Raw genomic sequence first — 72,089 nt, forward strand, 5'->3', positions numbered from 1 at the left:
TCGATATGGGTAATTGTAGACCGTCTAACTAAATCAGCTCATTTCTTGCCTGTGAAGACCACATATTCTGTTGCACAGTACGCCTGGCTCTATATTCGAGAAATAGTCAGATTGCATGGAGTTCCTGCTTCCATAATATCTAATAGAGGGCCCCAGTTCACTTCTCGATTTTGGAGTAAGTTGCAGGAGGCACTTGGCACACAGTTGAACTTTAGTACCGCTTTCCACCCTCAGACAGATGGGCAGTCCGAAAGGACAATCCAAACACTGAAAGACATGCTTCGCATGTGTGTTTTGGATTTTGGAGGTCAATGGGATGATCAGCTACCCTTGGTGGAGTTTGCCTACAACAACAGTTATCATTCTAGCATAGGGATGGCACCCTATGAGGCACTATATGGCAGAAAGTGTAGGTCTTCTCTGTGTTAGTCGAAAATGTGAGAAGCGAAGGTGCATGATATAGACCTAGTGCAGTACACTTCAGAGATAGTTCCTTTAATCAGGGAACAATTGAAAACAGCTTTCAGTAGGTAGAAGAGTTATGCAGATCCCAGACGGAGGGATGTAGAGTTTGCAGTAGGCGATTACGTATTCCTAAAGTTTTCTCCGATGAAGGGAGTCATGAGATTTGAAAAGAAGGGCAAGTTGGTACCTCGATATATTGGACCTTTTGAGGTTACTGATAGAGTTAGAACAGTTGCCTATCGGTTGGAGTTACCACCCAGCCTTTCTCATGTTCATCCTGTATTTCACATCTCCATGCTCAGGAAATACATACCTAATCCTTCTCATGTGTTACAACCAGATATAGTAAAGCTAAAGGAAGACTTGACTTTTGAGGAGCAACCTGCAGCCATAGTAGACTACCGAGTGAGGCAGCTAAAATCAAAACAGATCCCTATGGTTAAGGTTTTGTGGGAGAGCCAATCAGTGGAAGAGTGCACTTGGGAGTCAGAGTGGGACATGCGTAGCAAATACCCTTATCTATTTAATGTGTAATTCTGATCTTTTATTCTGCATTGTGTAAAATTCGAGGATGAATTTTCTGTAAGGGGGGAAGAATACAACACCCCTAATTTTTAAATTAATTATTTTATGGATATATGTTAATATTTTATTTTGTTTAAATTTTAGGAAATTATTTGAAATTTTTTGGATTTTAGAAAATATAAAACTTTGATGATTTTTAAAAATTAATTTAAATACCACGTGGCAAAACTAAAAATATATTTGGATTCTATGAATTTTTCTAAGTTTTCTATAATTTTTTCGAAATTTTTTGGCCTCGTTTTCGGTCCCAAGGCAGAGTAAAAATTCAAAATTTTGTATCTTGAATCAGACTGGTCGAATCGAACAGGACCGGATCGGACCGATTGAATCGGATCGACCATTTCCTTTTCTTCTTCCCTCCGCGCGCACGCCCGACACACACACACACACTCTCTCTCTCTCATTTTCTCTCTCCTCTCTCCTCCTCTTGCCCCCCCCCCCACCATCGCCCCAACCTTCCCAGCTCGCCGGCGCACCGCCCCAGCCTGTCCCCCTCGTCGGCCGTCGCCTGAGGCGTCGGGAAAATGGGCCTAAAGATGTCCCAACGCGCAGCGCGTCGATTCGGCTTCTCAGGTCTTGTGCCAAACCTCATCTACACCTCGAGAGCTTTCCATAGACACCAAGAATACCAAAATCCATGGACCGGTTTGCCCAAGTTTTGTTCGAGAAGTCTTAGCCAATTTCGATTTTTGGGCTAAATTTCTCACAAACCGTGAATCCCACTAGAAAACCGAGAGTACCGGAGTGCTCCACTCGTCGAGAGCTTCTCGGCAATACCAATTTCAAAATTTTTCGATAAAGTTTTTCGATTGGTCCCGCGAAACTTCGAAGTATTTTTTTGAGTACTAAATTAACTTAGAAAATTCTGTAAAAATTATATACTAACCTCCGTGTAACACCCCTATTTGTATAGCCTGGTATATTTCATTATTCCGGTGACCGATGTCGGTCCGGACATTTAAGGGGATTAGAACCACACTTAAGACAACTAGAGAAGCTATAAACACAAATAATTATTAATGTCCAATTAGTTAAGTATAAATAAGAAGAACAGAACATAAGAAGTTAAACGAGCCGAGAGTCACAGTGATGGGTGACCTTCTCGGGAAGGACTGCGAAGTCTTTTTAAACTCAAATTTCAAACCGTAAAATGTGACGCCGCGGTCCTTAGGACCCTTATAAACACAATGGAAAAGAGAAAATCACGAAAAAGAACTGTTAAGCCAGTCAAATAATTAGGTCAGGGAGCCGGAAGAAATATAGAATTATTTGCAAACCGGGATGAACCGGCGAGGGGCAATTTGGTCAATTGACCCCGAGAGCTGACTCCTGACCTAACTGTCAAATAAAATCGGAGAAAAGAAAATTTCGGAATCGAGAATTAAATTAAAGAACTAATAGAAAAAAAATTTCGAAATCGAGAATTAAATTAAAGAACTAATAGAAAAAAAAAAAAGAAGAGAAAATGAAAAAGTTAAAAAGGTGTAGGAAGATGACATTATGCATGATGCCATAAGTCATATAATTAATAACTTAATTAAATGGATTTTTGAGTCTTCCATAAGGATAAAAACAAAAGAAAAGAAAAGAAAAAAAAAAAGTAAAAAGCCTCATCTTCCTCACCATTTACGTTTCTCTCTCCCTCACCATTGTAAACCTCCATTAAAGCTTGCTTCAAGCTTTGAAACCACCATTAAACCCCAAATCCTCCCATACTTGCTTCACAAAAACTTAATTTAATCACTTGAGAGAAATATTGGTCATCAAAGAATTGAAGAAAATTGAGAGGAAGTGAAAGTTCAAAGACACCTAACAAGGTAAGTAATGCAAACTTCAAGTTTTTAGTTTAATTAGTGTATGTATAGCATCAAGAGCATAGAAATAAACTTAAAATAAAAAAAAAATATGTGTGAGGGACTAAACTGAAATTCGTCCAGCAGGGAGGGGAGAGTGATTTGCATGAGTTTGATTGAGTTAAACATGTTAAAATGCTTGAATGAGTTGAAAGATTGTGTTTATATGCTTTGAATTAGTTAATTGCAATGGATTAGAGTGGTTAGGGTTTGAGACCTAGGGTTTTGAGGCAAAAATTTGGAGAAACTTGTAAATGGTGTCTTTGATCTAATGTGAAGCTAAAAATGGTCATTTGTGACCAAATGAGGTGTGTTAGAAGTGTTGGAATTAAAAGCCAATTCGGATTGGATAAGGTCATGTGCTGGCAGCATGACCAAAATTTCCTTTGAGGGACAAAAAATGAAATTTTACAAGTCCAATGGATATGGAACCAGTTGGGGATGAAAATAGGCACTAAATGACACAATTTTCATTTAGGAAGCCTGCCCAAAAAGTGACTAAAACCTAGTGAACAAAGTGACCGAAGTTGAGAAATTGCAGGATGCCCTGCACAACCTGACCAAATGAACAGTGTTTGTTCATTTGGTAATAACTCGAGCTAGCGAGGTCAAAATGATCTAAAATTTTACCAGTGGTTAGATGAGATATAGACCTAAAACTTTCATGAAGAACACCAACCCAAATTATGCCATTAACCCAATCAAATTACTGAGCCAAGTTAGGTCACTGAATCTGCAGACTGTAGATCTACCATTTGAACAGTAAAGTTTCAATGGCTATAACTCTCTCTAGAAAACTCTGATTTAGGCGATTCTTGAATCGATGGAAACCTAAGACATAGTAGAACATTTCATATGAAGAAAATTAGACCAAATTATGGACTTAACTTGATCAAATTACTGAATGAAGTTGGATCAACAAATCTGCAGAACCAAATTCTGCAGCATAAACAGTAAATGTAATTTGCTTATAACTTGAGCTACAAAACTCCAATTGGGGTGATTCAAAAAGAAAAATAAACTTAAGACAATAAGAAACATTTTCTATGAAGAAAGTTTTGCCAAATTCTAACAGTAAACTGACCAATGAAACAGTACAATTAGGGACACCAAAACTGAAAATTTGGCTATTTTGCCTAAAAGACCTAAGTTTTGAGAAAATGACCAAAACCAACAAGTTTGGTGACTAAAATGTGGTATGTGGGTAAAGTTGGAATTCTCATACCTATTAAGCCTTAGAAAGTCAATAATTTGACTTGAATAGTACAGTGAATAGTAACCCGAAACACAAAATTTCAAGAACATCAAATTTAGCACGTTAGAGCTAGGTAAAAGTGAAGTTAAATTTATTTTTGGATTTATGCTAAGTTATGGTACTGAAACACTATAAAATTATGTGTTTCAGTTGAAAAGAATACCGGGAAAGAACCCGAGGAACCGAGTCAAGGCCAAGTGGCGACTCGCTTGAGGTTTGTGCACAACATCACTATGCTTTAAAAATTCATTGATTAAATGAATGAAATATGAATTTTACTGTTGCTTTGAACTGTTGAAAGTATTGTGACCTTATTTATGATGTTTTGATTTAAATTGTGAAAGTTACTTTGTATATTTGAAATGACAATGTTTAGCAAATTGTTAAGATAAGTTTTAAAACCATAGTATCATGACCATATATTTGAACACCTCACTAGCACGACTAGTGGGGGTAATTAGTTTCGAATTTTGATTCCTTCTCTGGAGAAGTGTTGAGGTGTGCCAGTAGAAGAGGATGTGAATGGATATCCATATATTTGAGCTAGCTAGCCTTGTGATGTGATTTCTCTTTAGCCTCTGGCTATTGAAATTCTATTTGTTTCGAATGGCATGATCTAACTGTGGGTTTTATAAAATGTGTTTTGATACTTTGAAATGAACTTGGTTTGCATTAAAATCTCATAATTCATGTTTTGTGTTTAATGCTCATATTTAGTCAAAATTTTTGAATACATGTGATTTAAGTTTTGCATAAAGATTATTTTAGTATGTTGTGCACCACTGAGTCCTAGTACTCAGCGATAGCTGTTATTGCTGTCGTAGATTTAGAGACTAGAGGAGCAGCAGACTGAGCTGCTGAGAATCGGGGACTATCAGCTTGAAGTTATCGGGTATAATTTATACCCTGAGTGTAAATATTTATTTTGATGTATGTATTGCACATAAATGTATAGACATGTAAATTCGGTCTTGAACAGCTTGTACAAAGTTTGTATAAAGTTTGTAATAAAATTTAGTTGAATTTCTTTTGATGTAAATTTTTGCAATGGTGTATATAAATTGTTTTGTCCTTAATGAAATATGAATGGAACTATTTTATTTAATTTGATTGAAATAGATTTCTAGTATTTTGATGATCATTGGATAGTGGATCTAAAATTTGAAAGTTGATAAATGTGTTGAGAAATTGGTTGAGATTGAGTATGAATTTGAAGCGGCGGTTGAAAAATTATTGGAAGTGACTTTTTTTCAGGTATTTGAAGAACTGTTTTCTCAAAATACAGACGGAATTCTGGCAAAATTTTTATAAAATTTGCGGAAAAATAAAATGGACCAAAAATATTAACTAGTTTTAATTTTAATTAAATGTTTTAAATACATATTAGAAAATGCTCACCACTTAACAAAAGTAAGAAAATTGTTTTAAAATCCCTTGTAGGGTACTTAATGAGTTGTCGGTAGGTGAAGTTCGTTAGTTCATTAGGTATTCTATGGGATCATGTTATGCCTTACAGAGGGGTAAGGTGTGACACTCCTTGTTGTGGGCTTTGTGTAGGTACCTTCAATTCACAGAAATTCAATGGTTGCTCGGGTTTGTAAATTTCAGGCTGGGCAGATAGGCTACAGAAAAAGCCTTGGAATTGGGTCGAGATTTTGGCTACCCCACCGTTGTCAGATGTCCCAAGTGCGTTCCTGGGGTCAGAATCGGCATAGGTAAACCCGAACCTTACTTTTTCTTAATTATTTAGTGCTTGAATTGGATTAAAAATCCATAGAATATTTGTGGTAACTTAGAAAATTATAATTCCTTTTGCATTAGCTTAGAATATTGCTAAGGACTGCGGGGCAAAGTTTTAGAATTTTTAGAGCTCATTTGGGTAGTTTTTGCAAAAGGGTTAATTATAACGACTAAACTATAATTTTTCATATTGTGATTGTTGACTGTTTGGATGGGCTCAGGAGAGGCTATGTGGTGTGATTGAGTTGTGGGTGTGTGGTTGGTGGATATAGAAGTGCGTTTTAAGCCCTTTTACAGGTATGGCAGGTCCTAGGTATAAGGGAGACTCTACCGGATTTTCGGCACGACTTAGGACATCTTTGGTCTTTTCTTAGTTTGTATTGAGTCAAATGTATTAAATAATTGTAATAAAATTGTCAGGTGAGCCGGAACAGCCTTCCTCCTCTGCCCAGCCACCACAGTGACTTCGGTTAAGTCTGTGAGTAAAATATTAATTTTAATTATAATTTCGATATTATTATATGTTCAAGCATGCTCATGCATCACTTATAAATATATATCTATGTAGTTAAATACTAGGCACGTTTTATATTGCATTCATAATTGTTGAAGTGCCATGGATGTTGTTTGTGGTAATTTGGAGCAGTGTGTGTGCGTGGCGTGCGTGTGGTATGGTATTGGATATGGACAGGACGGGCAGACACGGCTTGAGAGACACTCGCTAAGAACCGGTCCTTTGGGGTAGACACGGCTTGAGAGACACTCACTGGGACCCCGCATTTGGTTTATTAAGTGAAAGTCCGGCTTGAGAGATACTCGCTGGCAGAGGTTGGATTAAGAGGGCTGTATAGGGGATCAGCTCCCATATATGTATTGTTTAACAGTGTTGGCTGTGTGAGTGCTCTAAATTGCTTTTTTATTGTTATGATATGAAAATATTGACGATGTTGCATTTCACTCCACAGGATGCATTAGCTTTAGATAGTTATAGAGATTATGGTTAAAATTGATATTTTACTCTGAGTCGAACGCTCACTCCTGTTCATCTATTTTTTCAGGCTACAGGAGGATTATTTGTTGTGGCTAACCTGCTCTTCTTCTTCGCAGGTCCATTGATAGTATTTAATGTATTTTATACAATTGAGTTAAATTTTTAAACTCCGCATGTGTTAGAAGCACTTATTTTATTTTGGGCTTGTATTATAAAAGTTATGTTGGACCTGTAAGATTATTAACTGTATGCATGATGGGATTGGATGAGGGAGCTGAGCTCCCATTTGAGTTATGACCTTTTGATTATGTGGAGGGTGAGCTGAGCTCCCCAATTTATTATATATTGTGTTTACAGGTCGGACAAGTTAAAAACTCCCCGTTAAATGGTCTATTTTATGGCTGAACTCTGTTCGGTTGAATTGTTGAAATTTGGCCCAAATGGGCCTTAGAGTTGGATTGAGGAATAGTTAGGCTTACTACGGGCCTTGAGGGCTTTAGGCTGGCCTAAGTCCTAGTGTCGGTCCGGCCCATAGGTTTGGTCATGACAAATTTAGACTTGATTTTTAAGTTATTTGGTCCGATTTTGACCTTGGTTTGAGCCTAATAACTATTAATCAATGAAATTAAACAATTTATATATATATAATTACATATAAGTCATAAATTCCTTATAAAAATAAATAATTTAAAAATCAATAAAGCAATTCGATTTGGTTCAGTTCAATAAATTTTTTTTCTCCAAAATCAAATCGAATCGAAATAACTAAAATTTTTAAAATGCAAAATTGAATTGAACCAAATTATCTTAAAAACCAAATCGAATTACCGAATTAAGGTTATTCAGTTCATTTTGTTTAGTTCAAATTGAATAATGCTCACCGACACAACTAAAGCATTAAAAATTGATGAAGTGACGGTGGGGAAGGGCACCTCAACAAAATTCAGAATGAAGTCTACATGCATCTTTCACTCTCCGTTCAATGTCGTGTAGTCATGAATTACAAATAGGGATGGTAATGAATTGAGTTTTGATATCCTAATAAGATGAGTTCAAATAGTATATGATTAGGTTTGAAACATATTTAAATTTAAAAAATAATACCCGTAACAAGTTTGGATCGAATTCAAATTTTGCATAATTCTATTATCCAAGTCTATTTATATAAATACTTAATTAGATATAAAAAATATGTTTTTATAATAATATTTATAAATTTTTATATGTTTTATTTTAAATAAAATAGAATTTGAATATTTTATGAAATTAAATTTTTAAAACATAAATTATTAATGAAAAATGATTTTACATAGATTATTAATTAAAATATACAAAATCAAATACGGTCAAGTATTTTTCGAGTAACAATAATCAGATTTAAGATAGCTTTAAATAGTTAAAAATAAATTTTAATCGAGTTTGAGATAAATTTGAGTTTTAAAAATGTTAATCCGTTCAAATTTTAAAAATATTAAAGATAATTTTGAGGGATGCCCTACTCGTTGCGACCTCTATTTACAAACCAAGCCTCCTATGGTGCTGACTTTCAAAAACCAGGCTCGCTGTCATAGAAATTCAAAATGAAGGCAAAATTGAAGCAGCATCAGCATCGTCCTTGTATTGGCCGACAAATTACATGAGGCATTGACAATTCTCAATGTAGGATGCTGCTAATGACAAATAGAATTTTGCTACCCCTCATCTACCAGTGTCTAAAAGGATGGACAAGAAGATGCAGGTCATAAATCACAATGCTTGATGCATTATCAGTCATCAACATCAATGGTAAGAAAGAGTCTTCCTTGTCTGCTATTTCCAGCTGCAGAGTAAAAAGTCAGGATATCTGCTCACAATTAGCTACCGGATTAACAAATCACAGTATTTGATTCAAATTATCCAGAAGAAAGTTTAACCAAGGATAAATAAGTTCAAGAAAAGCATTCAAGCAAATGACCATATAGTGACTGACTGGTTACAAATCACTTGCCAAAGTCCTGCCATTTAGTTCAACAACTGTTCAACTGTGAGAAGTTGTAAAATAGGAGAATAACAAAAGATGGTTGGATATAGTGACTGACTAGTTACAAATCCTGTTAAAAGGGTATAAACAGGTAACAAACATTGAAGGACCAGCCACATGAATTTCAGATGTTATGTCAATGCAAATTCAATACCTGTATGTTCCCCCATCAAAGCTGCATCAAGGGAAAAGGAAGCAGCAAGCTGGGAGGTTGCACCGCTTGACCTTTGGTTTTGTTGAGCCCTCAAGTTTCTCATATTTACGCTCTGGATAGAGAAGAGACAAAGCAATTCCCATGTCCTTCACGCCTTGCATGTCCACTGGAATAAGAATTAAACAGTTAATCCCAATTATTTGTTCATGAGCATAACTTTAGTTTCAATTATTACCAAGCAGATTTTTTATCATACCAACATAAAGATGTAAGAAAAGAACAAGAAGCAACAAGAAAACAAAACCCAATTATGCAAAACCCAAAAACCAAAGAAGAAAGTTGAAACAGACCATTGACAATGTTCACAGTTCAAAACAATTATGGCAGTAAATCACACATTTCCTACAACTAATCCTGTCATAGGGAAGTTCAATTAGCGATGAAATGCATCTGTAAATTAAAGTCACCAATACAACATTATCTACTAGCAATTAAAACTTGCTCAATTGTTCTTGAAAAATATTCAAGAGACTATTTGATTCACTTCTTCATATAAAGAAAATGTTCCATTCATTCCCAAGGCATAGTTCAACAGGAATACCTCCTCAGAGCCTGAGATTTTGAAGTTGTAACAACTATAAACTTGTTTGGTATTACTATTAAAACTGTTGTTGAGAAAATTATTTTTTTAAATATAATAGTTAGAAAGTATTAAAAAATAATTAAAAATAATTTAATTTTTTTATTAACTTTCAGTATATAATATAATATTATGATAATAATATTAATATTTGAACTATTTGTAAATATACTAATTGAGAGCTTTTTATATATAATTAAGAGTTATTATTATTATTATTATTATTATTATTATTATTATTATTATTATTATTATTATAAGAGTTATAACAAAAAAATTAGTGTGAAAGTAAAATTGAGATTTATTAATTTTTAAATAATTTATTTTAATTTATTGATTTTTGAAGCATATAAAATTACATTTTTATTAACCGAAATTCAACATTATAAGTTTGTAAATATTTGAAAAATTAAAAAAATTAAATTAAAAAAAACTGAGATTCAGTGTTTAAACTTTTTACTAATTATATTATATTAAATTAAATTATTTTTAATGAATTAATACTACTTAGAGAATTAAGATTACAAAATTACTAAATTTTCAAATTATGAATTATAATAAAATTTCTAGTATAAATAGAATTATCATTAAACTAATATTGCAATTTTATTTTTTAAATTGTAATAAAATTAAAAATTAAAATTTAATTTTATTGACGAAGTTAGCTTTTCGCATTACCTTGTTGCTAAAAATTATTAGCAACCGATTATTTATCATTAAAATTTATTAGTGATAAATTAAATAAGGAAAAATAAACAAAGAAATTAATAATAGTATTAATTAAGCTAATTTTTATAAATAGCTGAAACTGAAAGAAATGTACAAAGGATAAATTATCTAGGTGGACATATTTTATATAAATTCAATAATTTTGAATATAAATGATTTTTTTTTGTTAAAATTTATTGGAAATATCTATTAAAACCTTCTTAAAGGTGGTAATAAAAATTATATAATTTTAGTTATAAATATTAATTCAAAATCTACGTCCATTATTTAAAAAATTTGAATATAAGATTCAGTTATATAGATTAAAATACTTTATACAAAATATAAATAAAAATTATTATTAAAAATATTTAAATTATAAAAAAATAAAAATACAATTCTTTAATTTATGTGAATTACAACCATTTAATTTTTTTTAAGTGATCGATTAATTATAATTCTCAAAAAAATCAATTAATTATAATTAATTAATTTTACTTTTTTATTGACTGATGATTATAAATATAACCATATTTTTTTCATTCAAATGTCTTTTCAAATTTTATATATATTATAGATCAATAAATTATGAATATTTTATCTAATTCTTGTAAATATGTAAAATAAAATTTAAATTAATATTCAGTAAAAATAAAATATTAAATAAACACAATTACGTTCACAGCATAATAATTTTAAAATATAATGTATTGCCACGAAATCTAATATCAATATATATAAATAAATCAATTACATTTAACATAATTAATTTATCAATATGTATGATCCTATATTTAGTCTAAAATTGCTTTTTTTTTTTTAATATTCTCAATTTTGCTAGCTAGAAATGTGCCCAGAAATTAAATATCCGCCAATATCCCGAGTAATGGAAAGTTTCAAAGTTGAGTGGTAACGGGAGAGATTTAATATCAAATTTCTGCAAGGAGACCTTTGGTGGCCAAAGGTTACATCTTGGACCACCAAAGTCCCTGTATTAAGAATATAAAATTCGCAATTTTTAGAACCTTCTAGAAGCTCTCCCCAAAGTTTTCCCTAACCTCACCTCTATTTTCCCTATTCCACTTTATTTCCTTTCATTTTTTTTTTTCTCACTTCTCCCGTCTTAAACATTAGGGGTGACCATTCGGTTCAGACTAAATCGAATCAAATTAAATCATGAAAATTAAATTACATATTTTAGAAACTAAATCAAATTGAAATAGATGAAAAATCGAATCGAACCGAACCGCTATATTTCGGTTCAAATTGATCGGTTTTATTTTTTTATTAATTTTTAAATTTAAATTTGATTTTCAAGTTATTTGGTATGATTTTAACCCTAGTTTGAACCTAATAATCATTAATCAATGAAATTAAACAATTTATATCTATATAATTACATATAATTCATAAATTTCCTATAAAAATAAATCAATAAAACTATATAGTTCGGTTCGATTTAACTGATTTTTTCTCTTCAAAACTGAACTAAACCGAAATAACTGAAATTTTAATAATATAAAATCGAACTAAACTAAATTATCTTAAAAATTAAACCGCATTACCAAATTAAGGCGGTTCGGTTTAGTTTATTCAGTTTGAATCGAATAATGCTCACACCTATTAATCAATCCAAGTCCCTTAGAATCACCCTCAAACTCCCTAATGTGGTAAAAAAAACTCCCTTTAATCCTCTCTTATGTTAGTTCAAAGAAGATGCAGAGGATATCATTCTCCTCTTAAAACCCAAATTTAGCTTGGTATGATTTCTTTGAAAGTTTTAAATATGCTATGAACACCGATAAGGGTGAACATTATTTGGTTCAAATCAAATAAATCGAACTGAACTGCCTTAATTAGGTAATTCAGTTTAGTTTTTAATATAATTTGGTTCAATTTGATTTTATATTATAAAAATTTCAGTTATTTCGGTTCAATTCGATTTTAAAGAGAAAAAATCAGTTAAATAAAACCGAATCGAATAGGCTTATTAATTTTTGATTTGATTTATTTTTATGGGCAATTTATGAATTATATATAGTTTTATATATATAAAGTGTTTAATTTTATTGATTAATGGTTATTAGATTCAAACCAATGTTAAAATTAGACTAAATAACTTGAAAATCAAGTATAAATTAAAAAATAATCAAAAATAAAACTGATTGATTTCAACAGAACAAAACCGAAATAGAGCGATTCAATTCGATTCGATTTTTCATCCATTTTGGTTCGATTTGATTTTTAAAATATATAATTCAAATTTTTATGATTTGATTCGCTTCGCTTTTGTTTGAATCGATTGCTCACCCCTGAACACCGATAATTTTAAGTCTACTCATTCTCTAGCGCTAATAATAGTCCTGATTTTAGGTTATTACATTTTCAATTAAATAAGGAGATTTTTTTTTTCTTCTTTTGTTTTAATCAAAGCAAAATACATTTGAGTTTTGAACTACATCATAAACAGACCTTCTCCCCCACACCAATCACGAGTCTTCCTTTAATTCCCCTCATACGTTGTCGTCACATCCTTAATGCTAGGCTTTGAAAAAGGCTTTTCATGTCGAATTTATTACATAATAAATGATATAAATTTAGAAATATTTTTATTAGTTAATAAGTTCTTTCCTTAATTATATATATAAATATTATTGATTATTAATTATTAAATGAATTATAGATAAAAAAAAATAGGTTGTAGATGAATAAATATAAATTAAAATTGAATTAGAATAAATAATTTAATTAAAATTAAATTTCAATTAAAATATATACAATTTAAAATTAAAAATATAACCCTAAGGATATAGGCTTTTAGTAAATTATATAAATTTAAAACTTATTGAACATCAAATTGTAAAAATATGCTGAAAGAATCACAGACTTATTAAAATTATAAATTTGATAAATACAAATAAAAATATAATTTTACAACAATTTATAGTATATCTATTACTATTTGATGTATATAAATATATATAATGTCAAAGATTAAAAAAATGGTTAATATTGCAATATTGAGTTTTAATATTAGAATTTTATTGGGAATTGTGATATATAATAAAATCCTTTTAATTTGTAATTATATATAATTATAAAAATAATTAATTACACAAATTTTATATAATATATTAACAAGATATATTATGTTTTTTTATATTGGTAAACCTAATAAATTACTATTATTTAAGAATTTTTTTTTATCTAATTTCGTTTTTATAACTTACATTTTGATGGGACTTTTTTAGAAATTGAAAATTCGAATTAATATCTTATATTTAGAATTATAAAATGTAGGATATCGTATATCTTATAATTTTAAAAAATGTATTTATTTTTATATAATTAATTATATATTTTATTATCGAGTTTTATTGAAATTAACACAGGCTATTATATTACTACGTATTTTAGAATTGTTGTGAAAGCAGAATTACTTAGAATAGAATGTCTAAAACTTGTAGAAGTCCTTTTAGCATCATATAGTTGTGAATTTGATTTATTTTTTATATTTATTATTAAATAAATTGTAATTATATTAAATATATAAAAATATTTTTATTCACCCAAAAGTTGGTTGACATTTTTATATTAATATATATTAATATTCAGGGATGGACTTACATGGCCACAGTGGGTCAATTGACCCATTAAATTTATAAAAATTTTACAAATTATATATATATATAAATTATAAAAATTTTCATTACAAATTATTAATGACCCAATAAAAATTAATAATAAAATATAATAATTCATTTAATTTTTTTAAAAAATAATTATATAAAAGTTGATATACCATTAAATAAAGATAAATTAAAAAGATTTTCCCTGTGAAATTTTAAGTCAATTGAAATAAAAAAAAATCTTCTTAATTAATATTATATTTCAAGGAAGCTTCTTAATTAATATTATATTTCAAGAAAGCTTTAATTATTTAATGCTATTTTTTATTTTATTCTCAATTTCATATTCATAAGAATTACAATTTTTCCCTCTTTTATTCATTTATTTTATTCTTTTTTCTTTCTTTACCAATTCCCTTTACCTTTTTTTTTATATTTTTATCAAAAATATAATATAATTGTTTTGAATATAAATGATATGTTTCAAATAATTTACAACTTCAAGAGCTTATCAATCACTTTAATAAGATAAATACTAAAGTGCTTCTTATATAATACACTTATATCCAAATAATTTATTTTCATTTGTTATTTTATGAAATTATTTTTCTTTAATTTTTTACTTTATTTTTATTACATATGAAAAATTGGCATGAATTATTTTTTTACCATCAAAAAGATTAAATTTTATTAATGAAATAAAACTAGGGAAAAACCAGTAGAATAGAAATACTAGAACCAACCAAAATAACCATTAAGGGAGGGATTTATTTTTTTCTTGTTAGTTATTATTTTAAATAATTTTTTTTTATTTGAACTGAGTAAATAAAATTTTATTGACCCCAATGACTCAAATTCTTGACTCTGCCTCTGTTTGTATTTGAAGTACATGTGTTACAAGTACATCAAATAGTTTATATAAATATAAATTTAATGACTTAAATTAAAAGATTAAATTTTTATAATAATTAATATTATAATTTAATTAGTTCAATATAATATATAGATATTTAAAATATTTCCATATTTATTATTTTACTGTTGTCATAAATTTTGCACATATATAGTAAAATTAAAAAATAAAAATTTACAAATTTGACAATTATATATTGTATGAGTATTGGTTTAAATTTTCATACATATTAATATATTTTGCATTAAATAATTTAAATACATATTTTTATTATAATTTCATTAAAATACATGTTCATGTAATAATGATATATAACAAAGATAAATAAAATAATGTCACTAATAATATGATAAACAAATATAAAAATGAAAGAATTAATTTTGAGTTTTAAATATATTATATATTAATATGATGCACACATAATTATTAAATGTAATACCTTAATTTTTAAATTCATTATTTTATGGTTAGATATTAATATTTTATTTTATTTAAATTTTAGAGAATTATTTGAAATTTTTTGAATTTTGAAATCGGATTCGATTTTTCGAAAATATAAAAGTTTGATGATTTTTAAAAATTTACTTAAAGACCACGTGGCAAAATTTAAAATATATTTAGACTCTACATATTTTTTTGAGTTTTTTAGAATTTTTTCAAAATTTTTGGGCCTTATTTTTTATCCTAAGGTAGAGTAAAAATTTAATTTCGGATATCTTGAATCGAACCGACCGAATCGGACTGGCCCTCTTTCTTTTTCCTTCTACTTCTTCGCGCGCCCCCGACACTCTCCCTCTCTCTTGCGTTTTCTCTCTCCTCCCTCTCCCTCTGTGCCAACTGCCACCACCCAGCCCTCCGCCGACGCACTACCTTCGCCCTTCTCCCTCCCCGGCTGCCGCCTGAAGGGCTGAAAAAACGCGCCCAATGACTTTTACGCGCACAGCGCGCCGTTTCGTTTTTCGGGGTCAATTCCGGCCACCAATCGGATCGGGTCTTGTCCCAAAATACTTTTACACCTCGAGAGCTTATCATAGACACCAAGAACACCAAATTCTATTGAGCGGTTTGCCCAATTTTTGTCTGGAAAGTTTTAGTCCATTTTGATCTCTGGCTAGATTTCTTTTAAACCGTAAACCCCACCAAAAATCTGAGAGTATCGGAGTGCTCCACTCGTCGAGAGTTTCGCGGCAATACCCATTTCAAATTTTTCCAACATTGTTTTTTGGTAGGTCTCGCAAGACTTCACAGTGTTTTTTCGAGTATTAAATGAGTTTAGAAAATTTTGTAAAAATTATATACTAACCCCCGTGTTATGGGCTTCGTGTAGGTACATTCAATTCGCAGAAATTTGACGGTTGCTCGGGTTTGCAATTTCAGGCTGGGCATATAGACTACCAGGAAAACTTCAGAATCGGGCTGAGAGTATAGGCTACCCCACCATTTTCAGATGTCTCAGACGCGTCTCCAGGGTCGGAATTAGCATAGGTAAACCCGAACCCTCATTTTTCTTAATTATCTAATGCCTGATTTCGATTAAAAATCTATAAAATATTTGTGGTAGGTTAGAAAAATATAATTCATTTTGCGTTAGCTCTATAATATTGCTAAGGACGGCGGGGCAAAGTTTTAGAATTTTTGGAGCTCAAATGGATAGTTTTTGCAAAAGGGGTAATTATAGGGATTAAATTATAATTTTTCAAATTATGGTTGTTGACTGATTGGGTGGGCCCAGGAGGGGCCATGTGATGTAATTGAGTTGTGAATGTGTGACTTGTGGATATAGAAGTGCATTTTGAACCCTTTTTCAGGTTGGGTAGGTCCTAGGTATAGGGGAGACTCTGTCTAATTTTCGGCATGACTTAGGGTATCTTTGGTCTTTTCTAAGCTTGTATCGAGTCAAATATATTAAATAATTACAATGAAATTTGTCAAGTGAGCCGGAACAGCCTTTCTTCTCCGCCCAGCTGCCACAGTGACATCGCTTTAAGTCTGTGAGTAAAATATTAATTTTAATTATAATTTCGATATTATTATATGTTCAAGCATGCCCATGCATCACTTATAAATATGTGTTTTATATTGTATTCATAATTGATGAAGTGCCATGGATGTTTTTTGTGGTAATTTGAAACAGTGTGCGTGCGTTGGTGTGCGCGTGGTATGCTATTGGATATGGACAGGATGGGTAGACACGGCTTGATCTTAGATATTTTAGATGAAGGGGTATTATTGGCTCATTTTTTAGTGAGACCAGACCTGCGAGACAGAATTAGAGTTTCCCAGCACAGAGACCCGCAATTGATGAAGATTATAGAAACAGTACAGCAGGGTGAAGGTGGTGAGTTTGGATTTGCCAATGATGGTGCTCTTATACAAGGTTCCAGGATATGTGTGCTCGACATGGACAATCTCAGAAATGAAATCATGCGAGAGGCACACTATGCACTGTACAATGTCCACCCAGGCTCCACCAAGATGTACCATGATGTGAAAGATAGCTACTGGTAGAATGGCATGAAGGGAGACATAGCAGACTTTGTGTCCAAGTGCTTGACTTGTCAGAAGGTAAAGTTTGAACACCAGAGGCCATCAGGAAACCTTCAAGAGCTCCCTATCCCATAATGGAAGTGAGAAATGATCACTATGAATTTTGTAACTGGGTTATCTCGTACCATACGGGGATATAACTCGATATGGGTAATTATAGATCGTCTGACTAAATCAGCTCATTTCTTGCCTATGAGAACCACCTATTCTGTTGCACAATACACCAGGCTCTATGTTCGAGAAATAGTCAGATTGCATGGAGTTTCTACTTCCATAATATCTGACAGAGGACCCTAGTTCACTTCTAGGTTTTGGAGAAAGCTGCAAGAGGTGCTTGGCACGCAATTAAACTTTAATACTGCCTTCCACCCTCAGAAAAATGGGCAGTCCGAAAGGACAATGCAAACACTGGAAGACATGCTTCGCATGTGTATTTTAGATTTTGGAGGTCAATGGGATGATCAGCTACCCTTGGTGGAGTTTGGCTACAACAAAAGTTATCATTTCAGCATTGGGATGGCACCCTATGAGGCGCTATATGGTAGAAAGTGTAGGTCTCCTCTGTGTTGGACGGAAATGGGAGAAGCGAAGGTGCATGATATAGACTTAGTGCAGTACACGTCAGATATGTTTCTTTTAATTAGGGAACAATTGAAAATAGCTTTCAGTAGGCAGAAGAGTTATGCAGATCCCAGACGGAGGAATGTAGAGTTTGCAGTAGGCGATTACGTATTCCTGAAGGTTTCTCCGATGAAGAGAGTCATGAGATTTGGAAAGAAGGGCAAGTTGGCACCTCGATATATTGGACATTTTGAGGTTACTGATAGAGTTAGAGCAGTTGCTTATCGGTTGGAGTTACCACCCAACCTTTCTCATGTTCATCCTGTATTTTATATCTCCATGCTCAGGAAATACATACCTGATCCTTCTCATGTGTTACGGCCGAATATAGTAAAGCTGAAAGAAGACCTGACGTTTGAGGAGCAACCTGTAGCCATAGTGGACTACCAAGTGAGACAGCTAAGATCAAAACAGATCCCTATAGTTAAGGTTTTATGGAGGAACCAGTTAGTGGAAGAATGCACCTGGGACTCAGAGCGGAACATGCATAGCAAGTACCCTTATTTATTCAATGTGTAATTCTGTTCTTTTATTTTGCCTTGTGTAAAAATTTGAGGACGAATTTTCTGTAAGGGGAGAAAAATATAACACCCATAATTTTTAAATTAATTATTTTATGGGTAGATATTAATATTTTATTTTATTTAAATTTTGGAAAATTATTTGAAATTTTTCAAATTTTTGAAATTGGGTTCGATTTTTCGAAAATATAAAATTTTGATGATTTTTAAAAATTTATTTAAAGACCACATAGCAAAATTTAAAATATATTTAAATTTTACGAATTTTTTTGAGTTTTCTAAAATTTTTTCAGAATTTTTGGGCTCCGTTTTTGGTCCCAGGACGGAGTAAAAATTCAATTTCGGGTATCTTTGAATCGAACTGGCTGAATCAAATCGAACCTGATCGGACCAATCGAATCAGACCGGCCCTCTTTCTTTTTTCTTCTTCTTCTTCATGCGCCCCCGACACTCTCCCTCTCTCACGTTTTCTCTCTCCTCCCTCTCCCTCTGCTCCGACCGCCGCCACCTGAAGCGCTGGAAAAACGCTGCCAAAGACGCTTACACACGCAGCGCACTGTTTCGTTTTCCCAGGCCAATTCTGGCCAATCCGACCACCAATCCGATCGGGTCTTGGATATGGACAGGACGAATAGACACGGCTTGAGAGACACTCGTTGGGACCCGGTCCTTTATGGATAAGTCGAGATAGGCACGGCTTAAGAGACACTCGCTGGCTCCCACATTTGGTTTGTTAAGCAAAAGTTCAGCTTGAGAGACACTCGCTGGCAAACGTTGGTTTAAGAGAGCTGTATAAGGGATCAACTCCCATATATGTACTGTTTGAACAGTGTTGGGTGTGTGAGTCCTCCAAATTGCCTTTTTACTGTTATGATGTGATTTATATGAAATTTATGATGATGTTGCATTTTATTCTTTAGGATGCATTAGCTTTAGATAGCTATAGAAATTGTGGTTAAAATTAGTATTTTACTCTTTGAGTCGAACGCTCACTCCTGTTCATCTAATTTTCCAGGCTATAGGGGGATTACTTATTGTGACTAACCTGCTCTTCTTCTTCGCTGGTCAATTAGTAGTATCTAATGTATTTTGTACAATTGAGTTAAATTTTAAGAGTATTTTAATTAATTTGGGTCTGTAATATAATATAGTGTTGAATTTGTAAGATTATTAATTGCATGTATAATTGGATTGGATGAGGGAGCTGAGCTCCCATTGAATTTTTGATATTATGAGCATGTGGAGGGTGAGCTGAGTTTTTCAATTTATTTTATATTGTGTTTGCAGGTCTAGCGAGTCAAAAACTCCCCATTAAATGATCCATTTTATGGCCGGACTCTATTCGGTTGAATTCTTGAATTTGGGCCCAAAAGGACCTTAGGATTGGGTTGAGAAATAGTTAGGCTTACTACAGGCCTCGGGGGCTTTAGGCTGGCCCAGGTCCTAGTGCCGGTCCGGCCCATAGGTTGGGTCGTGACAAAATACAAAAATAACATTATATCACTTACATTAGGGTATTCAATGAATTTATAATTTTTTTTTTATAAATTTCACTCATTGTTCTTCAATTTTAATCTTTGTAACGATGTTGTCGATAAATTTTAATTTGTAATACAAAGTTCTTTGAATATTGATTTATGAATAATAAAGTCCTTTTAACCTATTTTTACTTTTTTTTTAATTAGATAACAACTTCACATTGCCATGAATAAAATGAAAATGATTTAAACATTATGCCTCTCTCTCACCCTCTTTTTCTTCTCACTCACCCTCTTTTGTATTGACTATATCTATCTCTTTCTTTCTCTTTCCCTTCTATTGATATATTTTCCACTATAATAAGACTTTTGATGGTTCAATACCTGAAATATCAAATAGAAATATCTATTCTAGTTGATGTGCTAAAATAAAAAGAAAAAAAAACTGAATTTGTTCTTGGTTGCTGATTTATTATTGGGTTTGTTTATAATGTTCTTCGATTTTTTTAAAAAAATTATTTTTATTAAAAATAATAAATCATTTCTAATATTTATAAATTAAAAAATATATATTTTATTAAGTTTATTTGATCTTAATTAAAAAATTCTGACTTTATTTGAGCCAAAAATTGATTTTGAATAGAATCTTCAACTGAAAATAATTACAAGAGTTCATTTGAATTCATCCTAATGAGTTTCCCATTTGCTTTAAATCTCATTTGTGTCAAAGCGATGATTGTAAGATGTTAAATAACTTATTGAATTTGCAAATTAATCCTATGCATTTCTTTATGAGCAATAATTTATCCCTCCGTTTGACCAGGAAAGATGCATAAAATATCAAGAACCTCAATAAATAAGGAACAATTATTTAAGCCCTCAATTGAGCACCCATTTTTACAATATATAGACACTATATTTTAGTCGACCCTCAAATGCATAACTTGTGTAATTAATATACAATTGTCTTTTAAAGTTGTAAATTAGTTTAAAATACTTTCTTGAATGGATCTCTTACCTTAATGTTATCCGAGCTCAACTAATTACCTAACCACAGGTCATTTTCTCCAAACTGGTAATAATCCAAGTTACCTCCCAGATAAATAACAAATTATTTGACCTCATGTATGCTCAAGTTAGGTTGTTTTTCGATCTCTTCGTCTTCATTCGACCTGTTCAGATCGATATTCCATCTTCAGACTAACCGATCTTACATTTTGTTGTTTTCTGATCTCGTTGTGTCCAAATACTTCAAAATTCCAAATTGTGGTTAGTTTTGTGATCATATATCTCGCTTGAATTGTTCAAAAGTTTCTTAACAAAGTTAATGTTATCCGATCTCTAAATAATTGTCCAGATTCTAATAAGTTATTCCAATTATAACTCGATCTCAAGTCATTTTTCTAAATCTTTACAATTTTACAAATCACTCTTCAAATGTTTCAAAGTTTCAATCATATCTGGTCACAAAGCCATCCGATCTCATGTTCGTGTGCAATGGTTTGCTGATCTCTTTAAGTGGTCTTATGTTTTATGATTGATAACCGATCTCAGGCTCTATGTTCAACTTTATCCAATCGATTAAGAGTTAATTCCATTCAGTACTCACACAAACTTGGTTTGATATTTTCTGATCTCATTAAGAATTGATCATAAAAGAACTTAATTCATTTCAAAAGGTGGAAAAGTATAAAATCATTCAACAGGAGGGTCTTCCCCAGCCTGATCTTCAGTTACATTCTTAACATATACACTCTCTTCCCTCTCTTGTTCCTCTTCACTCTTGGCCTCAATCCCTAGGGGGAGCTTTTCCAACCAAGTAAAGTCTTCTTCAGGGTAGCGTTTCACTAGCTCAGTCAAGAGATCGCTATGAGCGTTCACATAAGCACCAGCTTCCTTCACCGGAGCTTCGTCCTCTTTGGCCCTTATCTCATCGAAAAATTGAGCTAGATCAGCAGCTCGGCAAGCCCGGGCATCTTCAAGCTCCCTATCCAGCTGAGTCATTCTTTCCTCATAAGATCTCACTTAGCCCTCCAAGTCAACGACTCGGTCATTAGCAGCCAAAAGTTGGGTCTTTACAGCCGCTGCATCCTGAACCGCCTTGAGGATCTCCCTCCTTAAGAGATGGGCCTTTTCCCTGATCATCTATTGGTTCGTGATCGCCTCCAAGCTCAAGCTCATCGTTTGGGTCAGAAGATTTTCGATGCTCTTTTAGGCCATTCGAGTCTGATCTTTGAAAAAACAGATTGAAGCGCCCAAGACTTTCACCAGATCAGTATTTCCCCGCACCGAGTGGTTCCTCTCCAATGACTGAAGCAAGATCTGAGAGCCTTGGGAGAGCGGTCGACCGGTTGAGGAGGTTGGTCCAGAAGAACCGCCCTCTGCACCCAAAGAGACCAGAGGTGGAGGAGGAGGCTCAACTGGTTGAGTGGGAGGCTTTGAAGTAAGGACCTCTACCTCTGTGGCCGGCTGCTCTTGAGCTCGAAATGGAGAGCTCGACACTACTACCAAAGCATGTCTCTGTGCTTGGGCTGCAGTAGCAACTTCCTTCATCTTTAACACTTTTCGAGCGAGCTCCCTCTTCCGCTTACGACTTTCCTTTGCGGTTTCGCCTCCCGCCATACCTGCACATAAAATAAGTTAGTGAGTTTGCTAAGACTAGAAGACTTAAGATTCAGGTTTTACCAATCCCAGGGCTGAGGTCAGAGAGTTACGGTTCAATGTTTTTGTGGGCGATCATGCTCATCATCCACCATTTCAGTTTAGCCATAATCACATCCGAACACGAATATCTGTGAGTGATCTCCTGGTTTTTCAATTCCTTCACCATGGCGTCCTCGACCTCGCTCAGAGTGATCTACTTTTCTGGTTTGGGGACCAAATAATTCCAACTACGCGAAACACCTACGAAACCATCAGGATCTTTACTCCTAAGAATAAAAAACTGATCTTTCCAATTCTTTAGAGAGGAAAGGAGATCGGTGAAGAGCCCACAGTTTGGCTTTGCTTGAAAAAACTAGTATTCATCATCTTTTCGTCGAGCAAGCCTGTGCAGTTTGGCGAAGACCTTCACTATGGGCTCAGGTCCCTTAGCTCGATAAAGACCTCTGAAGGCCATTAGAGTTTGCCAAGAGTTCTGATGCACTTGAGCTATGCAGACTCGGTGATATCTCAGAACATTCTTATAAAATTGATCCAAAGGGAACCGTAGCTCGGCCTTTAGTTGTTCTTCATACACTATGTTCAAATCTGTTTCATCAAAGAAGTGGTCAGTTCGAAAATCCCCACGACATCTGATAAGCTCGAAAGAGTCAGTCAGGAGATTATATTATTTGCTAATGGATTGGAGATCGGCTACCTCAAGGACTGACTGCAGTTCGTCCACCAGTCGATTCTCTTTCCTTATGGCAGGAGCTTGTACTTGCTTTAGTCCGGTGTGCTGATTAATGATCGGAATGATAGCTGTAGCAAGTTTGGATTGCCCACTTAGCCCGGTCGCATCACCTTCTTCGGAGGTCCATGAAAAGTGAACAGAGGGAGGACTTGCAACTCTCTGACCTTCGGTACCACTCATTTTTTAGAAATAAAGTTAAAATATACCCAAAAAAGATTAAACCCTTACCAGAGTGTAAATCGGAGCCGAAAAAATTTAGAAATCGAGAGAGAGCATCGAGTTACTTGGGGAAATTGAGAAAGCAAAGTGTACAAATGACTTACCCCCCTCCCCCTCCTATTTATACTCGTCCGAACATTAAATGTTCACGAAGCCCTAGGTAACGCATCGGTAAATGGGAAATTCAGTCATTCCAATTTTGCGTCAAGAGAAAATTCCAGAAGGGGGGAAGGAGATTGGACAAGTGAGGTCGGTTATGAGGATTGACCATAGATCGGATAGCAATAGGGTCCAGACAGAAGAGATTGGTTGAATAAGGGTTAGATTAAGGATCAGATCGGATAAGGTTATTAGTCAAAAGAGATCGAAAAGACGATCAATGCAATACGAGCAATAAAAATAAAATAAAACAGAATAAGTAAAATAAAATCAATCTTAAAAAAAATTCCATTTCATTTCCAAAAGATCATATTACATCATTTGGGCGATCTCTCCAAATCAGTAATTACAAATATTCCTACCTACTCTACCCTACATTCTATCCATCTTGCTTCCACAGTTCGGACCCCTTCCGATCTCAAGATGCTGTTCAAGAAATAAATAGAGATCGGGAGGGTGGCTCTCGTCACCTATGGTAAAGACTACGGAAAGCCATATGTCATCGTCGATGTCATCGACTAGAACTGAGCTATAATCGGGACCTATGAAATGGTTGGGAGCCAAATGAACTTCAAGAGGTGATCACCGATATCAAGATTGAAATTAGCAGTCCCCTTGCCCGAGATCAGTCCGTGACTCAAACCGGTAAGCCGATTAGAGATCGACACGCCAGTCATTTTCTACCCTAATCGGCTATTTAGTCCAGTTCTCTTGCCATCATCAAATGACGTCCTCATAATTCTCTGATCGCTGGTGTCGTCCATTTTCAGGTGATAGACAAAGTAGGTTACCAAAAAAAGATCAAGACGATTGTCATGATAAGGATTTGCATTGGAAAAATAAGGCATAGAAAGAAAATAAATTGCAAATTTACCAAAAAAGGAGAGGTGGAAATGTGAGAATGACAGAATTCACTCCCTGGTATATATAAGCCTTGGCATTTAATGCTTGCAGAACTCGAAGTGGCTCATCGGTAAGTGGAGAATTTAATGCTCCACCACTATTTGAGGTTCACTGACATAGGCCAGATATGGAGAAGAGACAGGAAAGAGATCAGAAAGCGAGAAGAGATCGGACGTGGAAAGAATTGGTCAAAGAGATTAGAATAGGAGATCTCTAAGTTGCCAGCCTTAATGAAAGATCGGGTAGACCGAGAAATGGCCAATAGAGATCGAAAGATTTGAGGAATCGAGTCACTTTCAATCATGACCCTTAATCTGTAAAAATTAACTCCCCTCATCGTCGGATCTAAGTTGGTTAAAGCATTTGGGGAACGATCCAATCTCCACCATCCATCCCATTCGAAAGGATAAACCCGAACCATTGGATCTGAAGCGGTTAAAGCATCCTAGTACGCCTTAATCCACACCGTTGGTCTCACTTGTAAGGATGGGTTTTGGACCTTCAAATTAAAAATAAATAACTGATTCGACCCTTTTCACCTTCAGATCCATTCTGTAAGGCAAAACCCCTAACTGTTGGATTAGAGAAGAAAGGATAGAAATTCTAAACTAAATCTCAACCCTCAATTTTGATTTCCTTTAATTCCCAGACGTTAGATTATGTTCTTCTCAATCCAGACTCTTCATCTTTTCCTACCCAAATCTTGACCCTCCATTTTAAGACCCTGTTTCCTATAAATACCCGAATGCTACACTGTAGAAGGGGTTTGAAGTCTTTAATCTTTGGTGGGAGTCTCTGAATTTGAATATTGCTCTAGCTTCATTGCCATTGCTCTAAGGTTCTTAAATATTCTAAGGGACTTTAGAAACAAGTTTTCTAAAGGATCTTATTACCAGAACTCCTAATACGGTGACCCATATTTTCAGTAAATTCGTGCACTAGCTCAGTGGTCCAATCTTAGTCCGTCATCAAGGTCTTGTTCCTATCGCCTTCAGTATCTCAAAAGTCACTTTTAGTCACCTTAGATTCAGTGATTCTAGCCTTGTGAGACATCGGTACTTGCTCTCCCATCACTTTAGCCCTCCACAGGTAAATGACTTAACCGATCTCTCTTTGATTGAATATGATTAATCCATATTCATGATGTAAAAACTTTTAGGATACAGTATCATACCAAACTTCCAGGATAGATTAGTATCTGACTGACTTATCTCACAAGTATTACCTTTGTCATGCTATTGTAACGTGCATGTCATCTCAAAAGATTTTTACTTTTATTAGTGTTCGGATGGTATAAATATTATTGGAATTTCGAAAAAATAGTAAAGAGTTCAGAAGAAAGTTAGGTAAATATGAATCACGACATGGAGAGTTCGGATTCGACTAAAGAGGGGAAATAATAGGAGTGAATTGACGTAGTTCGGGTAGATGTAGAAGGTTCAGGTAATTAACAAGAGGTCAAAAGTCAAGAGTAGAAGAGAAGAGCTTGGACAATAAGCTACAAAATCGGAAACCAAGAAAAAGCTCGGACAGTAATAAAGAGATCAAGAAGTAACGCATGTAACTTATCACATTCTTTATATTATCCAGGTCTTTTAGAAGGAGATCGGGAAAGAGTTCGTCTCTTAACCCCTGCAATTTTTATACCTTTATTAAAACTCACTTTTCAAAATAGAGGAGATCGGGAGAGAGTCCTTTCCTTGAATTCCCGAAGTTTTACATCTTGTAAAGTTATTCGCATTAAGGAGATCGGGAAAGAGTCATTTCCTTGAATTCCTTTGGTTTTACATTTTATAAAGTCATTTGGTGTAAAATAGGGGAGATTGGGAGAGAGTCCTTTCCTGGAAAACCCCGGCGCTTATCTTTACAAAAATTCTACACTTTTCAATAAATTTGTCAAACATGCTTCAATGTTCGATTCATGCGAGAGTCCTTCCAAGAACTCCAAAGTTTATATTTTGGACCCAATGGAGAGTCCTTCTTGAAGTCTACACGCTTATATCACTAAGGGGAAGTTCTTCCTTTAGTTCGGCCTAGCTAAACAAAATTCTATTGTTGTAAAATATAATATGAAATGGCATGGGGTAAAAATTTTATGGATAATTATACCGATGATGAGACATTCTTTCTTTAACTAAGAGTCCTCATTAATGAAGTAAGCTCTGTAGGTTTTTAATTAACACAACCCTTTTGAATTAGAGTCCTAATTGAAAGGAATGAAAAATTCATACCCATATCCGTTCTTGTATATCCATTATACACATCGCACCCTCAGTTATTTGAATGCCAATGATAAGGCACATAATGTGTCAGCCGAGAAACCTTCTTACTCATTGTGAATATCTAGGGATCAAATAATACCTCTCTAGAATTAGAGTCATAATTCGGGGAGGGAGGAATTTAATAAATACATAACAAATATAACCTCAATTCACTTTAGGGCCATCCCATTTACTTATGTTCTTGAGATACTTCGGAATAGTGAAATGTCAAACATTCCTTTAATAAATAACAGGAACCAACATCTTAACTTTAACCCCAAAATTATCGATCTTAAATTATAAAGAGCACATCGTTACATCTACTTGTTCTTGCTGAGGGAAGATATGAGGCACCCAACACCTTCCCCACACGCATATGAACCCCAAATTTAAAATCTCTATTTTAAAAATGGTTCTATAATTTTTTATAAATAATTTTCTTTAATTTCCCTTAAAATTAAACTAACGAATCCTCAGTGAGAATCGTCTGACGACTGCAAAACTCTTGCAACACAATCAATGAATCCTCCAAAGTTATTTATTTATTATTATAAAAAGATTGGCTGATGGGACATGCAAAATAAAAGAAAATTAGATGGAGACAACTAAAGTGTTAAAAATTGATAATGTGATTAGGTTTAATAGATTTTTGGCATTCAATTACAAGTTCAGAAAGCCCCTTCCTGAAGAAAAAAAACAATGGATAAAAGACATGTTGGAAATTTTCAACTGCCAATCAGTGCAAGACATACATAACCATACAAGAATATCATCAATTTTTATACTCTGAGTTGGCTATAAATCGCGGTGGAGAGCAACTTAAAATCCATGGGTTGGGAATCTGACTTCTAGGAATAAAGATGTTTTAATTTAGAATGATGACAAAGTATTATTTCTCAAGCCTACATAACATGGAATTATACACAGAGAGAGAAGAGGAGGTTGGGGAGTGTGCATCCTCCACTCCATGTAGTCATGACCGGGGCTGATTTTCAACAACCAGGCTTGCTGTCATAGAAATTCAAAATGAAGACAATTGAAGCAGCATCACCATCCTTCCTTGTATTGGCCGGCAAAGTCCACAGGGAATTGACAATTTTCTCTGTAGGATACTGCTAATGACAAATAGTCACAGCACCAACCAGATAAGGGTTGAAAGTGAGAATCCTAAAATTCTGCTATTCCCCTCCTCTACCAATGTCCAAAGAAATGGACAAGAAGATGCAGACGATAAATCACGTTGCTTGGATGCATTATCAATCATCACCCTCAATAGTAAGAAACAAAGATCTTCCTTTCCTGCTATTTCCAGCTGCAGAGTAAAAAATGAGGAATCAGCCCACAATTAGCTACCGGATTGACAATTCACAGTATTTGATTTAAATTATCCAGAAGAGAGTTTCAACCAAGGATAAATAAGTTCAAGAAAAGCATTCAAGCAAATGACAATATAATTGAAATAATCAAATTGATATATTAGATATGAGAATTCATACCAGAAAATTTTAACTCCGCATGGCATAATAGTGTGGAGCAAGTTCAGTCAACCATAAATAATCGATTCTAGTTATGTTGCGGATATACTTGTTAGTGCTTTGGACTAGTTCATTGAAAATTATGCATTCTGCCTTTGACTGGAATAATACAGAAGAAGGGTGAATCTGCACTACCTGTCCACTTGCCAAAGCCCTGCCATTTAGTTCAGCAACTGTGAGAGGTTTCTAAGTAAAATAGGAGGATAACAGATGGCTGGATATAATGAGTGACTAGTTACAAATCCTAATAAAGGGTATAAACACGTAATAGATATTGAAGGATCAGCCACATGAATTTTAGATGTTATATCAATGCATATTCAATACCTGTATGTTCCCTCAGGCTGCTTCAAAGCTGCATTAAGGAAAAATGAAGCAGCAAGGCATCTGCGGAATTGAACCAGGTCATCTCCACAGGACGAAATAGGAAGACCCATTTGTTCAACATGCCCTCGAATTTGACTGCAAATGAAAAAGACCATTTAAATTAAAGAACACCAAGTACAGCAATTAAAGAAGTTCAACTTTAGAGGATCCTTTTAATTGCAGAAGCCATGTTCTGAAAACACTTACAATGTGAAACATACAAGTAAAAAGAGAATAAGCTATGAGGAAAAAGAAAGAGAAAAAGGAGAGTAAATAGCCAACCTGTGAATGTCACAAGCATGCCTCAGGGATCGACTATTAATAAAATTTTCTTTGCACCATTTTCTCAGAAATTTTTCATTTTTTCCACGGAGATTCTTTTTATTACCAACTTCCATATTTCTTTTCTTCAAAAGTCTATCTATTGCCCGATATACATTAACTAAGTGAGATGGTCTCCATCTGGACTTGCAAAGCACTTCATTGCAGTTCTTGCCTGGTCAACAAGAATACAAAATAGTAATGCTTAACTGAAAGTATTATCAAGGTGGGTAAGATGATGGTGATAGCACAACAATTGCAATATATAAGTCCAAATGAATCCCATAAATAATGGTAAAAAGGATTTTTCAGCTGCAAAAGACCTTTTAATATATAGTTACACACCAACTATGATTGACATTAACAAATATCACTAGTTGGATAGAGAGAATTTTCTTGGTCCAGGTGAATAATTCACTATTCAAAAACCATTCTCTCCTATTTCACTAGCCCAAGCAAGGGAAAACATAATTTCCCAGCCCACTTTCATTCCCCAGCCTTCCACCCTTGCCAAGAAGGCCATTTAAGATCCAAACTTCCAAGACTTAAAAACTATGGAGACCCATGTTTCCATCATAGACGAAAACCTAGCATTTCCAGTTTTTCATAGAATCCATCCACGATATATTACCACCATTTCCTGACTATTTTTGCTTACATTTGTCAAATCTAATTGCTCAGCTAAATAGAGCCACTGCAGAAGTGATTGTAAAGCATATTGCACAGTATAACTTCATTTGTACAAATGCATACAAAATTTTGACGCTTTTGTCATCCCAAAAATATAATAGGAAAATCTGTTCATGCGTACCTCATCCTTCTTCTCGCGAGGGGCATAAAAAATTGATTCCACCGAGAGCATCGCAACCGTTATCAGCATTTCTTCCAAGCAGTTGAACTGACTAGCTAGGATGAGCGCTTTGGAATAAATAAGATCTAAGGGAAGCCGAGCCATTTGATGCCCAATAGGCTCTGACAACTTACAGTCATCTGTCAAAGCACCAAGCAGAAACAGATGCTCCAACGATTTGATGATAGCTGCCCTGTTCAAGTGCATAATGAACTTACGAAATAACATACCTCTTTTGACAGATTAGAGGATACATTCAGTACCAATAGTGCAGAAATGCTAACACTGCAAAAATTACTAGGTGGATTACCACATATGCAAACTAAATAGTAATTATATTTTAACATTTTTCTTTAACATAAATGAATAAGCAACTTGGGCTACACCAAAAAAAAAGGATTCTAGAAAAGGATAGTTGGAGATATGAAAAAGCATCCAAAATTACCTAGATGGCTTTTCCATGAAATCAAATCTAATGATATCATCAACACCTAGAGCCTTCAGCTGCAAGATGACATTTGAGAGGTTGCACCGCTTGATCTCTGGCTTTGTTGAATCCTCAAGTTTCTCAAATTCACGCTCTGGATAGAGACGAAAGCACTTCCCAGGTCCTTCACGCCCTGCACGTCCACTGCAATAAGAATAAAATAGTTATTTCCAATAATTAGTTCATAAGCACAATTTAAGTTTCAACAATTACCAAGCAGATTTTTTATCATACCAACATAAAGATATAAGAAGAGAATAAGAAGCAACGAGATAACATCACCTTTTTTTTTCAATTAAGCTTCTAAGAGTACTACATAGTTAAAAGCAAACTAACTTATTTCTCAATCAACCTTATTCAAATAAGTTTGTGTCTCCAACACTTACATTCACAAAGAAAAAGTGGGCGAAGAGAGACATGTATCCAATCATAAAAAACCCAAAAACCAAAGAAGAAAGTTAAAACAGACCATTAACAATTTTCACAGTTCAAAACAATCATGGCAGTAAACCACACATTTCTATGACCAATCCTGTCATAGGGAAGTTCAATTAGCAATGAAATGCATTTGTTTACTAAAGTCACCAATACAACACAACAGGTAATATCTACTAGCAATTAAAACTTGCTCAAATGTTCTTGAAAAATATTCAAGAGACTATTTTCACTTCTTCATATAAAGAAAATTTTCCCTTCATTCCCAAGGCATAGTTCAGTAGGTATACCTCCTTTGAAGAGCCTGAGCTTTTGAAGTTGGAACAATTATCAATGATTCCATTCCTTTGACTAGATCATAGGAACGTGCTTTTACAAATCCTGAGTCTATAACATATTTGATTCCAGGTATCCTCACTGACGTCTCAGCAATATTTGTGGCCAATATTACCTATAAAAATCATTGTATGATTGTACAATATTAAATAAATTAAAGGTTTAGAGTGTGTATCACATATACAATGAGTATTAAACGTAATGTAGACAACCAAAAGCATATAGAAAAACTGTATCACAAATTAACTATGACAATCCACATACTGTCCGACCATGTATCTTTGTCTACATGTGCATCTAGAGTAGAGATAGATGGGATGGATATATGGATGTGTAGTGTATGCAGTCATTATATTCAAATCATGATTGCAGAAATTCTTACACTTCATTTTTCTTCTCCAAAGATCATAATAAGCAATATACAAGTAAAAATTAACATGACCATCATGGCAGGGTAAATATACAAATACATGCAGAACCAATTATTGTAACAAAGTCACTGATGGAGCACAGCAGGAAATGCGGATCCAAACATAGTTATAGCACAAACATGCAAGGCTTATGATTTGATTACCTAAATCATTCAAAGCACAACCTAACATCAATAAATTCGAACTATAAGGGGAAATTGACATACAATCGCCACAATCCTCAAGAAAAATCCATGCCTCACATGAAATATAAATAACATTGATTCTACAGGACTAAACCTATGAGACTTAAGGAATAGCACAAGGGAATAACAAAAGAGGAGAAAAAAGAGATAAGGGGGAGTAATTAAAAAAATAAATAAAAATGAAATAAGAGAGCCCATAGTCCAACTGAAAATATTCAAACTTGAAAAATCTTTCTAATTCCTAAAGGAGAAAAAAAAAAAGGATTGCTAGAGATCAACACAGACCAAACCATCAAAACTTAATCCTGATCTAAATATTACATCAAAAACCACAAACGAAAGCAAATGGCACCTAATTCATACACCTAATAAAGGCTAACTCACATGCATTATTAAGCTACCTTAAGATGCCCAGCTGAAGCTGGCGTGAAAACCCGCATCTGCTGCTCTGATGGAAGGGATGAAAATATGGGGACAATTAACAACTTTCGATTGGCTTCAGGTAATTTATGAAGTTGTTCTGGCACAAGTCTTTCAACAGATTCAATCTCTTCTTGCCCAGTTAGAAATACAAGTATGTCACCAGGGGCCTCCTCCAAATGAATCTAATAAAACATTGTAAAAAAGGAGTATAAGAAGCCATATGACAAATTTGAAAACAATTGTAAACAAGGTTTATGAATCTAAGTACTAATTAAAGCACTTGATGATTAACTTGGAAATAACCAAACTAAAGAAAATAATAAGAAAAGATTGATTTAATTTATGTCAATTCCATTAAACCTATTTTGTGATAAAAGTGAGAAACTCAATTGAGTGATGTGCATTACAACAAAGAACATGAAAAAACAAGTAAGAAAACACAAAAAGGAAAAAAAAAACTTTGGCAATGGAATATGTAGAAAGAGATGATTCTCCTTAATTTCAATTAATCTGTACATGGGTATATATATACAATTGATTCCTATAATTGTGTTCTACTAATTAGGAAGAAATCCTAAATAAAAAATCCTAAATACAGAATACACAATATACAGAGAAATAATATAGTGATTGACTTCCCATAACACTCCCCCTCAAGTTGGAGCATAGATGTTAATCATGCCCAACTTGTTACAAATGTAGTCAATCCTAGCTCTATTCAGAGTTTTTGTGAAAATATCTCCTAACTGTTCTCCAATTTTGATGTGTCCTGTTGAGATGAACTGTTGTTGAATCTTTTCACGAACAAAGTGACAATCAATCTCAATATATTTGGTCCGCTCATGAAACACCGGATTAGAAGCAATATGGAGAGCAGCTTGATTATCACACCACAATTTCGCAGGCAGGGAGGTCTTAAAACCTGTCTCATCTAGTAATTGAAGTATCCACATTACCTCACATACTGATTGTGCCATGGCTCTGTATTCGGATTCAACACTAGATCGAGAAATTACACTCTGCTTCTTGCTTCTCCAAGACACCAAACTTCCTCCAACAAAAACGCAATATCCAGTAGTTGACCTCCTGTCAACCTTAGATCCAGCCCAGTCGGCATCTGAAAAACATTCAATATTCAAATGCCCATGATTACCATATAACAAACCTCTTCCTGGAGCGCCCTTCAGATAACACAAGATTTGTCCCAAGGCTTTCCAATGAGCAACAATTGAGGAAGACATAAACTGACTTACCACACTAACAGCATAAGCAATGTCAGGACGAGTGACTGTAAGGTAGTTCAATTTTCCTACCAATCTCCTGTATCTCTCTGGATCTTCAAACAACTCACTATCCCCTGCTAACAGTTGTAAATTTGGAGTCATTGGTGCACTACAAGGCTTAGCACCTAATTTTCCTGTCTCTGTCAATAGATCGATGACATATTTTCTTTGAAACAAGAAAATATCCTTCTTACTTCTCATAACTTTAATACCCAAGAAATACTTTAACAATCCCAAGTCTTTGGTTTGAAACTGGGTTTGGAGGAAGGTTTTAAGAGATGAAATACCTGCAGAGTCACTCCCAGTGATGACAATGTCATCCACATAGACTACCAGGAGAATTAGACCAGCCTCAGATTGCCTATAAAATACTGAGTGATCACACTTACTCTTTTGCATACCAAATTCCTGTACTGCTTCACTGAATCTCCCAAACCAAGCCCTAGGACTTTATTTCAAGCCATAAAGAGACTTTCGAAACCTACAAACTTTACCCAACTCCCCCTGAGCAACAAACCCAGATGGTTGCTCCATATACACCTCCTCCTGAAGATCACCATGAAGAAAAGCATTCTTGATATCCAATTGGTGCAGGGGCCAATCATATGTAGCTGCTAAAGAGATAAAGAAGCGAACAAAAGTGAGTTTAGCTACAAGAGAAAAAGTGTCAGAGTAATCAACCCCATATGTCTGAGCATATCCTTTTGCTACAAGGCGTGCTTTTAACATAGCCACAGAACCATCAGGATTTACCTTTACTGTAAATACCCATTTGCAACCAATAGCTTTCTTACCAGTGGGCAAAGGCAACAGTTCCCATGTACCATTAGCATCTAAAGCCTCCATTTACTCTTTCATAGCAGCACACCAGCCAGGATGAGACAGTGTGTGACATCCCTTACCCGTCTGTAGTATAGCCCAGTAAGATATGTCACACAGTGTACCGGAATACCCTATTTTAGTTCAATCATTTTTATCCTTCCTAATTTATTTCTTTCATAGTTATGAAGTATAATTCGTGAAATATCATTCATTGAAGTCATTTATTGAAATCATAATTTTATTTGAGGTTCCGTAAATTTTATAGAAAATTTCAAGCAAGTAAATAGTGAAATACGTTAACTGATAATAAAATAGGGGAAACTCCGCTGGTTTCTCCGTAGAAAAATAATTGATATTAAAATATAACGAAATCAAATTATTAAAATAATAAAGTAAGACAAGATAGGGTGCTCCGACACTGAATGTAGCACACTTCGCTCGGCTACACTGTAGTCGGGTGAGGGGTGTTACATTTATTGGTATCAAAGCTTCTGCTCAACATATTCCAAGTTTTCTTTTCTTTTCATGCCATTTCAACTTAATCAAGCATGCTTTTCATGCTTAGGAAAGATAAAGGGTATGGTTAGTGCATTAACCTCTTTAACCACTCTCTTGGCTTGTTGAAACCTTATAATTTTTGTCACTTTCTTTAAATTTCTTGGCAGCCAAACACTTCTCCTTAGTGTGGGTGTAATTTTTAGTGAAGGTGGTTAATGAAGTTTAAGGCATTAGAAATCAAATTGCATGGATGTATGATTGAGATTGAAATTATAAGTTAGGGTTTTGACCTAACTTAGTTTTTGTATTATTGCTTGGAATTTGATGATGTTGAGATGATTTAATGACCATTAGAAGTGCCAAATATGTCAAATGAAGTTTGTGGAGTTGAGAGAATTGAATTTGGGAGTGTTGATTCTTATGCAGGAAATTCGGACCTTTGAGTCCAATGTATTGTTTGAGCTATAACTGGAGTTGTATAGGTTCAATTGGTGCAAGGCAATTGGATATGAAACTAGACACATAATGGTACAACTTTGGTGAAGAAACCCTGCCCAGAAAATCAAACCAAGTTGACCTAAAAATTACCCTAATCCGGGTGACCAACATGCTGTCCCTGGAAAATGACCAAATGAACAGTATTTGTTCAAATAGTCATAATTCAGTATAGAAAAGTTCAATTAATCTGAAATTTTACTAGAAGAAAGCTGAGACATAGCCCTACAACTTTCATGAAGAACACAAATCCAAATTCTGACCATAACCTAGTCAAATTGCCAACCAAACTTAGGTCACCAAATCTGGTAGAACCAATTTGCTCAGAAATTCTGGGTACAGGTCAATTCGGCCAGTTATGGTAAAATGACCATAACTTGAGCTACAAAACTCCAAATGGAGTGATTCAAAAAAAAAATGTATCTAGACACAATAAGGAACAACTTTCATGAAGACAATTTTGTCAAATTCCTACTGTACAAATAACCAATGGAACAGTAAACTTAGTGCTTGAAATCTGAAAATTGTAAAGTAACCAACACTAAGCATTGAAATGGTATTGGCAACCAATACCAACAACTTTAGAATGCAAAATGTGGTATCTTAGTGAACTTAGGTTCAATAAATTTATTATGTATTAAAAAGTCAACAATTTGAGTGAATAGTAATGTAAATAGTAACCTTAAAGACATAAGAAATAATAAAAGAAATTAAAGAAGTCATTACGAGTAATGTATAAATATATATTGTAATTGGTGAATTTGAATGACTTAGTGAACACCAAAATCCTTGTAAATAGGTAATTGAGACTTATACTCCCAACACCAATGGAATTCATAATATATTAGCAATACAACTTGAAGTATGAAATGTAATTTACATGAATAGATTGTTGAGTGTATAAATGAGATAAAAGTGCCATTTGAGATTTAGGTTCCCATCAAGAGAGAAAGGAAAGATGTTTTGAATGTGAATGGTACATGAGATCAAATGAATTGTGATCAATACGAATGATGTGAGGAATGTATGAATATTATGATGTTTTACTTGGCTTTATGCCTTATTGCTTTTATGGCTTATTAGCCATTCTATTTGCACACCGGGAGACACATATGTGACCGATAGTGTAACGGCCCAAGGTACTTGATGTCCAGTGCCAACGATCCGTTATCCAGTTTAGTCAGCCTGTCGAAGGCTACTTGGGCAGTCTAATTTATTAAAATAAGTTATGAATATTAGCAATTAAAAATGCTAAAAAGTAAATAAATGAGAAGAAGTTCCGAAATAAATTAGATTAGCTCCAAAAATTTGTTCCTTATAATGATCTGAAATAAATTAAATTAGTTCTAAAAATTTTAAATATTACAAAATGATTGTAAACAACTTAGAAAGTATCAAGGAAGTGATAAAAAGACTAATAGAAGAATTATAACTTAAATAATATTACAAATGTGATTTTCATAAGAATATAAGTATAAATTTTAGATTTATTTGTACATTATATAAATTATTATTGTAAAATTATGAAAGAAGTGATTCTCGAGAGCAACATAAATGACAAAAAAAAATGTACCACATAAATGACAAAAAAAAATATACTGTATGGCAAATTTCATATGAACCCAGTAAAATTCTTGAGTATAGAAAATATGCTTCAATTATTTTTTATTTGTATACATTATTTCTTATTCTATTATTGGCACCACTAAGCATTATTGCTTAGCGCGTTGCTTTTTACAACGCGTAGGTACTGAAGATTTGGACAGAGAGCCCAGTAGATCACAGACTGGGTAAGGCCATTCACAGTTCTGCATAGTATCTGTGTCACCTCACAGACTATAGTGCATTGGTAGGACACTAGGTCCCATTTTGTATTTTGTGATTTTTATAAGTTTTGTAATTAAACTCTTATTTTATCATGTATATTTGAAACAAATGTAATATAATTTTGTATTAATGTAAGTATTTGTAATTTTGTGTTTATAAATAACATATGAAAATAATTGATGAGATTTTTATTGTAAAATATTATTGAAAATTTCAAGCAGGTGAATAGTGAAATACGTCAACTGATAATAAAATAGGGGAAACTCTGTTGGTTTCTCCGTAGAAAAATAATTGATATTAAAATATAATGAGATCAAATTATTAAAATAATAAAATAAGACAAGATAGGGTGCTTCGACACTAAATGTAGCACACTTCGCTCGGCTATATTGTAGTTGAGTGAGAGGTGTTACACAGTGCCTCACCAATAGTATTAGGGATAGGAACAGAGTCTAAAGAAGTAACAAAACACCGAGAACAAAAAGACAATTGATTATAAGAAACAAAAGAAGAAATAGGGTAAGTACATGAACGTTTACCTTTACGAAGAGCAATGGGTAAGTCTAGATCAGAATCATGATCAGTATGAGGTACAGGATCTCCCAACGAAGTAGCTGGTGGAGGATCTGAGTCAGGAATCTCCAATCTCCTGGAATAAACATGAACAACGGGAGGTCGAGTAGGTCTAGAGACAGAAGGAACAAGCTGTGGGAGAAGACTAGACATTGATTGGACAGTATATATTAAGAGATCATCCTCCTCCCCCTGACTCTCATACACAGATGATTGAGGAAAAAATAAAGTGGACTCAAAAAATGTGACATCTGCAGAAACAAAATAACGATTAAGAGTATGAAAGAAACAGCGGTACCCTTTTTGGAGCCTGGAGTATCCAAGGAAGACACATTTGAGAGACTTTGAATCCAATTTAGTAACCTGTGGACGAACATCACGCACAAAACAGGTATAACAAAAAATACAGGGTTCAACAGGAACAAAGATTTTGTAGGAAACAAAACAGTATAAGGAATATCCCCATTAAGGACAGAACACAGCATACGATTGATCAAAAAACATGCCGTAGAAATTGCATCCGCTCAAAAGTGTTTAGGAACTTTCATCTGAAAAAGAAGAGCACGAGTTACCTCAAAAAGATGCCGATTTTTTCTTTCGGCCACGCCATTTTGAGATGAGGTATCCACACAGAAAGACTGATGAAAAATGTCATTTTGTGTCATATAAGACTGAAATTGTGCTGAGAAGTATTCTTTGGCATTGTCACTTCTTAACATGCGCACAGAAATATTAAATTGAGTTTTGATTTCATTACAAAAGGCACAAAAGATAGAAAACAACTCAGAACGATTCTTTATTAAATATAACCAGGTAACACGAGAGTAATCATCAACAAAAGTAACAAAATAACGAAATTCAGTTTTAAAAGTAACAGAACAAGGATCCCAAACATCTAAATGAACTAACTCAAAAGAGGATGAAGCCCATTTATTTACTCGACACAGAAGGCAAACGATGATGTTTTGCAAACTGACACGACTCACATTCTAGTACTGATAAAGACTGAAACTGAGGACACAGCTTCTTCATGGTAGACAAAGAAGGATGGCCCAATCTACAATGAGCTTCAAGAGGTGTTAAGGTACTGGAGCAAACAAGCGACCGCGGTACATGATTTTCCAGAATGTAGAGACCACCCGACTCACGTCCTCTACCAATAACCTGCTTCGTCATAAGATCCTGAAACAAACACTGATCAGGAAAAAAGGAAATAGAACAATTTAAGGTACGAGTACGTTTACTAATAGAAAGTAAATTAAAAAAGAATTTTGATAGACACAAAATAGATGACAAAGAAATTGACGAGGTCGGGTTCGCAGTTCCAGAACCCATGACACAAGAAGTAGAACCATCAGCTAAAGTAACAGTAGAAGAAGTGATATTAGACTGAAAAGCAGATAGAAGACTAAAATTACCTGTCATGTGATCTGTCGCACCAGAATCAATAACCCATTTGGATGAGGAAGACACAAGGCATGTAATGGATTTACCTGACTCAGCGATCGCAATGACAGGGGAACTGATAGGCTTTAGAGATGCCTGATACTGGGAAAACTGTGCAAAATCCTCTGCAGATACCAAAACAGTTTTCTCAGTGAAGATACTGTAAAATCCTCTGCTGCCATATTTACCATCTGTGATCGTTGATTTTACCTCTGAAGTTGCGGACAATTATATTTTGCATGGCCAGGCTCATGGCAATAATAACAAATGACTCCTCTTGAGTCCTGATTAGAACTAGCCTCTCCATTACATTGATTACTTCTGTTGACTGTAATTCCTCCTCTACTTCCTCTTCTATTACCCTGTTGTCCATTTGGATTATGACTAATAAGAGCACTACTGGCAGGCTGTGAAGATTGGGTACTCTCTGTACGAAGGACCCGTGTGAACGTTTCATGCAAAGAGAAAATCTCAGAACTGGAGAGAATCTGAGATTTAGCAGTCTCATACTCTGAAGGAAGGCCTGCAAGAAAACTCATAACAGCCAGTTGCTCCCGTTGGGCCTGCTGAACTTTCACATCAGGACTAAAAGGCAACAATACATTAACTTCCTCATATACCCGTTTAGAATCCATAAAATAAGCCGTGAAAGACTTATCCTCTTTCTCAGCACGGTATAATGCCTTACAAACATCATAAATACGGGAGATATTCCCTTTACCAGAACACAGAAAATCTAAGTAATCCATCAATTCCTTAACAAATTCACAGTGATTAATTAAACTAATTACCTCACTGTGAATCGAGTTCCGAAGCTGCAAAAACAACCGAGCATCCTTCCTTAGCCAATTTTATCGTGTATCATCAGTAGGTGGATCTTTAGTAAGGTGATCATCCTTATCAATGCTACGCAAATAGACTCTAACAGTCTTACTCCACTCCAGGTAATTCGAACCATTAAGTTTGTGTTCCGTGATCTTAGTCATCACCGGAATCACATCAGAAATAACATTCTTATTGTCTGCCATTTGTTGAGACAAAGAAAACTAACAGAAAAGCTAATCCAAAGTGCTTACAACAGCAAAATAACCCAAAATCACAAATCAAGCAAATACCGAAATAGGATCTGAGAGCCAAACCTCAGAAGTCTTTTAATGGTGTACTGGATCTGGCAACAGCACACAGTGGTGGAACGAGGGGGTTGAGGCAACGCCGGCGATGTTGATCGGAGTCGAAACAGCCGGTCGGTGGCCAAGGTCTCTCCTGAGCTGGGTGGTGAGAACAAATAGTCACCCTAGATAGATGACCTGCTCTGATGCCATGTAAAAAGAGATGATTCTCCTTAATTTCAATTAATCTGTACATGGATATATATATACAATTGATTCCTATAATTATGTTCTACTAATTAGGAAGAAATCCTAAATAAGAAATCCTAAATAGGAATACAGAATATAGAATATACAGAGAAATAATATAGTGATTGACTTTCCATAACAGAATAAGATACTCAAATTGCTTGATTAAGCACAGTTGCAGTACAGAACTATAGAAGAGCAAATCATAATAACCTGGAATATAGTAACCAAGGTCGCATCAAGATAATCTGGCTCAGAATGAAGAGTATACAGTACATCAACTTGATGTTGGCGCCCTTCAATATGAATAGCTCTGGCACCACCAAAGTACTCAGAGAAAACACGAGCATCCAAGCTGGCGGACATTATGATTAGCTTCAACGGAGGGAATTTTCTACCATGGCATTGCTTGAGAAAACTAGAACATTGAGCACCAGTTCCTGTCCCCTTCATTGCCCTATTGTTTGACTTCTTATCATCCATATTATCAAGATCCTTCATGAAGTTTGACCTCATATTTTGCACACTTTTTAGCAATCCTAGCAAAACATCAATGTGGACTGATCTCTCATGAGCTTCATCCACAATGATGACTGAATATCTAGAGAGGTAAGGATCCAACAATGCTTCCCTGCAAGTATATAAAGACTTGCATCAATTTCTATTGAATAAAAGATTCATGACAAAAACTAGATAGGGGGAAAAAAAACCAACCACCATAGACATGCAGCACCTAAGTAACTCTAAACCATTTTGCCCATCTTGACCTCAAAAATTCATCATTCTGCGGTATGTGATTTCAAATAAAATGCTTGACAACAAATCCTATTGAAACCTTAGAATTTCTGACAAACAAAGCTTCATAAACAAAATAAATTTCCAATACATGCAAACTCTCTAGTTCCTTTCGCCTCCAATTATATATATAGATACATAAAAAATTCAATCAAAATAGACACTAAAATGATTACTAAAACTTAAATAAATTTTGCCCTACCAACGACCAGACAAATTCATCACAATAATCAATAAAATTTTTAATCAAATAACAACAAGATTACACAATTCTATAAAAGATGGAAATATATCAATGCCCAAATCTAAAAAATAAAATATTGCAATAAATTAATAATCTACAAAAAAAATACACCACCATAGAACACGATAACTAAGTAAGACACACCATTTTTTTAACACAAACCAAAATTCAAATTTCAATATTAAGAAATTTCAATTAAAACAAAATCAAATAACAATATAATTTTCAGTTTTTTGAACCCGCCCTTTTTTATCCTCTATTCCATTCACTTTAAATTTTCAATCTAATTAAATAAAACAACTTTCGCCAACATTCAACCAAAAAATAATCCGCAAAAAGTAATTCTACAAAAAAAATCCCCTTTCTGCATTAATTCGAAAACAATCTTCTAACAATTCCTCTTTTCAACTGACCCACAACCAATTAAAAAAAATACATATGAACAATAAATCATCCAACTTTCCAACAAAATAACACAGTAGCAAATGAACAACTATATCCAAAACTTTCAAGAACAAATTGAGTAATACTGATATAAAATCCAAATCAGAGAAGACCTGATTTGAATAACCGAGATTTTCTCGAAACTTCACTTCCTTTCTGTAGAAAAAAAACCAATAAAAAATAACTTTCCATTTCGATATCCAACTTGCTTAAACAGAAAACAAAATAAAAAAAGTCTAACAACTAAAATATAAAGAAAAAAAGTATTAAAACTCTTAAAATCTCTATAATTTAAAAACTTGAAAGAACTCTCAAAAAAATAAAGTAAAGAATTCTCTATCTCACAAAGAAATCCATGCTAATTCTTATTAAAAAGAACAATATTAATTAAATAACTACTCTAAATGCCAAATTCTAAAATCATTGATAATATCTCTAAACAGATAGAATGATAAAAACTATATAAAAAGATCAAATATTGTCATGATAGAATTCTATGATGTGCGATTATCCATATAAGGGCAAGTTATTTTGACCAAACAATAATTAGTTTCATGCTTATCCTCACAATTTAAAATAGCCAAAATGAAACTCACTTAACTTACATACGGATATATGAGCAAACTATTCTATGTTGGCTAAATATAAGCAAGACTGCAGAATATTTATAAGCTAATAGCATTGAGAGTACTACGGTTCTTGGTTTCCAGTCCCACGCATATTAATTACAAATAGTAATAATTAGGCCAAGTTTTAATAATCTTTGCTCTCCTTATAGCTTTTGATTTTAATGTTAAAATTTCTATAACCGAAAAGTCTATTTAGAAATAATAACGAGGAACATGGATATTGATAGATTAAAAGCAGATATATTTTTTTGAAGTGTAAGACAGTAGATTGTAACTTACAAAACAATCATAAGCAAAATTGAGAACTTTTTAAAGAAGTTACTTTACAGCTATTTACATCTTGCATCTAAATCTTTAATCACTTACAGGAGATAGAAGATTAGAAAGAATTTTGGAGGTGCATAGGCCGAGAACTTCAAAACTTAGTTACACAGAGATCAGGTAGAAGTTGATTGTCCCAGAGTTAGAGAAGAGAGAGCCATTTTAAGTCTTAGCAATGAGATAGTCTTTGGTCAACTAGACTTTGATGTTGTCTTCAATATGGAATACTATACCTTTACATTTTTTTTGGAAACGTTTGGACTACTTTAATCTAAACCTAGGACGAGTTGAATTTGTTTTCAAGATGTCCTTTCGATTTGCTTTTAAAACTGAATTTCGAATCTTGTTGGGAAGGTTGGCGAGCTCTTTTAATTGTCTTCTGCGGTAAGATAGAAGAAATCTTTAGCCATTGATGTCTTTTGGTCACCGAATTAATTAGGTTTGAGAATATATAGGATATTTCGAAGAAATGGCACTACCAGAAATGAGGAAATTCGAGGCTTCCTTCATTTGATTTTGGTTCTGTATAATCCCACGTAATCTGCATTCCATGTAATTTTTTCGCTATTAAACATTTTTCTTTGAGACTTCTTCATTTCGATTAAATCTTATGCATGATCTCTCAGGTTTTGATACAGATAATTCTCTTAAAAATATTCCATTTAGGATTTACGATTCATAATCCCACTATGATAATTAGAATTACTTCATAATCGATGAAGAAATATTGATTTATTAAATATTTAAATCATTTAATATTTTAAGATAGGTATTATAATACTTTATTAAAATATTTAATCCTTTAAGAATAAATCATAGAAATTTTATTAAATTGTAAGTTTTAATCTCCCTAGTAAATTTATATTTATATCTTAATTTTTGATTTTCATTTTCTTAAATTATCAATATAATCCATTTCAAGTTAAGTCAAAATATCATTAAAACCTAGGCTTTAGCAATTTAATTTTCCTAGATTATTTTAGCAAATTGAGATTCTTTAGGATACCTATCACACCTTAAAAATTAAAACTATAGGAAATTTAATTATTCATTGTATTAAAAAAATTGGAATGAGACGGTAACTGATGGAATATCTCCAAAACAGAAATTTGTAGTTATAATCATTATTCAAATTGCCTAACCATCTAAATTCAGACCTGTGAGTCGTTAGAAAGCCTTTTGAAATAATCCTTTAACCTAAAGCATAAAAGGAGTATTCTTGTTTGCTTTGAATATCATCGCTCAACCTCATGAGTTCTTTGAAAAATGATAAATGAGTTAATTGCCATGTTAGATTTTAAAATCTCCATAAGAAACCCAATAGCAAGAATCTCGTTATTCTAGTGAAGTAATATAAGAAAGTATTTCAAACATAAAAAGTTAATTGTGATGTTGCGTAACCACAATCTCATGCCATATGTTTTTTTCGCGATGTTTTAATCCATAAGAATAATAACGCATAAAATTATATAATACTAATTAGTATTTTTGATTCAATAATTATATCCTCACAATATAATAATTTAATAGCCTAAAAGATAGTATTTTCTTTAAAATTTCTCAATTTTTAAGGATGCCATTAACATCCTTGTTAATCTAACTAGATTTTTCTACTTTAAACCCTTATAAGGAATTTGAATTCAGCTATGATTCAAACTTTCGTACCTGAATCACTATGGATTTTTTTATGACTTATTACTTTAACTTGCTCTATTACCAGAGAACTTTATGAATTTTTTTATCATCAAGGGCAGTAACCTTTTTGTTTTTTTTCACAATTTACCCTTATTAATGTTTGTTTTATCCTTTACTTTTTTTAACTTTGGATTCTTTAACCATAGATCTAGTGCAGTTTGCCTTGCTTTTTGTTTTGTCGGAAATTCACTCATCCTTTATTCCAATCGAATTAATCGCAATCTGTGATTTTATTTCTTTCTCGAATTATTGAGATGTTTCTTTAACTAATTAGAAGAAGTTTATCTTTTATTCCTTATAATCTTTACTCTTTACAATTTTTTTTTCATTTAAGTGTTTAATTATCTTCTTAATTTGGTTTAAAAGAGTTTTTGATTATCATCTATCATCTAAATAATTTTGCAATTAAATTGTGTATTTAGATTTAAATATTTAAAAATTAAATCTTTTGTATTTACTTATTGAAATTCTTATAGGCATTTAAAATTAAAAATTTAATAAATCCCAAATGGTGTTTTAAACTTTGGAATTACAGCTAGTGTTAAATGCCAATAATGGCTCAATCTAAATTTTTTTACAATCATTTTGAAAAACGATGGGAATTTATTTCCAATTTTTATATCGGCATCTTTTATCTTTCTTCGTACTTCATATTTAATCGGCTTATTATTTTATAATTCTTTATGCGTTTTATTACTATATTCTGGCTACTTCATTTCTCATTTAATAATTGATACCATGGGCTGATATTTTTTTCTAATTCCTTATAAGCTTTTTTTAAATTTGTTTTTTGTTTTATAAATTTCTTGATTTCTAAATGTCTAAATAACATTCCCTTAAGAATGGATCGATGCACTTTTTTTTCATTTTTAATTTGTCCATGGGGCCAGTTTGCTATATGCTTTTTGTTTTTATCATTTTTTTGCCTCACTTTTGCCCCTTTTAAACCTGCATTTCTGGCTTTTCTAATTAAAAAGCATTTCTTTCTCTCATTGCTTCTCCTTCTAAAATCTTCTCTAAATAACTTTAATTTTTTCCTTCCTATCAAAGGTAATTTCTTTTTCTATTATATATTTAATGAATGGGAAATAATAAACAGAATTTGTCCTAAACAATCATTTAAGATTATGGATCAAATAGATATGCAACAAAATCAGATTCTTTCATACTGGAAAGATGAATTTCGTACGCCATTTTTCAAGATAAAAATAATTTTCAAACAAATTTCTTGCTTTTTTGTGTAAGTATTTGAAGGAAATTTGTTTTCGCGCCATTTCAAAACATATACCTTACAGTAACAACATAGATTTTTATAGATTATATTTTTATTTTGTTTTGAACAGATATATCTCTTTAGTTATGCATTTTTGAGTTTATTATATTTCAAGTATCGTTGATGTTCAATTTTTGATTTTCTATTATTTATTTAATAGCTATAGTTCTTTGTGAGAATTGATCTTCTGAAAATGAATTATTGGAACTATCTTTTTTACTAAGATAACTTTTCTTATTTTTACGATATAATGATTCACTATTTAATTAATTTTTTCGACTTCTTGTATTTTTAGTTCTTTCTTTATTTTAATTAATTTGTTTTTTAAGATTCTCTTTTTCTTTTTTTAATTCTTTCTTGTTTTTTTCTTCTTTTTTTTTTTTCTTTTTTTATCTATTAATTCTATTATTCTCTATAATTCTTCCTTTTTAACAATTTTTATTTTCTAAAACTTTTAAATTTAGAGTCAATATTGAAACAGCAATGATCAATTTCCAAATAAGAAAATAAACTTATAAGATCAAATTTTTTAAATCTGAGTCCTAAAAAAAATAAAAAGAAGTAGAAGGAAAAAAAAAAAAAAAAAAAATAAAATTGATCAAAACAAATTACAAAAAGCAGAAAAACAAATAAAGAATATTCTCAAAAAAAAAATGTTTAATTTATCGCAATAAAAAAAAAAATAAATGATTAGTATCACATGATTAGTAGTGTAATTTATAAAAAGCATCATAAATTTTTTAAATAAATTTTTAGTAATTAATATAGAAAAGAAATACCTTATCGGAAGATTGAAAGCATTTTTCCTAAATGCGATCTGAATAAAATTTAAATAATCCAATAACAAGAAATTTTTTTTCTTAAAAATAAAAATGGTTATTAAATTGGTAAGACCACCACAAAATTAATGTTTCATAAAATAATAGAAATAGGACTTTTCTCCAAATGAAGTCCAAAACCAAAAGCCCCTTAACCAAAGTCAAAAAACTCATGAAAATAGGGTGGGTGGTGTCTAAGATCAACGATAGTTACTAAGAAACAACATGAAATAGGGCTGTGTCCCTAAGATTTAACTATTACTGCTAAATAAAAATTTAGACTTAATGTAAAACCTAGTGTAAAAGAACAGAAAGCTTAATTAAATCAAAATAAAATTCTTTTATTTAAAAGAAAGAATGCAAAAAGTTATAAAAAATTTTTATAAGTTAAAATGATCAAGTGCAAGTTAGATTGAAAGAAAATAAAGAAAAGATTGTAAAGCAAAAAAAGATGTTATTAGGGAAAGAAAACTCATTGAAAAGATTTGTGACTTTTTTGAGCTTTAAGAAACATTCTTTCATTCATTTCGATTCAAAGGCATCTTAAATTTATAGTTGAATCATTGAATGTTCAAATTACATCTAATTTAATCTCATGGACAAATTTGAGAGGCATGCATAGTAATTTCTCCGAAAGAGCTCAATCGATTTAATTCATGAGAATAAGTCTTTCAAAATTAGTTATGTAAAGTACAGAATAAGACAAAACGACACGCCAAACGCCGAACTTATAGCAATCCAATTGCTATGGGCTACCATCTTATACCAGTTAAAACATGACACACTGATCCCTTATTAGATAGCAAACTTCTTCGATTACATTCTTCAGTGTGTTCAGGTTTGCCCAGAAAACACTTATTACTATTTAAATGATTAATGAGGTTATTAAAATGGTCTTCTCTGAATATGCAAATTAATCAAATAATGGATTGCACGTCATGAAGTGTCAGATTCAGTTAATTCTTATATAAATTGGAATTATCTGCTGACTATGTGCAATTTAAATTAAATTTTAAGTTAAACTTGTAAAAGGGTACCTTAATTTATGAAATTTCAATTTCCATCTTTATTTTTATGGATCACAATTCCAGACGGATTTAGAACTATAGGAATTTCCATCTTGGTTAAAGAAATGAGTAAATTTCCATCTTGGTTTTAATTTTCTAACTTTTAAGGTAAATGTATTCTAATAAAGTATTAAAGGATTCATCAAAAGTAGCATGGATGATTACAAAGGAAATAAGAAAATCAATTCAAATTTCATTATTTTAAGCAAAGATATTAATATTAAAAGATGAAATAAACAAAAAAGGATAATGGATTGAATACTTTAACTATAAAATAATGAATCCTATAATTGATTCTTTTAAGGATGATGGCTATTTCTTAACAGTGCTAGTCCCATCAAATCCTAGGTTACATGTGCAATCAAAAAGCAAAGGACTGATTCAACTTCCTCATAAAAAATCGTCTTATCAAATTCAAAAAGACAGCAAAGTACCGGCTCAAAAGATCAAGACTTCACAAAAAAGACAAAGAAAAAATTTCAAAAGTCAAATAAAAAACAAAAGGCAAAAAAGACAAAAAAGAATGCGAATGCGAAATAAAAGATAAAAGTGAAAAAGATGGACACTAACACAAAATGACATTATTAAAAAAATAAGACCGAAAGAAAAGATAAAAATGCGAAAAAAAAATAGAAAGAATCACCCATCAATTAGAAAAGATTCCTGAGAAAATGGAAAATAAAAAGTTAATTTTAAATGAAATTTGACTAAGTTTATAAAGTCAACAATGAATGGTCTATTATGAAACAAATAATGAAAGATAAAATAAAATGAGTAGGATGAGATAATCAAGGATGGGCGTGTAAATTGTGACATTAAAGGTATCAATATCCCTCTCGTCTATAAATCTTAAAATAAGGAAATAAAGTAGCATCCTCTATCAACTCTAAAGTTCAGGTATAAGGCATGAAGAATTCTTCGACTTCTGGAAGTAATCCTCTGCAAAAGGAAAGTTCAAAATGATCTTTTTGTAATTATTTTTTGTAAGTTTTTTTTGCATTTAAACTTCTTAAATAAGTAAGTGTGTCTTGTGGCCAATCTAAGTTTTAAAATATATCATCTTCTTCATCTCAATAAAATATTCTAAATTTTTTTCATCTCAATCTTCTTGTTTTTTAAAGAAAAAAGATGCTTTGATTAATTAAGATCAGGATCTAAACTAAAAACAAGAGACTGAAACCAAAAACTGCTTAGTTGTTGAATATGGACAACCATACTTTCTATATTTTTGTTCTTTTTATTTTTCACTATCACCATGACTCTTATTTATATATACTCTTTCATAATCCTTAAGAGTTCAAAGCTCTTTATGTATCATCAGTATCTTTTCCGAGTTTAAATATTTATTATATAAGTATAAGCAATCTATTAGGATCATCATAAGTATGCTCGTGACTTGCTCCTTATATTAATGAAACTTCTTAATTTTACGTCTCATAATTTTTATTAATCTTCACTTGTCTTATCACAGAATAATGACGTGAGTTAGTAACAAAACATAGTTACATTTAGAATGAAGATACAGATTTTTCAAATGAGTTTGTAATGAGTGGAGATAGAGCTGATTATTGAGTCTTGTAGAGATATAATGTTTGGAGGGATTATTATTTTAGTTAAGAGTTAATAAATTTATTAGTCTTTATTTATTAAATAAGTTTTTTCATATATTATTTCTCATATATTCATTTGAAATCATCAGCATGTACGTAAAATGGTAAGCCCTTACTTAGTCGGGCCCTTCATTGTTGAAGGTAGAGCAAGCATAACCACATACATACTACTGGTGTTAGATCTCGCGTCGAAAAATCGCGTCTCGGTTGATATCGAGCTTCCAGTTAGATAGTAGTTTTGATTAGTGGATTCTAGTAAAACCCCCAAGTCGTATCCTTGACCATTGGAGGCGTGAATGGCGTTTAGGCATGGGAATTATTTGTCGTTGAATGATCTTAAAAACAAATGGACAGTCTTCTCCTGTATCACGGTAGCTCTGAAGACGTGGGTCCAGTATTCAAGAGAAAACAAAAACAAAAAATCAAAAAATAAAAATAAAGAAATATTGTTATTATCTAATATAGAAAATAAGTTAAATAATTGGAAGTTACCTCCTATTTCATCAAGTCTAATATATAAGTCTAGTAATAGTTTTATCTTTAAATCTGACTGTCATAAAAACTGTAGAACAAGCTACTCGTATCCATGAAGGATTAAGCTCTAGGAGTCTATTTTCCGAAGAACTTCTGACAAAACATCAGAAAGAATATTCTTTCCTACATATAGGAATGATTCAAGTTGCTCTAAAACCTGCAACTAGATTAGGCTTAAATACCCCAGCCTTAATCTGTGTTTGAGACAAAAGACATAATAATTTCAATGATTCCTTATTAGGAATAGCAGAATCGTCTCTGTGTGATGGCCCGATTTATTTTTCGTGCTATCTCAATTTTACTTTTTACTATCTCTGTAAGAGATCCTCATGTAATGAAAGCCTTATCCTTAGACATAAAAACCTCAGGATATGACATGTTACCATTTTATCAAAGAAAACAAAACTTCTTTACAAAACTCTAATAGTTAAAAACAATACTCAAATTTCAACACAGCAAAACAATATTTGAGGTAAGAGATATGGATTATTACCTGAGTAGCAATCCATCAGTCATGTACTTAATCCTTGTAGAGCTGGAAGTTTTGTCATCAAACCTGATGGAATATCCAACCTTTCGCCCCAATTCAACCCCACATTCCTCCGCCACTCGTTTTGCCACGGTGACCGCTGCAACACGTCTGGGTTGAGTTATCCCAATAACTTTTCCATCTTGACAGAACCCAGCACTGAATAAAAACTGAGGTAATTCTACAAATAAAATAGCGAAAAGTATTAATTAAATTAAAAAAAAAATCATCCACCAAGCAAACAGAAAAGAACAATCTTACGAGTTGTTTTTCCACTTCCACTTTCACCAACAATGATCAAAATATCATGGGTATTAACCCCCTCAACTAGTCGTTCCTTAACTTAAAAAAAAAAAAAAGTTAATGAACAAAAATCAGCACAAATTTCAGTGTGAAACACAAGAATAGAATGATAAAATAGGTGTGGAAGAAGACCTGATGCTATTGGTAGAGACTCTCTCTGCCTCTCAATCCTTTCTCTCCTGCATTTGACTTAAAGTCACATTAATTCTAAAAAAACTTGGAAAAGAATTGAAAAAAAGGGAGAATTTTACTTGGCCAGAGAATCAGGATTGTGAGGTTTATTGGGAAAGTTGGAGTGAGGCTTTTGGGTTTGAGGATTGTTTCTGGGTCCATTTTGCACAATTGAAGGCATCACTCTTCTCTCCGACTCTGAGAAAAGGGAACAAGGAAGCGGAGGCCGAAGGGGACAGAGAGACCCTGGAGTTGCACAGGAGAAGAAAAAAAAAATAAACGGGTTAGAAGGAAAATGTAGGATGTAGGATTCTATTTTAAAGGGTAAATTACAACTAATCTCTGAAGTTAGTAAAACCCACATATTAATTTATTATAAACATATAAAAAAAATTAAAAGTTATAGTTATATATATATATATATATATATATATATAGGATGAACATAATAACTAATTTTTAATTATTATTTATAATATTTTTATATTTATTTATTATTTTATAATTTTAAATAATTTATTAATTTAAAGAAAAAGACTTTACAGTTAATAAATTTTAAATGAATAATATAGTATAAATAAATATTAAATCAAATAAGTTAATAGGTAATAAATAATTATTCTAAAAATTAAATTGATATAAATTATAGCTCATAAATATCCTATTGTTTATCAGTTATTAGCTGTAATTTTGATAAATTTACTAAATTGATTAATACACTTATTCCTATATTTATCAATTATTAATTATATTCAAAAATTAAACCAAATACTCTCCCTTGAATTTTGATTAGTTAAAAAAAAATTTCAATATCCGTAATGGGATTAAGGTATATCTCACTTACTACCACCACCAAAGAGGTATCCCAGAGAAGATCCACCACCAGGGGCACCATGGACTTTGGCTGAAGGTCGATCCTGAATCCAGTTAGAAAATTGTTAGGCAAAGGCTACTGAATGACAACATAGAGAAATATCTTTGCATGCAATGAAAAGCAATTAAGCTTTATTTTGGTGTTTAAAAGCAGCTCTCAAGAAAGGTTCTCGAAGCACCATAAACAATTACTTGGACATAATATTTTGAATTGTTCAAATCTGCCTTCAATCAAGCTTCATAATGTTCCCATTAACCCTTGCTCAAAAGGAAGGCAGTGGAATGCATATGCCTAACACCATTAGGAAGTTGAAAGGTTTTAAAATGTGGAACTATCAAAAGCATGACTCAAATAATTGTTCTTATTCAACTCTTATAGTAAACATCACTTTTTGGATGCTAATATCATGCCACTGATTATTCTCATGATAAGCCTTCACCAAAAAAACACACGACTGCCACACAAAAGATGGAGTTGAGATAACTAAAGAATCAATGAAGATCATGTAGGACGTATTCTAATTTAACGGCATAAATCAATTGATGATAAACTATGTTCAACTTCAACACGAACCCACACACCCACACCTCGTCTTCTCTCCCTTTTCCCATCTAAATGCTTTTTTGAAATCTCCTTCCCTTTTCAGAGTGAGGGCTCAGTTTAAGTATCCAGTTACAACATATGAATACTGCCACCAGAATCGTTTTAGAAAGACTAAGAAAGATTAATGGTTATTGGCCTAAATATAATAAACCTCAACTCAGAAATCCATCATAAAACACTTGAGAGGGATTTTGACTTCAAAAAAAAGAAAATAGTTTTGGAAGTTGCAATGAAAAAGAGTTAGTAAAAACACCTAAGAAAATGTCTACACTTCACTAAGTGGAAGTTTTACACAAGAAATTTTATTGCTAAAAATTCAGAAGTGCATACCACACAAATCCCAGAAATTTGGAACAATAAAGGCCCTCCTGGACCACAAATATTGTGTAACAAATTGAAAGGATACTGCTTCTGTACGTATTTATGCATGGTAGTCCTTAGCCAGGTAGTCCCACTTCATTCCAAGAAAACAAACGAAACTTCACAAATCCAATCAAATCAAGTATGCTGCTTCATCTTAAATAAGATTCATGAGACATCATGAAGGTGAAAAAAATTTAAAACACCTAAAACACTGCATAGACAACAAATGCAAATGGTAAACCATTTGCACTTTACAAAACAAGCATAGTATAATCACTACGAATCATACCGTGATGAAGTTTCCAGCATTTTGGCCATCTGCCCGCATATAGTTGTTTGCAGAAGAACTATTAATACCAGCAGGAATCTGCTTGTTGGCATCTATTGGTTGAGGGGCAACGGCAGGTTTGGAGGGAGGCACATTATTCACTGCCTGGACATCATCTGGAGCAGGTTGAGCACCATTTGTGGAAGGCTTTGGAGCTTCTCCACTCCCAAACAGATAGCCCAATGAACTTTGGGCCCCCCCACTGCTAACTCCACGACCCATGCTTTGGACTTTCTAGAAAAGAAAATCTAAAACCTGTCTTCCACAAACAAGATGAACACAAATGAACAGAACAAAGAATAAATCAAGAAAAAAATGAACAGCAGTTTAAGTAAGATATTATCCTTGGAAAAAAAATTATACCATTCATCGCAAGTATCACACAAAAAAGAGAACAACTAAAGGTCATAAAACTTCATAACAATCTAAATCACTAACATTCAATACCAAAGACACCACAAAAACTTCTTTGCTTGGGATAGTCATGTTCAAATAGACAATTTTGGAAAGTTGCATATGCAACTTGATCCTAGACTAGAGTGCACCTGCTACTTCACAATTCTAACATAGTAGGCATGTGAGAATGACAACTGATCCAATCTCACCTCCAAGTAAAATTCATAAAATGCACTTCAAAACTTAACTTTAGGCTTAATCTAAACTGCATTCAACAAGAGGAGACAAAACAGGATGCTAAACAAACAAGCAAAAGCATAGGCTGAATTCTTCATCATCTACAAGAAGCTCATCTGATTGGAAAGCGTGGAAAGATGAAGTTAAGAGAAAAATTAAGAATCTTTAGTTGGAGAAGAAGGAAAGATTGAAACAAAAAGAAACTAGGTTTTGTATTGGAAATCGCCTCACAGATAGAAAGAGAGATAAACTGAGAGAGAGTTTGAACTCTTTACAGGTACAAAGGAGTTTTCCTGATGGTATCTTCTTTATTAGTAATTTTCGGAATTGGTTATTGGGTTTATATATATATATATATATGATTCCTATAATGGAACTTATATCCTCTCCAGTATACCCAAGCCAACTACTCTCTACCACACTCTACAGTCCCATCTGGGACACTATTCCATAAGTCATAATTATCAATAATAACCTTCTATTCCTTCTAAAAAGATAGGATTATACCCTAACTCACTGCAATAAAGGTACTACATTTACCACCTTGCCAAAATCATGTCAAATTAATGACTCTCTTATCATATCGCTCTGTAAATCATCAATTCATAGTTCTGACCTTTTTTAAGTAGTAGGGTTGTACTTTACACCTTACTGATATACACAAGGTATACTATTCTCACTAAGCTCTAAGCAAAACGTTTGTCGTACTGCAAAAACCATCCAAAATTCTATACCAAAGACCAGATGGGTTTCACTCTATAGATGTCACATTTACTTTGCAACTAATCCGCAACCTCTGGTCTGATGGCAACTCTTAATGTAACTCGAGCTCATGCTAGGGTAACTGAGTTACTGACTCTAGTTACCACCCAACTGTGACCTTTTGATATTCTAGCTCTAGATCCCTAACCAGGAGTTCCCAACTCCTCTGCAGATATAGAACTCTGTTCTGGCATAATTGTACCAAAACAGAGGCCATCCGCAAACACCCTCATTATGGAGCACCACGTGGATGCACGCAGCTCTACATAATAATCTCATGTCGATATTGTAATCTGCAGCTTACAGAGCAGACATCGAAAATATTATATAGTTACTATGATACGTCCTGACAGACTAGGTCTCCTAATCTCTTATCTCTCTTGAATCTACTATTGTCATAAACTTACTTTGACTGGGTCATCCACTGATGACTGTTAACAGTGGTATCCTCACCCTTATCTAGTGCAATTATACTATCAAAACTCACCTTTATGTACTCATACCTAGCACCAGATAGGCACAACACTTAGACCCATACTGATAGAAATATAGTGTTTCTTGGAAAACGTATTTCCATGGCAGACCTCAACATGTTTGCTAACTCTATTTCACACTTCTATGTACTTCACAAAACTGAGGTGCTAAATTGAAACACTCTTATATTAACCGAGGAATAACGCAGAATCTAAAAATGAAGAATTACAGAAAAAAGACGAAACAGAATCCTATACTCCGCATGTAACATCCTAACAAGACTCCTTTTATACTCCCAAGTATATTATTTCCCATGAATCTAGAGTGTCACGACCCAACCTATGGGCCGGACCGGCACTAGGACCTGGGCCAGCCTAAAGCCCCCGAGGCCCGTAGTAAGCCTTAACTATTCATTAACCCAACTCTAAGGCCCATTTGGGCCCAATATCAAGAAAACAAACGGACAGAGTCCGGCCATAAAATGGACTTTCCAACGGGGAGTTTTCGACTCACCCGACCTGTAAACACAATAAATACGCAATTGGGGAGCTCAGCTCACCCTCCACATACTCATCAACATAAAATAAATGGGAGCTCAGCTCCCTCATCCAATCCATCAACATGCATAACATATTCAAGTTTACAGGTCCAACATGATAAAAATATTACAGACCAAATTCAAATAAATACTGCTAACACATGCGGAAATTCTAGGAGTAATTAAAATTACACAATATTGATAAACAACCTGCGAGGTAGAAAAGCAGGTTAACCCAGAACAAAATATCCTCCTGTGGCCTGTAAAAATTTTTGAACAGGAGTGAGCGTTCGACTCAGAGAGTAAAATATCAATTTTAACCATAATCTCTATAACTATCTAAATCTAATGCACACTGTAGAGTGAAATGCAACATCCACATCATTTTCACATCATAACATCAAAAAGGTAATTTGGAGCACTCACGCACCCTGTAACATCAATCATAATATATGGGAGCTGATCCCTATCTGACTCTCTTAAATCCAACTTTGGTGCCGTGAAGAACTCATTTCGGACTTCCACTTAAATACCAAATCGGGGTCCCTGAAGAACTCAAGCCGTGTCTACCCAAGGACCGGGTCCCAATGAAGAACTCAAGCGTGTCTACCCGTCCTATCCATAGTCCACACCACATCACACGCACGCCAACGCCGCGCATTGCGCTCCAATTTACCACAACAACACTCATGGCACATTAACGCTTATCAATGCAACATAATTCGTGCCTAGTGTTTAACTACATTCATATATGCATATAATTGATGCATGGTCATGCTGAACATATATTAATATAGAATTTACAATTAAAATTAATATTTTACTCACGGACTTGACGACAAATTACGTGGCGGTGGCGGAGGAAGAAAGGCATCGCTCACCTTTGCCGATTCCGACTTCGAACGCTGGGGCGTCGACAATGGGGGCTAGCCAAAACCTCGGTCCAATTCGAGACTTTTCCAGTAGCGGTGCATGCGGCGAAATTTGCGAACGGTCAACTGTCGAATTTCCACGAATCGAGGATACCGAAAAACGGTGTCGGAAAAATTCGAAATTTATGTCGTTGCGAAGCTCTCGACGAATGGAGCGTGCTGGTGGCCTCGGTTTTCTCGTGGGATTCACGATTTTCGAGAAATCTAGCCCAAAAGTCGAAATGGGCTAAAATCTTCCCGAGCTAAAATCGAACAATCCGCTCGATGGATTTCGGCGTTCTTGGTGTCTATGGAAAGCTCTCGCCGAGTAGATGGTTTTGGACACAAGACCCGATCCAATCGGTGACCGGATCGGTCGAATTTGGCCGAGGAAGCTGAAGGGGCGCGGCGTGCGCAGGGGACTTTCGCGCGGCGTTTTCCGGCCGTTACAGGCGTGTACTGGGGCGGGGAGGCGCCGGCGAGGGGAGGACGCAGGGGAGGCGGCTGGCCGGCGGCAGGGGAAGGGAGGAGAGAGAAAAGAAAGAGAGAAGGGGAGAGGGCGTCGCGCGCGGGAGGAAGAGGAAGAAAAAGAGAAGAGACCGGTCCGATTCGACCGGTCCGGTTCGATTCGGCCGGTTCGATTCGAAATACAAAATTTTGAATTTTTACGCCTGACCGAAAAACGAGGTCCAAAAATTCCGAAAAAAATTCCGTAAAACTCAGAAAAATACGTAGACTCCAAATATATTTTTAGTTTTGTCACGTGGTCTTTAAATTAATTTTTAAAAATCATCAAAGTTTATATTTTCGGAAAATCGAACCCGATTTTTAAAATCCAAAAAATCTCAAAAAAATTCCTAAAATTTAAATAAAATTAAAATACCAAAAATACTCATAAATAATAAAATTTTGGGGTGTTACATAGAGCCTAAGCTCTGATACCACATTTGTCACGACTCAACCTATGGGCCGGACCGGCACTAGGACCTGGGCCAGCCTAAAGCCCTCGAGGCTCATAGTAAGCCTAACTATTCCTCAACCCAACTCTAAGACCCATTTGGGCCCAATTTCAAGAATTCAACTGGACAGAGTCCGGCCATAAAATGGACCATTTAATGGGGAGTTTTTGACTCGCCCAACCTATAAACATAATATATAATAAATTGGGGAGCTCAGCTCACCCTCCACATAATCAAAAAGTCATAACTCACATGCGAGCTCAGCTCCCTCATCCAATCCCATCATGCATACAGTTAATAATTTTACAGGTCCAACATAACTTTTATAATATAGGCCAAAAATAAAAATAAGTACTTCTAACACATGCGGAGTCTAAAATTTAACTCAATTATACAAAATACATTAAATACTATTAATGGACCTGCGAAGAAAAAGAGCAGGTTAGCCACAACAAATAATCCCCTTGTAGCCTGGAAAAATAAATGAACAGGAGTGAGCGTTCGACTCAGAGAGTAAAATATCAAATTTAACCATAATCTCTATAACTATCTAAAACTAATGCACCATGTGGAGTGAAATGCAACATCGTCAATATTTTCATATCATAACAGCAAAAAGGCAATTTGGAGCACTCACGCACCCAACACTGTCAAGCAATACATATATGGGAGCTGATCCCTTATACAGCCCTCTTAATCCAACTTCTGCCAGCGAGTGTCTCTCAAGCTGAACTTTTGCTTAATAAACTAAATGCAGGGTTCTAGCGAGTGTCTCTCAAGCCGTGTCTACCCCGAAGGACCGGGTCCCAGCGAGTGTCTCTCAAGCCGTGTCTACCCGTAATGTCCATATCCAATACCATACCACACGTACGCCACGCACACACACTGCTCCAAATTACCACAAACAACATCCATGGCACTTCAACAATTATGAATACTATATAAAACGTGCCTAGTGTTTAACTACATAGATACATATTTATAAGTGATGCATAGGCATACTTGAACATATAATAATATCGAAATTACAATTAAAATTAATATTTTACTTACAAACTTGAACCGAGGTCACTGCGGTGGCTAGGCAAAGGAGAAAGGTTGTCCCGGCTCACCTGACAATTTCACTCTAATTATTTAATATATTTGACTCAATACAAGTTTAGAAAAGATTAAAGACACCCTAAGTTGTGCTGAAAATCCTGCAGAGTCTCCCTTATACCTATGACCTACCCAACCTGCAAAATGGTTCAAATAACACTTCTAAACTCAACCCATATCTCATCATCATTATATGGCCCCTCCTGGGCCCTTCAAACCAAACAATAATCACAATATCAGACAACTCAATTATAAGACTTTAAAACTAATATTTTTCAAAAATTATCCAAACTAACTTTAAAAATTCTATAAATCTGTCCCGCAGTCCTTAACAATATTATAAGGCTATTACAATAGGAATTGTAATTTTCTTATCATTCACGAATATTTTATAAATTTTATTCTAACCCAGTACAAGGCAAAAATTGAGTAATGTAGAGTTCAAGCTTACCTATGCCAAATCTGACAACTGGAACGCGTCTAAAATGTCTAAAAACGGTGGGGTAGCCTATAATCTTGACCCGGTTCTAAAATGGTTCTAGCAGTTTATCTGCTCGGCCCGAAATTACAGATCCAGGTGACGATCGAATTTCCACGAAATGAAAGTACATACGCGAAATCCATAATATCAGGACTAGAATATAATATAATATATATATATATATATATATATATATATATATATATATATATATATATATATATATATATATATTAGGGATGCTACATTTTTTTAACCTATTTAGATAATTTCATATACTTTGTAGATATATTTTTTTATTTCAAATAACAGTATTAAAAAAATAAAATTTAAGACTTTAAAAAAATTATAATCATTTACTAATGAAAGAATAGACAAATAACTTGATATAAAATTATAAAATTATGTGATTATTAGTTTTATATATTAATGCTATTTAATTTTAATATTTATAATTATTAATACAAATATTTTCTATTGTAACTTTATTCTAAATTGGTATGTAATTTTAAATTGAATAAATTGTTATAATATATTCAAAATTGTTACAGTTAGGGTTTTTTATTCTAATGTTGGGCTTGTTTCTAAATGGGCTCAGTTAAGATTAAATTTTTTATAATGGGCCACAAGCCTTTTTATTCAATGAAATGTCTATCTTTAGATTAATAAAAGACTGCTGATTACATATATATATATATATATATATATTAATAAAAATCCTAGTAAAATATATATATATATATATATTACTAGGATTTTTTTTTTCCATTTTTATTAATTTATTTTTTTCCCTATGAACACTGCTTTTAAAAACTGTTAAAAAATTTTATTGGCATTGTTAATTTATTTTAGTAATATTTCTTAACTATATATATATATATATATTATAAACACTATTACTTTAGAACAATAAATGATTTTGGTTGACATATTATTCTTTCTTCATAGATACTACTAATATTATTATCATCAAAATATGTTTCAGAACTACAAAAATATGAATTATTAACATTATTTTAAAATATTACAAAATAATATGTATGGACCTTTTTATAATATTTATTTAGAATTAGTAGTGTATTAAATACTTAAAAGAAAATTTTCAAATATTATAATATAATATAAATAAACATTATTATATCAAAAAAGTAATTTTTACAAATTTTTATTCTTTATATTTTTAAATAAAAAATTCACAACACAAGATATTAAAAATTTGTTATTAAAAATTAATATTATAGTAATATTATATTTTATATAAAAAAAAGTAGAAAATTATAAGTTATATAAATTTTTATTTGTCATTGAAAATCAATAATTATTTTTAAAACAAAATATATAAATTTTTATGAAATTTAAAATTGAATTATATATTTAAAATATAAATCCCATATCATATAAATTTTAAATGATTTGAAAAATTATATGGCTTAAATCAATATTTATTAAGCAACATATAACCATAAGTGATAAAAATTATATAATTCTAATTTTAATAAAATTCTCAATCTAAACCTACACCATGACTAATAATTAAAAAAAATGAATATTCTATAAAGGAAAATAAAATTTTATCCAATAAAAAAGAAAAAGAAAGATCATAGTAATAAAATAAGTTATGGTATTTAAATTAAAATTATATATATTAAAAAATTATCTATAATAAAAACTCAATAATTTTTTTCTAATTTTTGAAAATTTATTTAATAGGTATATTAGTAGTAGTTTATAATTTAAATAGGAAAATATTTAATTATTAACAAAAATTATTTAGAGAATAATAAGAAAGACAATAACTCGCCAAATTTAATCTACATAAAATAATACTCATGAGAAAATATTAATATTATAATAAATATTTAAAAGATAAATATTTTTATGCATATCATAATTAAATACTATCATTATTAGTTAAAAAATAAAAATAAAATATAGATAATGCAAAAACATATAAATATAAGTAAATTTATACATTTATAAAAGACCTATAATTATGAAATTATATATATTTTTTGTAAATAAAATTTTCACTATTTAATTCTATTTTATTTGCGTGTCATTTGAATTTATATATAGAAAATAATTAATATTGTCATTAAATTTTAATATATTCAAATAAAAAACTTCTTATTTACACATATAAAATTAAAATTAATTTTAATTTTTCTCTCACTATCCTTACTCTATTCCTCCATATCTTTTGGTCCCACGACCTGTCCCTCATTTCCTCTTAATTAGTATTTTTCACAAGCCATCCTCCTTCTCAAACTTGCACGTTCTACATGTATTTCCCACTATTAAGGGTGAGCATTCGGTTCAAACCGAACCGAATCGAATTAAATTTTAGAAATCGAACCGTAAATTTTAAAAATCGAACTGAATCGAAATAGGTGAAAAATTGAATTGAACCGAACCACTCTATTTCGGTTCGATTCGGGTTAAACTGATCGATTTGATTTTTTATTTATTTTTTAATTTAAACTTGATTTTCAAGTTATTTAGTCTAATTTTAACTTTAGTTTGAACCTAATAACCATTAATCAATGAAATTAAACAATTAATATATATAAAATTAAATATAATTCATAAATTTTTCATAAAAATAAATCAATTCAAAAATCGATTCGGTTCGATTTAGTTTGATTTCACTATATAAATTACTATTCGATTCGATGTAATCGTTTTTTCTCTTCAAAACCGAACCGAACTGAAATAACTGAAATTTTTATAATGTAAAACTAAATCGAACCGATTTAATTTTAAAACCAAACAGATTAAACTAAATTGACTCAATTCAATTCAATTTTTCAGTTTGAACTGAATTCTGCTAAGCCCTACTCCCTACTATAGTCATAGTCAATCCCTTCTTGCTACAGTCACAACTACTCCCTCGCTAAGAGAGATTGTTTGGAGTAATAATGGTGCACATGAAGATGGAGAATCATGAGTATGGAGGTTTTGAGTAGGGATACCAAGTGGTCGAATTTTTGTAGGTATCTAATCTAATCGTATCTTAATATGACAAGTTTAGATAGTATATGATCGAATTTTGGATAAATTCGAATTTGAAATTTAATGCTCGAGATGGGTTTAAATTTTACATATTGGATATTTATTTTAAAATTTATTTATATAAATATTTAATTAAACTAATTTCTTATAAAATGTGCATTACTCGTTATTATATTTATTAAAAAAACTCGTGATTTTATTTTTTTATATTAATTTTTATGTTTTTTATATATTATATAATATTATCATGATATTATAAATATTATATTTAATTATTTAAACTAAATATTAAGTACATTTTAATTAATTATATAAATAAAAATATTTATGAAATTAAAAATTATTTTTTTATTTTATCATATTTTTATGAAAGTTAACATATAATATTAACTTAATTAAACTTAAATGTAATATAATAAAAAAACATATAATAAGTTTTAAAAATATAAATAAGTGAAAATGTTTAAAAATTAAAATAAATTAATAACAAATATAAATCAGTTCATTGAATTCAATTCATTTAAATTTTATTATTTTATTTTTTTAAATACGTTAGATTTGATATATATTTATTTTAATTTTTTATAATTTAAAATGATGTTAACTTAAATAAATTTGAAAAATTAGATGCTAATAAAATATTTTACGTAATATTGCAGGATGATCAAATTATATTTTTAATTTTTATTTATAAATATTTTATTTTAATTAATTATTTCTTGTAAAATTTTATGTTTAATTGAAATTAAGTATAAATAGGACTAAAGATTTTAAATTTATATAAATTTTAAAAATAATTTAAAAATTAAAAATACATTATAATTAATTTTAAGAATGAGAGGTAATTTAGGTAAAGCCAATACTCACTTCTACCTTCGTATATTTATATATAATATAGATATAAAATATATATTTTTATAATATTATTTATAAATATTTATATATTTATTTTATATAAATTGAAATATTTTATAAAATTATTAAATTTTTAAAATATAAATTATTAACAAAAATAATTTTTTATGCAAATTTTTAATTAACATATATAAACTTAAATAGATTTAGATATTTTCTGAGTAATAATAATAAAGTTTAAGATGAATTCAAATTTTGAAAATATTAATCGAGTTTGGATTTGGACATGGTGATTTTCGGATACTCATATATTGTCATCCCTTAATTCTAAGTATTGGATCATCCAATTGATACGTGCCCATCTCCTTATCTTTATAAACACCAACTGATAAACAGCTTCACTGGATTTTATTTAAGTAGATTGATGATGAGTTACTACACTATTTTTATTTATTTTTTGGCAATCCACAATTAATTTATGATAATGAATGAAATATCAATCTTTAACATATTTTGGAGTGTGTTTATAGAAAACTCGAGCTCATATAAAAATGAGCTTATCAACCGTTGGATTAAATTTTTACATTTAGATTTGTGTATCTTCTATATATATTTTAATTAATTTTATATATATTTTAATATAAATATTTAATGTAACGGTTATTAAATTTTTTCTCATATGAATTCGAGCTTAAATTAGATGTAATCCCTATTATGAGCTTTGAGAAGAAACTTATCATGTGTTAAATGATGAATAAGGATAGGAAAATAATAAAAAGGAGTGATAGAGGGAGAAGAATTACATTTTTAATGAATAAAAATCTAATTTTTTAATAAATTTGATAAGTTAGGTAATATTGCATCTAGTTTGTGAATGTTGGCCTAAATTTTTAAAATTAAAATATGAAAATTAGCATAAAGATTTCGAATTTTTACTAAAATTAGATTTTATTTATTTATATAAATAAAAATAAAATTGAATCATAAATTATCCGATGCATATATACAATTAGTACAAATAATGTGTAACACATATTAAAAAAAAATTAATGCATATAACAGTCTATGAAGATTTTTTTACTAATTTTAATTATTTCCTAATAATACTTTTATATATATCTATAGATCATAAATATTTTATTGCACATATTTAATATAAAAAACAATATTTATGAACAATAAACACTACAAGAAAAAAGGAGATTTGAAACCGAATATTCGGTTTCAAATCAGTGAAAATCGGTTTCTAAATACATTTAGAAACCGATTTGAAACCGAAATATTCAGTTTTAAATCCGCAAGTTTCTAAATAAATTTGAAACGGAAAATGGCATCCGTTTCAAATTCTGAATCTATTTTCAAACCACTATTCCGTTTCAAATTTAGAAATCACATATATTCGGTTTCAAATTCCGTTTTAATTTAAAAACTGATATTTCGGTTTCAATTTTTTTGAAACAGAAATTCCGTTTCAAATCGGTTTCTAAATTCTGAAACCGATCCTTGTGTTATTGGATTAGAAACGGAAAAATTCGTTTTTAATCCGTTTCAAATTACTAGTAGAAAATTTTTATTTTTTTATTTAATATATTATTTCCTGTATTGAAGCATATAATATAATATTAATTTTAAATGCTCAATATCATAATATTTATAATATCAGGCTATCAAATATCAAATATCAGTTAATATTATATATAAATATGACAGTGAAGGGTTATGACAATAATATACTGTATGGAAAAATAAAATATCATAATAACAAAAAAACAAGCTACTTGTCATCAACAAGATAATCACTCATCAACACTATCAGCCTCTCTACCATCATCTTGATGAGTCGCATGTAGAGTTGGGGCTGTAAACTGCGTACCCTGCATCATTTGTGCCATCATGTTTTGCATCATTTGTTGCATGCGCTCCTCCAGTGTCTGCTCACGTTGTCTATATCTCTCCTCTAGCATCAACTCGCGTTGTTGATCTCTCTCCTCCATTGCAACCAAACTATCCTTGAGCATTGCAATAGTCTGATGCAATTGTTGAATCTCTTCCTCCATTGCCTCTGACTGAGCACAATAGGATGCAGTAGAAGATGATCCATGTGATGAGCTAGGGTAAAAAATTGATGCTTGAGATCCAATGCCATTATACATGTTCTTATTCTCCCCACAAACATCTTGATAATATAGTGCGACCTCATCTACAATAGTATGTTCACTGCACCCCTCTTGTGGTTGAGGCATTTGCTCCTTAAGCGCCAAAAATGCATCCTGCATAAGTCAATACACATATTTTAAATTTATTTTTCTTGGCAATTGAATAAACAAACTCACTTATTCATTTTTTTTCATATAATTGAAAGACATAAAATACTTGTTCACTTACCTTAATTGATTGCGCTCGTGAATCAACCATATCGGAGGTGCCTTTCCTAGTGTGGGTCTTATGGAAAAGTTCATAAGGAAAAGGTCTTCGGCCAAGCTGGGCTTCCTGAAAAGATATAATGATTTTAGTGATGTTTATAATAATGTTCGATTATTTGCTACTAATATGTAGACAGACAATAACAAAACTAGTAAATATGAAATCATTACCATCCTATAGTAAATATGAAATCATTACCATTCTATCTGCGTGAGAAGCAAGTGGCCCAGACCCCCTGTGTGTCTAGAGATGCACTTTAACTCCTCTATCTCACTACAGCAGTTAGCGGTGAATTGATGGCTCATGGCTTTAAACTCTCGGATACTCCATGCCTCCTTCCATTTTTGCATTGTACTATTAGGCACGATCACAATGGATATTACTTTCCTGACATTGCACATTATGGCCTTATAGCGCTCTGCGACCTTACGCCTCAAGCTTCCTTTACTAGTGGAGTCACCTCTTGCCAATCAAAGTATTTACGGTATAAAATAAATAAAAATTAAGACAGTTGTATTAGTATGATAATATTTTAGAAAAAAATTGACAGCATTTCCCCTTAATTTTGGACAATCCAACCTAGTTATTAGGTATTAATTGCACCTGTTAAAAACACTTCATATATTCTCAACAATAAATAACATCCACCCCAACTACAACAACTCACAACAATATATATTTTCAATATCACACAAGCTGTACATATAGATCATTTAAGCATTAATATACTTCAATTGTGTTCTTTTACATTAATTCACAAATTCTCATCACTTAAATGATATTTGTTCATAACATTCTTTTTTGAGGTTTCATAAACTATGCAAATTAGTTATCTGATAGCTAATATTTAAATATTTATTTTATTACTTGAAATTTATCCCAGTAAAACTCTTTTGTTTCAGGCGTGATAGTTTTCCAACAGTGCCCCTTTGGGTCCATCCTCTCCTTGAAGATATTCTTCATCTTCTTAGCACATTCCTCAGATGGATGTAACTGTACAAAAGAAAGACAAATATATTGATTTTATGTAAATGTAGAAACACAGTACTTCAATTCCCAATGATATGTAATACCAAATCATAGATAAAGTTAATTAATTTTAAATACTTACGTGCCATTAATGAGCTTTATTCTTTTCTTTCTTCCAAATGTAGTGAGTGATAGGCCATCCATCGATGATATTGGTGCTGCCCCAACTGAATGACCTTCATGACCAGAGGTTGATCCAATTGCAGGCTCAGAAGATGGGGTAATAGGTGGTGGCGGTGGAGGTGGAGGTGTAGCTCGATGCTGTGTTGAAGCAGTAGACCCCTCTGGATCTAGTGCCGACCTCCCAGTGGATCGTGAAGGAACACGAGGTGACCACTGTGTAGATTGGTCTAGTTGATCATTGGGCTCATCTGCCGCAGTAGCGCCTTGACGTGAATGACCCAACAAACCTCCCTGCGAGTTGCCTCGCATCCTGCATAAATAATTGTATTAATTAGTTAGCTTCATTCAACTTATGATACATAATACAGATGAAATTAGTTAGAGTTTATACTTCAAGTTTAGAAATATAAATTCATTAAGAGAAATACCTAATTCTAATTAGTATCACTATCATATACATCATCGCATTCCTCATCACTTTCTGAGTCCAATTCAAGCTCTTCTTCATCTTCAACATCCTCTTCATTAATTTCAACTAGTACACCGTTTTGATCATTCAAGTATTGTTGTTGATCATCATCATCGTCAATTTGAATCAAAGGGACTTCCATTTCATCTTCTTGAAATGGTTCTTACCGTCTTGAGGGGTTGTGACATTCACTTGCTCAGGAAGATCAATAACAGATCTCGCTTTGATTTTGAACACAGCCCACCAATCATCCTTGTCACGTTTTAAGCTTGGATATATGGAATAATTCACCTGAGCAGCTTGGATAGCAAGAACAAATGGTTCATACCTATTGAAGGATCTTTTATGATTAATATCCACAAGTTTATATTTTGGATGAATCTTTGTTCCCACATTTGGTGTTGGATCAAACCAATCACATGTAAACAATACAGTTCTTTTGATTGGTAATCCAGGGAACTCCAATCGTAGCACTTCAATTAATTGTCCATAGTAGTCACTTTCATTAGTACTGTAATTAGTCCCCTTGATACATACCCCACTGTTCATCGTTGCCCTATGCGAACCATAACCTTTAGTGTGAAATTTATAACCATTAACTACATAACTATTGTAGCACATAACACTTCTTAATGGACCCTTTGATAGATCCTTTAAAAACTGGCTTGATATATTGTTAGAGGGATTGTGAACATATTTATTGAACCACTTATCAAATTCACGCTCTAGTTTCTCATCAACTTGTTTATCATTGATATTTGGATTGGCCATGTGTAACTCATTAACAAAAATGCTGCACACAATGAAAATAGTTAATTACATGTTTGGAATCAATAATGGCATTGCAACAATTATAATAATTGAATATTAGAAAAACTTACTCAATGTACGGTTTTACTTCTATACAATTCAACAAGATGTACATTTGTGCTGCTTGAAATTCTTGTTCTGTGAGATATCTAACCTTTCCTTTTCCCAGTGGCCTACCGGAATGAGTGAAAGTTGATAGATTCCTTGAATGTTCATCCATATGTTCGACTGTATCATCATTGCGTGGAACCTTTCGATGCCTTGTGTTGACATGGGGTTCAAAATAATGAGCGCAGAATGACGATGCTTCTTCAACTAAATATGCATTGCATATGGAACCTTCCACTTTGGCTTTATTTTTCACATTATTTTTTAACTTCCTAAGGTACCTGTACCATTTACTATTTAGTCACAACAAATTTTCATTTTTCCATGTAATGATAGGATACAACAATACATTAAACTAGTTACCTCTCAAATGGATACATCCACCGATATTGCACAGGGCCAGCAATCCATGCTTCATAAGCCAAATGCACTGGGAGGTGTTCCATGGAGTCAAAGAAACTTGGAGGGAATATACGCTCTAGTTTACATAATATAATAGGAATCTCTTCATTGAGCTGTAACATGGCTTCTTCTCTAAGTGTTGTTGAAGTTAACTCTCTAAAGAAATTGCTCAATTCGGTCAATGCTTGCCACACATTTTTTGGAAGCAATTCCCTAAATGCTATTGGGAGTAATCTTTGCATAAAGACATGACAATCATGGCTTTTCATCCCAAACAACTTTAGTTTTCGCATGTCTATACACCTACCCATGTTTGACACATAACCATCTAGGAATCTAAGATTTTTAAGCCATTCACACAACACTGCTTTTGATTGTTTGTCTAATGTGTAACATGCTTTAGGATACTTTCCTGTTGCCATATCCCTCTCTAACTCAGGTCTGTGACAAAACTCTTTCAAATCTTCCCTTTATTTTGCATTGTCCTTCGTCTTCCCTTCAACATTCATCACAGTATTAAAAATATTTTCAAATACATTTTTCTCTATATGCATGACATCCAGGTTGTGGCGAAGCATGTTAGTACTCCAATATGGCAAATCCCAAAAAATGCTCGTCTCTTCCAACCCGTGTTTTTGCTTTGCAAGCTGTTATTCTCATCTGCACCCATATCATGACACATTAATCCTAGATGTTCTATTTGTTCTAAAATTTCCTCACCGGATAGAATGGGGAGCACTTTTTATGTATCTTGTTCTTTCTAAAAGCAATTTTATTAAAATCTGAAAGGATGGTTAGCTGGTAAGAATTTACGGTGATTGTCAAACCATGATTGTTTACCACCCTTTGTCAATGTGAATGCATCTGAATCGTCCCTACAATATGGACAAGCAGTCTTGCCTGCTGTGCTCCAACCGGATAACATTGAATATGCAGGGAAATCACTTATTGTCCATAATAACGCAACCCTCATATTAAAATTATTCTTCTTTGATGCATCATATGTCTCAACTCCAACTTCCCACAAGCTTTCAACTCTGCAATAAGGGGTTGTAAGTACACATCCAATTTGTCTTTTGGGTTTCTCTGACCAGGAACTATTACCGTTAGGAACATATACTCTTCCTTCATACATAACCAAGGAGGCAAATTGTAAGGAGTGACAATGGTGCCAAGATGAATATTGTTGTCGGTGACCGAATGGTTGAAACCCATCGGTGCAGTCCTAGCCTTACATTCCTAACCTCAGTAGCAAATGAAGGATGTGTTTTATTAAAATGCTTCCATGTAGTTGCATCTGAACAATGACACATTACCCCATCTTCATGGTCATGCTCAGCATGCCATCTCATTTCTTTTGCTGTTGCATTCGAAGCATATAATCTTTGCAATCTCTGTGTGAGGAAAGTAGTACATTTTCTTATGTGGCACATTGGTTTGAAAATTAGAAGAGCCTCGACTATGTCGTTTGAGCCGTGGATGGTCACAAAATTTGCAATTCGTTAACTCACTATCTTGACCCAATATAACATACATCCATTAGTACAACAATGAATCTTCTCAACGGTAGGCCCAATGCTTGAACCAACTTCTTCGTCTTGTAAAAGTTTTGGTCATTAAATTTTCATCCGTAACACCTCTTTCATAAGTTGACAAATGTCATCAAAACACCTTTCGACAAATGATGTTACGCCTTGATGTTCAACATCCTTGCAACAAGCGAGAGGCTGCGAATGGCTTTCACAACTGGCCACACCTCTTGATTAGCGACTTGTAACATGTCATACAATTTTTGGTGATGGATTTGGAGGCTCCTCCATTACATCTGAAAGAAATCGGGACTCTTGCATCCATTAACATTTGCTCATAGGTATTGCTTGTGCTATTATCAACCTCTTGAACAGACTCCGCTATCATAACATTTATGTTTTGACTATCAATATCACTTGTGCGGGGTTCCCCATGTAGAATCCATTTATAATAATATGGCACAAATCCATGCTTCATCAAATGTAACCGAATTGTATTCTCATCGGCATAATTACGATTCTGACACTTTCGATGATTACATGGACACTTCAGTTTATCCCCATCCATCCACTCTGGATGTTGCTTAGCAAATGTTATGAATTGTTCAATACCTTCTATGAATTCTGAGGTCAATAGACCATCTTTTAACCTAGCATACATCCATCTCGATCGATCCCATTTTGCTAATAGCTGTGTAATAATTAAGTGAATATTAGTAATGATATGTCATATATCAGAATTACATCATATCCCCAATCATGCGTTGAAAGGTAAGGCCCTAACCCAATTAGAATTGTATCATCTCTACCAATAACAGACAGATAATGACATGTCATATATTTGTAAAAATTCCAGCAGGATCTCCCATTAGTTCTCCAAGTGCACAACATAAAATTTGCACCCAGAGAACAATGAGAGATGTTACAAAATTTCTACAAATAGAAAAATTATCACCTCAAAAATTGATATGCATGCATCTACAAATTAAAACGCCATATTAAAATATTACTTACCTGTGTGATACTGAAAGCAACGGACAAAATAACGAGAGATAGTGACCAAAAGAGAATGAGACAGACTGTAGTTCCAAAAAAAAAAAAAAGAAATTCTGTCAGTAAATTCTTGTATAAAATTTAACACCTCAAAGTAAATAAATAAATAAATATAGTGTAATTATAAATATAGTGTAATTTACAATCACATGGACGACTCACGTGTAAGCTAAGATCCCTGAGAGAGGCCGGACCTAATAATTTTCACCCTCTGTTGTTTACTTAGCTGGGCACCACACCAATGCAGTTAGGATATCTAATCTAATCAATTGCCACCTTGTCTATCAATTAAGTAATTTATATTTAAGAGTATTTTCATTATTTTTCAGATAATTAATAATAAATTAAATTAAACATATAGATCATCAGTTTGATGGAGTCAAAACAAAACAATTGATGGTATATATGTTAATTTTGACATAATTTAAGAATGAAAAGTAATTTTTTTTTATAATTAAATTTAATTAAAATTTAAATTAAGATATAAATTTAGAGACAGCTCTATTATTATAAAATTAAATTTCATTGATAAAATATTTATTATATATTTTATTTCATATATATAATAGGAATCTATCCAAGTCGTTTATCATTAATTAATTCCCTTCTAGTTTATTAGATTAATGTAAATAATGAATTGATTCTCACAAATGTTGAATATATATATATATATATATATATATTTCCATGTTAATTACCCACATAGACATAGAATATGCAAAAAGGGTGGGATACAGGACATCAAGAAAAGATTGAAAAGAATGGTGAGAGAATCTACAATTCCAATCTTAGTGAGAGTAATAAAATGGTTAAATAAGACTAGCATGCACATTTGCTCATGTCCTTCGTGCTTTATGCAAAGGATATGAAGACCAAAAAAAAAAGAAAAAACCTAATTTAACCTACCTAAATCCAAAGTACTCCATAATCTCTGTTTTCTGTTTTAAAGAAAATTATATTTTTTATTTTTTTATATGATTTGTATATTTAATTTTTTTTATTTTTAAAATATACAAAAAAAAAGAAATTTTTGAATTTAAAATATAATAAAAAATAATATTTTTATTCATTTAACTTAATTAAAATTAAAA

The 72,089-nt window shown here is 32.5% G+C and overlaps 3 protein-coding genes across 6 annotated transcripts; all 3 read right to left on the reverse strand.

The window, feature by feature from the left end:
* Positions 1–27,667: 27,667 nt before the first annotated feature.
* LOC110649627 (pre-mRNA-splicing factor ATP-dependent RNA helicase DEAH10) lies at positions 27,668–51,453 on the reverse strand. Its single transcript, XM_058153971.1, is given in 14 exon segments — positions 27,668–28,368; positions 28,553–28,745; positions 28,919–29,053; positions 29,240–29,402; positions 29,405–29,453; positions 30,090–30,321; positions 30,574–30,759; positions 31,341–31,501; positions 32,404–32,607; positions 40,941–41,358; positions 50,651–50,867; positions 50,948–51,028; positions 51,122–51,168; positions 51,241–51,453. Coding segments are annotated over 13 exon segments (2,178 nt in total). The 5' UTR covers positions 51,342–51,453; the 3' UTR covers positions 27,668–28,368; positions 28,553–28,561.
* LOC131183296 (uncharacterized) lies at positions 38,961–40,501 on the reverse strand. Of its 4 annotated transcripts, none has more exons than XM_058153974.1 (3): positions 39,580–40,501; positions 39,417–39,494; positions 38,961–39,105 (listed from the first exon to the last, which is right to left on the reverse strand). In XM_058153974.1, the coding sequence occupies exons 1-3, from the start codon at positions 39,875–39,877 to the stop codon at positions 39,077–39,079; spliced, it is 405 nt and encodes a 134-aa protein (XP_058009957.1). In that variant the 5' UTR covers positions 39,878–40,501; the 3' UTR covers positions 38,961–39,076. The 4 variants fall into 4 exon arrangements, 3 of the variants coding, with proteins under 3 accessions (XP_058009957.1, XP_058009956.1, XP_058009955.1); XM_058153973.1 differs by having other exon boundaries at positions 38,969–39,105; positions 39,342–39,494; XR_009151429.1 differs by having other exon boundaries at positions 39,417–40,501.
* Positions 51,454–51,996: 543 nt separating the features above from the next.
* On the reverse strand, positions 51,997–53,579 carry LOC110649628 (protein SPIRAL1-like 2). Its single transcript, XM_058154209.1, has 2 exons — positions 53,290–53,579; positions 51,997–52,077 (listed from the first exon to the last, which is right to left on the reverse strand). Exons 1-2 carry the CDS (start codon positions 53,548–53,550, stop codon positions 51,997–51,999), a joined length of 342 nt encoding a protein of 113 aa, XP_058010192.1. The 5' UTR covers positions 53,551–53,579.
* Positions 53,580–72,089: the final 18,510 nt, after the last annotated feature.

This window comes from Hevea brasiliensis, chromosome 9 (genome assembly GCF_030052815.1).
Source record: "Hevea brasiliensis isolate MT/VB/25A 57/8 chromosome 9, ASM3005281v1, whole genome shotgun sequence".
Taxonomy (NCBI): Eukaryota; Viridiplantae; Streptophyta; class Magnoliopsida; order Malpighiales; family Euphorbiaceae; genus Hevea; species Hevea brasiliensis.

What these genes read in the sequence shown, in the direction of transcription:
- LOC131183296 (XM_058153972.1), bottom strand. Translation starts at nt 40,118, where the DNA reads ATGGATTACTTAGATTTTCTGTGTTCTGGTAAAGGGAATATCTCCCGT. An exon ending in AATTGTCCGCAACTTCAGAG is followed by an intron (nt 39,495 to 39,579) that starts GTAAAATCAACG and finishes TGGTATCTGCAG; the next exon opens with AGGATTTTGCACAGTTTTCC.
- LOC110649628 (XM_058154209.1), bottom strand. Translation starts at nt 53,550, where the DNA reads ATGGGTCGTGGAGTTAGCAGTGGGGGGGCCCAAAGTTCATTGGGCTAT. An exon ending in ATGCTGGAAACTTCATCACG is followed by an intron (nt 52,078 to 53,289) that starts GTATGATTCGTA and finishes AACTGGATTCAG; the next exon opens with GATCGACCTTCAGCCAAAGT.